Source organism: Notamacropus eugenii, chromosome 1 (genome assembly GCF_028372415.1).
Source record: "Notamacropus eugenii isolate mMacEug1 chromosome 1, mMacEug1.pri_v2, whole genome shotgun sequence".
In the NCBI taxonomy this organism is placed as follows: Eukaryota; Metazoa; Chordata; class Mammalia; order Diprotodontia; family Macropodidae; genus Notamacropus; species Notamacropus eugenii.
Window position 1 is genome coordinate 341,336,953 of NC_092872.1, and position 62,713 is coordinate 341,399,665.

General features: G+C 38.1%; 1 pseudogene; it reads right to left on the reverse strand.

The window, feature by feature from the left end:
* Window positions 1–46,255: 46,255 nt before the first annotated feature.
* LOC140517532 (vacuolar protein sorting-associated protein 72 homolog pseudogene) lies at window positions 46,256–59,451 on the reverse strand (annotated as a pseudogene).
* Window positions 59,452–62,713: the final 3,262 nt, after the last annotated feature.

Consider the following 62,713-nt stretch of genomic DNA (forward strand, 5'->3'; position numbering starts at 1 on the left):
GGACAGGCTATAACTTGTAAAAGAGATAAAGAAAAATCTTGTTCAATGGAGGAGAAAAGGGAGAAGGGGAAAGGGGAAAAGTGAAGCTACTCTCTCCATATATGGCTGAAGGAGGGAATAACATGCTCACTAAATTTTATATGAAAATCTATCTTATACTCCAGGAAAGTAGGGGAGGAGGTGACAAGGGGGGTGAGGGGAATGATAGAGAAGAGGGCAAAAGGGAGAAGAGAGTAACTAGAAATAAACACATTTGGGAAGGGGTAAAGTCAAATGAGGGAATAAAAAAATAAGGAGGGATAGAGTAGGATAGAAGGCAATATAGTTAGTATTAAACAACATGATTATTATGGAAGTCTTTTGCAAAATGACACATATTTAGTCTGTATTGAATTGCTTGCCTTCTCAGTGGGAATGGGTAAGGAGGGAGGGAGGGAAAGAAGGTGGAATTCAAAGAATTAGAAACGAATGTTGAGAATTATTATTGCATATAACTGGGAAATAAGAAACACAGGGAATGGGGTATAGAAATTTATCTTGCCCTACAAGAAAAGAGAGAAGATGAGGATAAGGGAAGGGTGGGGTATGATAGAAGGGAGGATTCATTGAAGGAAGGGTAATGAGAATGCAAGGTATCAGGGGGTGGGGGGAGGGGAGAGATGGAGAGAAAAACCGGACATTACAAAGTGATGAAAAAACAATTAGTATTAAAACAATTGGAAAAAAGGTGGGGCAGAATTAAGATGGCAGAGCAGAAAGATGCACATATACTAGCTCTTCCCCCTATAGCCCATAAAATACCTGTAAAGAAGGACTCTCAACAAATTCTAGAGCAGCAGAAGCCACAGAACAATGGAGTGGAGGAGATTTCTAGCCCAGAGTGACCTGAAAGACTCATGGGAAAGGTGTGTCGCACCAGACGAGAAGTAGAGCCCAGCCTAGCCTTGGCCATGAAGCACTAGGAGGAGCAGGACCAAGCAGCCTTCAGGGACAGAATCTCCAGTGGCAGCACAGATCCCTCAACCCACAGGTGCTAAAGGTCAGTGAGAGGATTTTTTCAGCTGGCCAAGAAGGGAGCAAGGTGTCCCCACAACTCAGGTCTCCTCAGGTGGCAGCAGTGGAGGCAGTAGCAGATGGAGGCTCCCAAGGTAGGCAGCCGCCTGCATCCATTTTAAAGCCCCTGAGGGAACTGAGCCCTGTGTGGCAGCCCTGCCCACCTGAGCAGCTGATCTTAATCTCACACTGAATAGCAGCCCTGCCCCCACCTAAAGCCCCTGGAGGATTGGAGCAGCTCATCTGAATCTCAGCCCCCAGTGCTGGCTTGGCTGAACTGGAGGTGAGATGGTTGTAGAGAAGAAACTCATAAGTCAAGTAACTGGCTGGAAAAATGCTCAAAAAAGGGAAAAAAATAAGGCCATAGAAGGTTATTTTCTTGGTGAACAGATGTCTCCTCCCATCCTTTCAGATGAGGAAGAACAAGGCATACTGTCAGAGGAAGTCAAGGCCCCTGCCTCCAGGACCTCCAAAGGGAACTTAAACTGGGCTCAGACAATAGAAGAACTTGAAAAGTGATTTAGCAGCTTGCTAAAGGAGAACCAAAAAAATGCTGAGGAAAATAACACCTTTAAAAAGAGGCTAACTCAATTGGAAAAAGAGGTCCAAAAAGCCAATGAGGAGAAGGAGGCTTTAAAAAGCAGAATTATCCAAATGGAGGAGAAAGTTCAAAAGCTCACTGAACAGAATAGTTCTCTGAAAGAGAATTGAGTTCAGGGAAATGAATGATTATGAGATAAACCGAGCAGTTAAAAAACAAAACCAAAAGTTTGAAAAATAGAAGATAATGTGAAACATCTCATTGGAAAAACGACTGATCTGGAAAATAGATCCAGCAAGACAATTTAAAAATTATGGGACTACCTGAAAACCATGATCAAAAAAAGAGCCTAGACGTTATCTTCCATGAAATTATCAAGGAAAAGTGTCCTGACATTCTAGAACCAGAGGGCAAAATAAATATTGAAAGAATCCACCAATCACCTCCTGAAAGAGACCTGAAGAGAGAAACTCCTAGGAATATTGTGGGCAAATTTCAGAGTAGTTGAAAGGATTATACACACACATACACACACACACACACACACACACACACACACACACACACAAATGGGAAGAGGGAGCAATTAGAAGTAAACACTCTTGGGGAGGGACAAGGTCCAAAGAGAGAATAGAAGAAATGGGGGACAGGATAAAATGGAGGGAAATATAGTTAGTGTTATGCAACATGACTGTTACGGAAGTCATTTGCAAAACTACACATATATAGCCTATATTGAATTGCTTGCCTTCTCAGTGGGGATGGGTGGAGAGGGAGGAAGGAAGAGAAGTTGGAACTCAAAGTTTTAGGAAGAAATGCTGAGAATTGTTTCTGTGAACAACAGGGAAATAAGAAATACATGCAATGGGGTATAGAAATTTATTTATCTAAATTATAGAAATTTATCAGGACAAGAGAGAAGATGAGGATAAGAGAAGGGAGGGGTGTTAGAAGGGAGGGCACATTGGTGGAAGGGGCAATCAGAATATAAGACATTTTGGGGTAGGAGGAGGGAAGAGATGGGGAGAAAATTTGGCACTCAGAACTTTGTGGAAATGAAGGTTGAAAACATAAAATAAATTTTTTTTAAAAAGTGAAGATTATAGTAGCACCTGCTTCCAAGGTTGTCGTGAAGGTAAAATGAAAAAAAAATTATGAAATCCTTTATAAACCTTGGAGATATATAAATGCTAAATATCACTATTCTTAAAAAATTGGAATCCCAATAGTTCCCTTATATCATTCTTGCTTTGGTACATCAGTACAAGCCATCTCCCTCCCACTCTCCCATATCAGAAATATATTCCTTTCTCATTGCCATGTGTTGAAATTCTTCTCTTTCTTTGAGGCCCAGGGTAGGGGTCATCTCCATGAAGCCTGAAAGTGTTTTTTCCATCCTCAATTTTCCTGGATCACTTTGTCTGAATTTCTCCTTTGTCCCTATCACCCCCATCCTTGTATCAAATTTGTCTATGGGTTTCATACCTCCCCCTGACCCCAGTAGACTATAAATTCCTAGAGAGAGCTATGATGTTCACCTTTACAACCCCAGTATCTAATGTGGCACCTTGCACATAGTAGATAACTCAATAAACATTTACTGAAATTAATTGGATTTTATTATAAAATTTTAGAAAAATAAATTTTAAGCTTTTTTGTATGATTTTTTTTATAAGTGGCTGGTGTCTGCTTGACAAATAAAAATCTTTATAGCCTGCCTGTGCTTCTGGCATCAAGTCACTCTGTTCCTGACTTTTTGATGGACTTATATCCTTCATTCAGAGAACAAGTGAAACTTGGGGATGATTCTATAATCAGTCACCTCTTGTGAAAATACCTTTGCATCAGACTAAGAGAATATCAGAATTAGACATCCCAGATGGCGTTGCTAAAAAATCACCTCCATGCAGATTTCGGTGAAATGCAGGGCATGGACAAAGTATGGATTCCACACAATGGATTCAAGGTGATCTTGCTGTTTGTGAAACACACTGACTCATCACTTCTAGGGCAGGACTCTTAACCTGGGGTTTACAGACCCCCCTAGATTTCAATGGCAACTTGGATGGGAAAAAATCCAGCATCTTTATTTTCACTATCCTTTGGTTTCCTTTGTAAGCCTATGCATCTTATTTTATACATTAAAAAACATTATTCTAATATAAGGTTCATAGGTTTCAATAGCCTGCCAAAGGGGTCCATGAAACATAAAAAATGTTTAAAACCCCTGCTCTTGAGAGAAAGCTTTTTGGACAGAAATTTACAGAGCCAGAGCATATCAATAAGCTGCAATGGAGGGATAGATTACTTGGCTGGTAGACAGGCAGGACTGAGTTCAAATCCCACCTCAGACACTGCCTAGTGGTGTGACTCTAAGTCACAACCTCTATTTGTCTCATTTTCCTACCCTGTAAGAAGAAGGGGGTTAGACTGCATCACTCTTAAGGCCCCTTTCAGCTTTAGATGTACAGCTTCTTGGGCAAGAGAGAATAGTAACAGAAAAAAGTCTATGGGATTCTGGTAAAGACTCCTTTAGGAGATTCCTGTGCCACTGGGCTTGATAGCAGAGGAGCCAGACAGCCCTCTGAGCCCTCATATATGGAGAGTACAGCTTTGGGAAGAATGGGCCAGCAACTTCTAACTTTTCATTGATATTTTTCTTAATTTCATGCAAGAGTTTGGAGTACCCTAGCCTCTGAGCTCTTTAGGAGTCTAGCATTCAGCTTGCTCCAAGCTGGTTGGCAGGATCAGAAGACCAGAGAAAAGGTACTGCAGTGACCCAGCAATCAATGAATCAATCAGCTAGCTCTTATGAAGTGCTTACCATGAGTCAAGTTCTGTAGATACAAACAAGAAGAACAGTGAGAACAACCATCGTTCCTAGACCATCCAGAGAAGCTACAAAGAGGGTGGGGTTTGTGCACCTGTAAGTGAATCTTAATATGAAATGCAATGAGGCTAGATTAGATGACTCTTAATATCCATTCATTCATTGATTTGTTCATTCATTCAGAAAATATTTATCGACCACATCCAGAGAGAGAAAGCCTTGTGCTAGACATTGGGCAAGACAGAAAATTTAGGCAAATCAGTCTTTGCCTTCATGGAATTTATAATCTAGGATGGGATTGTAGCATATATAGAGATTATAGCACTACACAGCATTACCTAACAGGAGTGTTAAAGAAACACAAAGCAAAATGCTTCGTGATGTTTCTTTCAGCATTGAAGGTCAAAACTTCAGTAAAGTCATTGACTCTAATGAGGATCGCTGACAAACTGGCCTGTAAATAGCATTTCAGGATTTTCAAAGATCTTTTCAAAGCCTCCCATTGGTGCCTCCTCACAATCTAATAATGTTAAGTGCATTATTATCATCCCCATTTCACCGTTGATTAAGCTGAAGTGCTAGAACCACAGATCATAAATTTAGAGCTAGAAGGAATATTAGAGCCTGTCTAATCTATCTACCCTCTTCATTTTACAGCTGAGGAAACTGAGGCCAAGACTGGTGGAGTAACTTGCCAAATTTCACACAGCAAGCATGTGACAGAGGTAGGGTTGAGATCCAAATCATCCTGACTCAAAAGTCTGTCAATGGGAAGTTGTTATTGTCTGAAGCTAGTTTTAGTACATTGTTTAGGAAGAACATTCATCATGGGCCAAATTCACTGATAACTTTGGTTGCTTTGTCTGAAAAGTCCACATCAGTCCAGTTCTAGCTTAACCTTGGTCTTCCTCAGCTTTAAATGCCCTCCTCAGTCACCTTTGATAACATTATAAACTTTTTAAGAGAAAAGAAACAATTTTAAAGGCTCACACAATCAGTATAACATTTTAGACAGTTGGCTTTGAGGAAGTTTGGTTGGGGATGTTGGCTTACTTTCATGGTTACCACAAGAAAATGGCTGAGTCTTTTGAAAAATCTAAGAAGACATGGTGAGTGAGATCTTTATAGAGAAATGCTATGTGATAATTGTGTCAAAATTGGAGGCAAACTCTAATTCTCCTGCTTGGCTAAGAAAGATGAGGCTAAGCACTTGAAGAGCATCCTTGTGCCATTACTTGGGATCACAGATCACCAAGTAAAAAAAGATCTCAGAGGTCAAAGGACCCCAGTTCTTCCATTTTACAAAGGAAGAGCCTGAGCACCAAAGAGAGTAAGTCACTTGCCCAAATTCAAAGTGTCATGAGAGAACTGGAACCTGTCTTCTCACTTCAGAGCAGTCCTTTTACCACTATACCATGTTGACTTCTCCAAGTGCAGACATAATCCTGGGTGCTAGGCCCTATTCCTCCAGGACAAAGAGAAAGAGAGCACGTTGATTCTGACCCCAACTCACTTGATCTCCCCTCTTGCCACTGCTTCAGAGGCTCCCTTCCTATATCGTGGCACCAGTTGGCCGTGATACTGAAGAAAAGAGAAGTAAACCTTGGCTTTCCCTGGGACGCTCCCTTGGAGTTTCACTTTGTGTGCCAAAGCACCTAAGCGCTTTGTTGGTTAGTTTCAGAAGAACCCAGAAAGTGCTGTCAAAAACTGGAGTTTCTCCTGACTTGGGCGTGGGGAGAGGGTCATAACCACAAGCCTCCTGTCCTGGGAGAATTGTGCGGGTGGAGGGAGGGTACTCAGAGTCTCTCAGGGAAGACTTGCTCAGCTTTTTGAAACTTTGACCTGATTTTACTGAAGCAGATTGAATTGGATTGAATTTTCCAGAAGAAAAAAATATGCAAAAATATATGCAAATAGAAAAATGAAAAATTTAAACAAAATAAGTACAAAGGTATTGGGTAGAAAGCAGTACCCTGGGAGAGGGTGGGGGACTGGGATCAGAAAAAGTCTGATCATCATCAGCTTCCTATACTAATAGGAGATGGCACTTGAGTCTTACCTATTGTTGAGTATGGTGGGCTAGGCCTCCAGTCATCAAAACTACCCTTCCTATCTCCCCGCACCTGTGACCTTGGAGGTTTATTCTCTGAATTTTCCCACCTCATCCAAGACAGGCTCCTCAAAAGTGTTTTCCTACTTGTCCATCCATCCTCCCCCCACCCATCTACCTTCTGTAACCCTCACATCTTTGCCAATTAGGATTGACTGACAAGAGGTTGGTTTGGGTACAACCCTATAATTTGTGACTCATCGCTCTCTGCATGGACCAAGGAGACACAGATCTTTCCAATGACTGGTGACTCATTTGGACTTGTCTGTTCTAGTAAAAAACTTTAAAGAAAACTGCCCCCCCCCCCCCCCCAAATACCTTCTCACTCTGACTCAGGCTGTTGTAAGCTATGCTTTTGATTAAGGTTGGGAGGCCTGTGGGGAGTGACTCTTGGGTGGTGCCCGAGCTCCATGAAGGCTGCTAGAGCCAATCTGTCCTTGGTATGGCCATTGCAATGCCTATCTGGTAGCAAATGCTTGTGTGAAAGGCTGAGGTGAGGGCAGGTGCTACACATATTTGGATGATTATAGTGGATGACATGCATTGTCCAGGTGGAGGTTCTCTCTACTCACCCCTTGCTGGAGTTCTGTAGCAGAGCTGCTCTTTATCCCTCACTATGTTCTGCATCACGGTCATAATAGGGTTGGGCGAAGACAGGACACCTTTCTTTCCAGGTGGTGGACCCAGCCTAACTAGAATAGATCTGGCAGTAAGTAGTATGGCATAGGGGAAAGTGAATTGCCATTTTACATATCATCATTCAGAACAGTCAGAGGCAGCAGGTTACTGGATGAGGTCTCTTCCTCTTTAGGGAGGATCTGATCCTTGAGTACAAGGACTCTTTTCTTTTGGCATATGTACTCCTAGTACCTAGGATGGTGCCTGGCTCCCAGTAGGTGTTTAATAAATGCTTTTGAAATGGACATCCAAACCCCTCAATTTATAGATTAGAAAGCTAAGACCCAGAGAAGGGAAGATCACATTTTTATAAGGATCCTTAACTAGCCTGACAAGTCAGATACAAATTCTAGGGCTTCAATATTATCAGCTGTTTTGCCTCTATCCAAAAGAGCAATGCCCTTAGTAGTAAGGAAATCCTGTGTTGCTGTCCTGGTTGTAACATTTATAAGCTCTGTAACATGTCATGTCAGTTTTTTTTGCCTTTGTTTCCTGAATGAATGAATGAAAAAGCATTTATTAATCACTTTTTATGTGCCAGGGATTACACTGGGGATACAACAAAGTAGAGATGTTCCCTGATATTGTAAGGGGGGAGAGGTCATTCCTCAATTGATAAATGGTCAGAGGACCTGAAGACAGTTTTTAGAAGTCAAAGCTATCTATAGTCATATGAAAAAATGTTCCAAATCACTATAAATTAGAGAAATGTAACACCTATCAGATTGGCCAATACAACAAAAACCCTAATACCTGTCAGATTGGCTAATATGGCAGAAAAGGAAAATGACAGATATTGAAAGGGATGTGGAAAAATAGGGACGCAATGTGCTGTTGGTAGAGTTGTGAACTGAGCCAACCATTCTGGAAAGCAATTTGGAACTATGCCCAAAGGGCTGTCAAATTGTGCATACCCTTTGACCCAGCAATACTAGATCTATACCCCAAAGAGATCTAAGAAAAAAAGAAAAGGATCACATAAAAATGTTAGCAGCCTTTTTGTGGAGGCAAAATATTGGAAATTGAGGAGATGCCTATCAAATGGGGAATTGCTGAACAAGCTGTGGTATACAATTGAAGTGGAGTACTGTTGTGGCATGAGAAATGATGAGCAAGATGCTTTTATTTGTTTATTTTTAATAGTATTTTTCCCCTGGTTATATGTTAAGAAAATTTTTAGCATTCATTTCTACAAGATTTTGAGTTCCAAATTTTTCTCCCTTCCCTCTTCTGAAAATGGAAGGCACTTTGATATAATTTATACATGCACTATCATGTAAAAATATTTCCATATTAGTAAAAGAAGAAATAGATCAAAAGAAAAAAGAAAGAATAAAGTGAAAAAATTATGCTTTGTTCCGCATTCAGTCATTCATTCTTTATCTGGACATGGATAGCATTTTCCTTTGTGAGTCCTTTGTTCTTATGTTGGATCATTGTGTTGCTGAAAAGAGTTGTCATTCATAGTTGATCATCACAAAATGATACTGATACTGTGTACAATGTTTTCCTGGTTCTGCTTGTTTTATTTTGTACCAGTCCGTACAAGTCTTTCCAGGTTTTTCTGAAATCTGCCTGTTCATCATTTCTTACTGCACAATAGTACTCCATTACATTCAAATATCACAGCTTGTTCAGCCATTCCCCAATTGATGGGCATCCCTTCAATTTCCAATATTTTGCCACCACAGAAAGGACTGCTATAAATATTTTTGCACGTTAGTCCTTTACCCTTTTTTATGCTCTCTTTGGGATACAGACTTAGTAGTGGTGTTGCTGGATCAAAGTGTATGCAAAATTTTATAGCCCTTTGGATATAGTTCCAAATTGCTCTCCAGAATGGTTGGATCAGTTCATAACTCCAACAATTGTGCTTGAGAATACTTATTTTCTGGTGTGTTTCTGTGTTTTCCTGGAGTTACACCAAAGCATGGAGAGATCTGACTGCTTGAGGAAGCCTTTTTACATGGGACTACATTAAGGCATGTGGAGGTCTGGCCTACTTTCTCCTCTTTCTGGAGAATGCCTGTCTGCCTAGAGCAATGTGAAACACATGGTGGTTATTGAAGTTGGAGCTGGCCAATTCCCCTGCCTATGTTAAGGCACATGAGGGATCCTATTGTTGTTGTGTGACTACTCCACCACGCTGGGGCTAAGGATCTCCCTGTGGGTTGCTGAAGTGGGGCTTGCTGCTGCTTTTCTGGGATGCTTCCTGTCCTGGATGGCATTCCCCCTTTATCTGAGTGAGACAGACTTTTTCTTGCTGATCTTCCAAGTTTCTTAGGCTAAAAGATTGTTTCACCCTGTCTTTTGACTGGTTCTGGTGTTCCAAAATTTGTTTTCAGGTGTTATTTTATGGTTGTTTGGAGGTGAATATGGGAGAGTTATAGTGATTGTGTTCTGGAATTACAGAGTCACTCACTGGGTGTCCTGGCGACAGTCCAACTCAGATTCCTAATCTATTCTCCAAATCCATTGATGTACGTTTTCTATAAAATTTTATGTATGAAGGTCTTTGCTAGAATAGCATCAGCACCAGGTGCTTTGCCCCACGAGAGGAGCCTAATGTGTTCAATAGCTTTTCTTCAGTTGGAAGCTCAGCTAGAGAGGGATTGACTTCAACCTGAGGCACAGTCAGTTGCTTCAGTATTATTTGATAACAGTCTATTGAGAACACTATGTGTTCAGCCCATCTCTCCAGGATCATGTCCTTATCACTGATCAGTATGACTCCATCAGCACTGAATAGTTGAGATGTACCAGCAGTTTTTTGGCCCATAAATAGTCTTCAGGGCATCATAGAAGTCCTTTAAATTGTTGCTATTGATAAAAACAAAACAAAACAAAACAAAAAACCCTGAATCTCCTCTGCCTTCTTACTGAGCCAAGAATCCGACATCTCTAAGCTTCACTTGCACTTTACTTTTGAAGGGGTTAAATGTATCTTAGAGATGGACAAACTGACTTGTTGGTAAATCCTGTGGAGGTTGATTTTTTTTTCATTTAGTAGCCTCTGAATTTCCTCAACATTTTCATCAATGCTAGTCTTTACAATTGTGAGTGTTCTGGCGCAGATGACCAAATGTGATGCTGTACACCAGATCTCTGAAAGCTGCCTGCTTCTTTTCTGCTCTACTGTTGCTAACTGTGCTGACTCAACTAACTCTCCAGGTCATGAATAAACTTGAGTCTCCTGCTAGCTGTCTTGCTTTGGGGCTGCTGTTTCTGTTGGATACAAATGTTTAGCTTGAAGATGAGTTTATGATTAGTCCATCACTCTGTGTCACACACTGACTTCATCACTCTCATATCCTGTCTGTCTCTTCTCCCTACAATGATGATTTTAAAATCATTAAATATAATTAAATAAAATCATTATAAAATTATTTTAAAGAAGATGCTATTAAACTCCAGTGCTTTCTGTGAGGGTGCATCCATGGTATTTTGTTTCAATGGGAGGTAGTGTTGATGATGAGTAGGTCTAGAGATGCGCAAGTCTTCAGTAGTAAGTAACTGTTGCTGTTCTTGTTTCCTACTCCATTCCTCCTAAGGACTCCCTGCAATATCTAATGGTCTGTGCCTACTCTGACATTAAAGCAGTATACTTTCCAAGAATGTCCACATAGATGATGAGACTGATACACACATTACCTCAGTGTTTGGGAGGCTCCAAAAGAAAGTATGGGAGAGTATAGGTATTAGGTTGCATACCAAACTGAATATCTACAGAGCTGCTGTTCTGTTCTTGTCATTGTATGTGAAACCTGGATGAGTGCCAGCACCATTTCCAAAAATTGATCTGCTTCCGTTTTGATTGTCTTGGATTCTGAAGTTCACCTGGCATAAAAAGGTCCCAGATGCTGAGGTCCTCTCTGCAACTCAACTGCTAAGCATTCCAACTCTACTGCACAACTTTCTGGACTGGCCACATAGTATGAATTCCAAATTTATGTTTACCTAACAGGGAGAACTTACACAAGGCAAGTACTAACAAACAGATCAGAAGAAGTACAATGACACTCTCAAGGTCTCTCCAAAGAACTTTAATATTGAATACAAGACATGAGAGATACTGGCACAAGACCATCTAGCATGGCATACCTATTTTAAAGAAGGTGCTAGGCTCTGTGAACAAAGCAGAATCAAAGTAGCACAAAGGAAATGTGAAATGTACACATATAGAAACATCTCCAACCTAAATATTCAAACAGAAAATATGTGCCAGACCTGTGTAAAGCCTTCCCAGCTTGTATTTGACTGATGAGGTATAGAGGAACATACTATACCTTGACCCCAACATCATGATGTCATTTGGTCCTCTTCAATTACAAATGATGGACAACAACATGTATAGAGATGGAAAGTGATGAGGAGTAAGAGCTATTTTTGAGCACTTTTTTTCAGGCTAAATTCATAGAGTTTTCCTTCACCCCATCCCTGAAAAAAATCTTATTACAGTGCTTCATTTTGGTATAGAAATGACCCTAGGGTACATAGTAGATAGAAAGTTAGACTTCAGATAAGGAAGACCTGAGTTTGAGTTCTTCTTCAGACATTTACTAACTATGTCACCGTGCAAAAGTTACTCAACTTCTCTCAGTCTCAATTTCCTTATCTGCAAAATGGATATGATAATAACCACCTACCTCACAGGGTTGTTGTGAAGATCAAATGAGGCAATATATTTAAGGAGCTTTGTAAATCTTAAAGCACTAAAGAAATGCTAGTTATTATTGTTAATGAAGGTTATGTCACCAGAGCAAAAGCTGGACCTAGCCCCTAGATAGGTCCAACCAAGCCAGAAAGACTGGATCTGCTATTAGAGAAATAGCTTACCTAAGCTTTTTACAAGATGGTTGGCCTCTTTTTAGCCATGACAACCCATGATAAATCAACAAACCCAAAATGCACCTCAGTCCTCTGTGACCTCCTTCCATTTTCCCAGAGGTGAAGGAAAAGCAGGAGAAAAGTCTCATAGTATCATAGATCTATGACTGTTAAAGACTTTAAAAGCCATTTGGCCCATTTTACAGTTGAGGAAATGGAGGACCAGGAAGGTTAAGTAACTTACTCAAAGTTGCACAAGTAGTTAAATGTTGGAGAATACCTATAAACATTATTTAGCTGTGGGAACTCTAATTATAGGTTTCTTGTCTAATGACCAATACATTGGTATACTACTGAAGAAACTCAACCACATTAATATTGCCATTTACCAGAAATGATGAAAGGGATGGTTTCAAAAAAACCTGGGAAGACCTATGAATTGATGCAAAGTGAAATGAGCAGAAACAGGAAAATAATCTATATGGTAACAGCAATAGCGTAAAGATAATCAACTGTAAAAGACATTGTAACCAATCAATGAAGTGAGCCATCACAACTTCAAAGGACGCATGATATAAAATACTGTCTTCTCCAGAAGAGAACTGATGGACTCATAGTACAGACTGAAACATATTTTTTACCTTTACTTTTCTTGCCTTCCCTTTGAGGGCAGGGGAAATCACAACTAATCTGTAAATATGTTATGCATTGTATATGTATAATAGGTACTGTATTTCTTGCCTTCTCAATGTGGGATTGGGGAGAGGGGAAGGTGGAAGAAGGGAGAGAATGTGGAACTGAAGAGAATAATAAAATTTGAAAGAATAAAATACAAATAATTTTAAAATATTGCCATTTACCCTAAAACTAAAAGCAGAACGCATAAAGAAGTTGCAGGTAAATTGGTGTCTGGCTTCCAGGTTCTCTTTGGAGAGTCACTGACTTCATCATGTGCCCAAAGGCAATGAGAAACATGATTTCATGGAACACTTGGCTCTCTCATATTGTAGTCCCCAGGATAAGTAAGGGCAGAAACACTACTTTGCATGGAGATTTGTTGCAACATATGTGATGAAGTGTGTTAGGATAATGGAGTAGAGAAATTCCCACATTGAAACCAGTGATATATTCCAAACCAAATCAACTCATACTTTGATACTCAGTGACTTCAGTGCAAAAGCAGGCACAAGATGATTGAGAAGGAGGGGTGTAAATGGTAAAAATCCCAATATAATTTGGGATTAAGAAAAAGGCAAAGGTTTATGGGTCATTCAAAAGCTTGATGCTTACATATCATGAATACTATGTCTGGGATGTTCATAATTATTTGCATGTTGGCTTTCTCATTAGAATATGAGCTCCTTGAGGGCAGGGACTATATTTCAATCAATCAATAAATAAACATTTTTTAATACCTACTATTTGCTGGGCACTATGCTAAGTGCTGAAGATGCAAAAAAAGCCAAAAGAAAAGCCCTGCCCTCAAGGAGCTTACAATCAAATGGGGGAGACAATAAACAAATACGTATATGCAAATGAACTTCATATAGGATAAATAGGAAATAACAGAGAGAAGGTCCTAAAATTAAGAGAAGCTGTGAAAGGTCTGCTGTAGAAGACAATATTTTCATTGGGAAGCCAGGGAAGGCAATAGCAGAAATGAAGAGGGACAACCTCCCAGGCATAAAGGACAACCAGGGAAAATGCCCAGAGCCAAGAGATAACGTGTCTAGGTTGTAGAATAGCAAGGAGATCAGCATCACTCAACTGAAGAGGACATATAAGGGAGTAAAGTATAAGAAGACTGGAAAGATAGGAGTAGATTGGGTTACAAAAAAGTATGTATACCAAGCAAAAAATTTTGTACTTGATCCTAGAGGTGATAGAGAACAATTGGAACTTACTGAATAGGGAGGATGATATGGTCAGACTTGTGTTTTATGAAAATCACTTTGGTGACTCAGTGGAGGATGGATTGGAGAAGGGACAGATTTGAGGCAGGCAGACCCAGCACAGAGTATTTCAATAGTCTAAGTCTGAGGTAATGAGATCCTGTACTGGAGTGGTGTCAGGATTAGAGAAGAAAAGGAGGTGTATTCTCTAAATATTACAAAGTTGAAACAGATAGGTCTTGGCAACAGATTGGATGGGGATGCATGAGATAGTAAGAAATCCAGAATGACTCCTAAGTTGTGCATCTGAGGGACTGAATATTTCCCTCTATAGTAACAGGGAGGGTAGGAAGTGGGGTGGGTTTAGAGGGAAAGATAATGAGTTTGTTTTTGAACATGTTGAGCTTAAGATGTCTACTAGATCTCTAGTTTAAGATGTCTGAAAGACACTTGGAGATGTGAGACTGGAGATCAAGGACAGAGGTTGGAGTTGGATAGGTAGATTCAAGAGTCATCAGCATAGAGATGGTAATCAAATCCATGAGAACTTATGAGACCATCAGGTAAAGTAGTATAGGGGTGAAAAAGAAAAGGGTCCAGGACAGAACCCTGTGGGACATTTATGGTTAGCAGACATGGTCTGGATGAGGATCCATCAAAGGAGACTGAAAAAAAGTGGTGAAATAGGTAAAAGGAAAACTAGGAGAGAGCAGTGTCCTGAAAACCTAGAAAGAAGAGGGTATCAAGAGGGAAAGAGTAATCAACACTGTCAAAACCTGCTGGAGAGGTAAAGAAGAATGAGGATTAAGAAAAGGCCATTCAACTTGACAACTAAGATATCAAGGGTAACTTTGGAGAAACAGTTTTTCTGGAATAATAAAGTTTGAAGTTGGATTGTAAGGGATTAAGAAGAGAGTGAGAAAAGAGATAGTGAAAGCATCCATTGTAGAATGCCTTTTTGAGTTTAGCCACAAAGGATAGAAAAGATATAAGACAATGACCATTAGGGATGGAAGGACCAATTGAGGGCTTTTTTAGGATGAGGGAAATGTGGTACTAGTGAATGAGTCAGTAGTCAGGGTGAATGGGGGCATCAGAGGGTGCAATCTGTTGGAGGAGACAGAAAGGAATGGGATCACTTGAGCAGGTAGAGAGGTTACCCATACTAAGGAGTAAGGCCATCTCATCATGTGAGACAGGGGTGAAGGAAGAGGTAGTGACAGAAGGCATCTATGTGATAAGAGATGAGAAAGAGGGGGAAAGAGGGAGCACACCATCAATGTTCTCAATTTTTTCTGAAAAAATATGAGGCACTTCAAGGGAATAAATGGTCATTCAATGATATAGAGGACTTTGAAGCATTCATATTGAGGAAAAGACCAAAACTGTATAGAAAATTTGACTTTCCAACACAAGAATGAAGAGAAGCACAAAAAGGTAAACAGGAAACAGAAATCATAAAAGACTTTCTAAAGTGGAACTGTTTACATTCTTACATGGAAAGAAAATATTTATAACTCTTCAATCTTTTCTCATTATTTGGGTAGGGAGGGATTGTACATACACACACATATACACATACACATATATAGACAAAGAGTACAGGTTGTGTTGAATCAGAAGAGATGATACCCACACACACACAAAAATAAAATTAAGGGATGAGGGAGAAAAATACTAGGAGGAGAAAGGGAGAAATAGAATGGGGTAGGCTATAACTCCTAAAAGAGATAAGAAAAATCTTGTTCAATGGAGGAGAAAAGGGAGAAGGGGAGAGGGGAAAAGTGAAGCTACTCTCTCCACATATGGCTGAAGGAGGGAATAACATGCTCACTAAATTTTATATGAAAATCTATCTTACACTTCAGGAAAGGAGGTGACAAGTGGGGTGAGGGGAATGATAGAAGGGAGGTAAAATGGGACAAGGGAGTAACTAGAAATAAACAGTTTTGGGAAGGGATAAGGTCAAATGAGGGAATAAAATAAAATTAAGGGGGGATAGAGTAGGATAGAGAGCAATATAGTTAGTATTAAACAACATGATTATTATGGAAGTCTTTTGCAAAATGACACATATTTAGTCTGTATTGAATTGCTTGCCTTCCCAGTGGGGATGGGTAGGTAGGTAGGGAGGGAGAGAAGTTGGAATTCAAAGTATTAGTAACGAGTGTTGAGAATTTTTATTGCATATAACCGGGAAATAAGAAACACAGGGAATGGGGTATAGAAATTTATCTTGGCCTACAAGAAAAGAGAGAAGACAGGGATAAGGGAAGGGTGGGGTGTGATAGAAGGGAGGGTACATTAAGGGAAGGGGTAATCAGAATGCAAGGTATTAGGAAGCGGGGGGAGGGGAATGATGGGGAGAAAAATTGGACATGTTACAAAGTGAGGTAAAAGCAACTAGTATTAAAACAATTGACTGAATTAATTACTGAGAATAAATCAAAGACATATTTAGTTTGGGGAAAAGAATTATAGTCTAAATTTCCTAGAGGAAGGTAACCTTGGGTAAAATTTGGCATTGATGGAAAAGTTAAGGTTTTAATGGTAAATTTGATTTTATGATTGCTATTTAATCAGGAACTAGAACATATATAGAAAGGCATGTAAACCACTTAAGACTTGCCTCAAAAGATGTTCCTTAGCCAAAGTGAAATTATAGTCATATCTGAAACCTGGTTATTGGAACTTGCTATTTTAAGATGCTATGGGACTATTAAGTGGCTGTTCTTCTGAGTCTAACTCCAGGTATGGAAAGCAAGAAAGGCGATCTGAGCCTCCAGTCCGTGATGCCAGTAAGCCTGTGAGATGCTGGTATGAACTGAAAAAGGTGATCTCCTGGGAAGGGTAGGAGAGCAGCTGTTCAACCTGGGCTGAGGTAGGATTCTCCTGATTCAATTTCCCCACTGACACCTGGCATATTTTAAGGCTGACTGAATGCAAGTTGACAATCTACTCCTGCCTGGAACTGACATGAAGTTGGGGAGATATTGGTTCCCTGCAATGTCCCTACTCTTAGTGGCAATTTCTTATAGTCAAAAGGTTTATAAGCTTAATACTAGATCTATTAAATTATAGATTGTTGGTAGGAGAACATCTGAGGTTAAGCCTAAAATTAAGCTATTAGGCTTAGGATTTTAGACCAGCAACAATAAGTTAGGGTCCTTTAATTCTTAGTAATACTGTGGAGACAGTTAAGTCAAGGGCTTGTGAAGTTAGCATACATGAATATTGTTTGTGTCTCATTTGGTTAATGTCTTTAAAAAAAATTCTTTTGTGGTCTATATTGTAAATGCTTTAAAAAGAAGTATCACCTGACCAAAAGTTGGAATTGTTTTACATGATATGAAGTGTTAAAAATTAAAAATAAAATTTAAAAAAAGAAAGAAAAAAGAAAAAAATGTGAAGCAAAATTGTCAGCTAACAGGGTTAGCTGAGGGGGAGAGTGAGTCAGGGGAGGTTTGAAGAGGGCTGAAAAGGTTTGGAAGAACCACTGTGGAGAGTGAGATAGTGAGTTGAGAAAGCAAGTATAGAAGGACTGCATATCAGCAGTGAGGGCCCAATGGAGGTTGGGTAACATTCATTTGTAGTCAACCCAGAGAGAATGATTGCATGATTTTCTTCACTTTAGTGGCTAAATGGAGAGTTGATTGGAGTGGGGAGAGACTTGAGGCATGCAGACCCACCAGCAGGCTATTGCAATATTCTAGATGGAGATGATGGGGATCTGCCCTAATGTCTTGGCAGTATCAGAGGAGAGAAGGGGCATATTCAAGAAATATTACAAAGGTAAAATCAGCAGGCCTTGGCAACAGCTTGGATGTGGGGACTGAGAGATAATGACAATGTAAAGTTGAATTGGTTTACTAAGGGATCAAGATGAGGAAAAGAGGAAAGAGTGACTAGTTCAAGAGGAATGGCCTGGGAGAGAATTGAAGGGTCAAGGGACTGGAGGTCATGGTTTGATGGAAGAGTAGGGTTTTGTAAGGGAAGGCAGAGGGAGAGGTAAAAAGTCAATAGATTATGTTCAGACAATGGGATTTTAGAATTCTTGAAAATGGAGGTGGTATATTTGTGGGTGATGGCAAGATCAAAGATGTGACCATCTTTGTGTGGAACTGAGGTGGGTGGAGGAATGGGTCATGGGAAGTGTGTAAGTCGAGGAACTAAGTGGTTTAGGTGTTCGAGGAAAAGTCAGTTTGTGTGTTCTTTGTCTCTTCAGTCCTTAGAACGGTATCTGGCACGTAATAAGTGGTTAAAAATGCTTGCTGACTGACTGACAAAAAGAGTTGAAAATTAATGTGATAGGAACCAAACAACATCATAGCAAATGAAATTGACTTACGTTTTAACAGACAGGAAACACCTGGTTACTGATATGGGAGTCATTTCAGAAGCTGTCTGTGTGAAGTCAGGTTATTGAGTGGTTAGAGCAGAAGAAAAAGAAAGGATAAAGATAAGAAGAAACAATAGCTCCAATACAACCTAATTAAATAAGTATCTAACTCTGAAAAATTGGAACAGGATTAAAGCAGATAATGGCTCTGATTCTTGAAATTTCTTAGAGAAAATTAATGAGTATCACATAATCACCACAATGAATAAAAAGAAAAGAGTCAGAAACCATCTTTACCAACAAATATTTACTCTCCAGACCAAGCAGAAAGATGATAGGCAAGGGCAAGAATAGTTTACAATAAAAACTGATTTACAAGATATTATGAAAAAAAATAAAAGAAACACAATACTTAGGAGGATGGAGTGCTGGACTAGGAATCAGGGTGACCCGGGCTTGAATCCTGCCTTAGTCATTTACAAAATTAAGAATTTGAATATAATTACCTCTAGGACGCCTTCTATCTCTAATTTTATAATCCCATGATACTATGATTATAGCAGTATTAGCTTATGAAGCAATGGAAAGGAAAACTAACCTTCACAAAGCTTGATATGAAAACCAAACTGATCATCCTAAGTGCATTTATAGATGAAATTAGAAAGAGGACAGACAATAAATAGATGTGTTTTTATAGTGGTTTATATTTGGACAGAAATGTTACTGGATCTGACCAAATTTACAAAAAGAAAATCTAGATAGGCTGGAGGGGTGGAACCAAGATGGCTGAGTAGAAACACAGACCTGCTCTAGCTCTCCCCCCAAAGCCCTTAAAAATACCTGTAAAAATCACTTTAAAAAAAATTCTAGAGCAGCAGAAGTCACAAAATGGCAAAGTGAAGCAGATTTTCAGCCCAAGACAGCCTGGAAGGTCAACAAGAAATGTCTATTGCACTGGGCTCAGAACAGAGTGGAGCCCAGAGTGAGATGCACAGATGGGACTGGAGCAGGCTTCAGGACACTGAATCATGGGTAGCTACTGCAGTTTCCAGATTTCTCAACCCACAAACACCAAAGACATCTTTAAAGGTCAGTGAGAAAACTTTTTCACCTGGGTGAGAGGGGAGCCTGGTCAGACCCCAGCCCCAGGGTGGCAGCAGCCACTGCCACATCAGCAGCTGCTTCTGGAGCTCTTGGCCTACAGACCCTGGGGGTTTACAGTGACTGATCTGGGTCTCAATCTTGAGTGGAGGTCCTGGGGTGAGGAAGCTGTGTGGTGGAGCTGGTGGCAGCTGTAAAGAGGCAATCCCACTCACAGTTCCAGGGCAGAAAAGAGTTCTTTTGATTGCTCACAGACCAGAGCCCAGGCTAGGAGAGGAGTAAACACCTCTCCTTTGACTATGCCACTTTGGAGGAATTGAGAACTTACAGGTCCCTAGAGATATCTTAGAGAAAACCTCTGAAGCCTGACGTAGTATACCCTCCACTTGACAAGGGACTCAAAAGTCAAGTAATTGGCTAGGAAAATGTCCAAAAGGAGGAAAAAATAATAGTATAGAAGGTTACTTTCTTGGTGAAAAGATTTTTCTTCCATCCTTTTGGATGAGGAAGAGCAAAGCACTAAAGCATATAGCTGAAGGAAGACAACAAGGTCAAGGCTCCTACATCCAAAGCCTCCAAAAAAATGCAATGGTCTCAGGCCATGGAAGAACTCAAAAAGGATTTTGAAAGTCAAGTAATAGAGAAAGAGGAAAAATTGGGGGAAAAAATGAAAGTGATGTAAGAAAATCATGAAAAAATGAGTCAACTTGCTAAAGAAAACCCCAAAAACTATTTGCTTATTATTTTTGTTATTTGCTGAAGAAAATAACACCTTTAAAAAGAGATTAACTCAAATGGAAAAAGAGGTCTAAAAAGCCAATGAGGAGAAGAGTGCCTTAAAAAGCAGAATTGGCCAAATGGAAAAGGAGGTCCGAAAGCTCACTGAAGAAAATAGTTCTTTAAAAATTAGAATGGAGCAAATGAAAGCTAATGAGAAACCAGGAGATTATAAAGCAAAACTATATGAATGAAAAAAAAAATAGAAGACAATGTGAAATATATCATTGGAAAAAACAACTGACCTGGAAAATAGATCCAGGAAAAATAATTTTAAAATTATTGGTCTACCTGAAAACCATGATCAAAAATAGAGCCTAAACATCATCTTCCAAGAAATTATCAAGGAAAACTGCCCTGATATTCTAGAACCAAAGGGTAAAATAGAAATAGAAAGAAATCACTGATCACCTCCTGAAAAAGACCCCAAAAGAAAAACTCCTAGAAATATTGTAGCCAAATTCCAGAGTTTCCAGGTCAAGGAGAAAATATTACAAGCAGCCAGAAAAGAAATAATTCAAGTATTGTGGAAATATAATCAGGATAACACAGGATTTAGCAGTTTCTACAGTAAGGGATCAAAGGGCTTAGGCTATGATATTCTAGAGGTCAAATGAGATAGTATTAAAACTAAGAATAACCTACCCAGCAAAGCAATATAATATTTCAGGGAATAAAATGGAATTTCAATGAAATAGAGGACTTCCAAGCATTCTTTTTGAAAAGACCAGAACTGAATAGAAAATTTGACTTTCAAACACAGGAATCAAGAGAAGCATGAAAAGGCAAACAGGAAAAAGAAGCCATAATAGGCTTATTAAAGTTGAACTATTTACATTCCTACATGGAAAAATGATATTTGTAACTCATGAGACCTTTTTCAGTATTAAGCTAGTGAGAGAGAATATATATAATACACACACATATATATGTAGGTGTGTATGGGTGTGTATGTATGTGTTTATTATAGTTTTGTAGGTATGTATGTGCACATGGGTGTATGGGTGTATGTATGTATATACATATATGTATTTACATACATAATACATATATGCACATAGACAGAGGGCACAGGGTGAGTTGAATATGAAGGGAGAATACCTAAAAAATAAAATTTACTGTTGAGTGGTATGTACTAGGAGTAAGAGAAAGGGAGAGGTAGAATGTAGCAAATCATCTCACTTAAAAGAGGCAAGAAAGAGCTTTTACAATAGAGGGGAAGAGGGGGGAGATGAAAGAGAATAAGTGAGCCTTACTCTCATGGGATTTGGCTTAAGGAAGGAATAATACATACTCAATTGGATATGAAATCTATTTTACCCTGCAGGAAGGTAGGGGGGAAGGGAATAGGAGAGGGAAGACAATAGAAGGGATATCAAATTGGGGAAAAGGATAATCAGAAGCAACTACTATTGTGGGAGGACAAGTCAAGGGAAAGAATGGAGGACAGGGCAGGACAAAGGGAAATGTGGTTAGTCTTTCACACCATAACTGTTATGGATGTGTTTTGCATGGCTATACATTTAGGCCCTATATTGAATTGCTTGCTTTCTTAATGAGGGTGGGTGGAGAGGGAGGAAGGGAGAGAATATGGAACTCAAGACTTTAGTAATGAATGTTAAAAATTGTTTTTCCATGCAAGTGAGAAATAAGATGTATAGGCAATAGGGTATAGAAATCTATTTTGCCCTACAGGAAAATAGAAGGAAAGAGAATGGAAGTAGGGGGATAATAGAAGGGAAGACAGATGGGAAGAAGGGGTGGATGGGGTGCATACTGTCCTGGGGTGGGGGGTGGGGAGATATGGGTAGAAAATTTTGAATTCAAATTCTTGTGGAAGTGAATGTTGGAAACTAAAAAATAAATAAATTATGTATTGAAAAAAACCTATACATGAGAAGATAAAATATTAAAGTCTCTACTGTATCAATTTTCAAGATTTCTCAGAGGAAAAAGATTCCAAAATAATGGGAAAGATTACAGATTTTTATTATTACAAAAAATAAGTCAACTGCCACATATGCATACTTCTATCTGTAAAGTATTAGAATCATCTACATATGTATCAAGGATATCATTGATAAAAATATGTAAAGGGAACAGACAGTCTTCTACAGACTTTTTTTAATGGAAACCACACAGATGACTGAAATACAGAAAATATGACTACTTTTTCTTTGCTGATTATAAAAGTAAGGCATTTGACTCAGTAGAGGAAAACAGCTTTTAAAACTTACTTCTAATAAACTGTGTCCAATCCATACAGTTGGATCTTACAAGAATCTTTGATAGATACAACCCTGGACAAAACTTTTCTTGGTGAAGTTCTGATTATCAAGAACAGTACTTAAATAGAAGGGCATGTGTGCCAAAAATGTTAACCACTGTTATGGAGAAGGACTAACTTAATGTTAAAATGAAAAATGAATTATTTATAAATATGGAATAAGGTTCCCCAGATGTTGCTATTTGTATATGTATTGTACTGATTGCACAAAGCCATGGCACATTACAATGCCTTCTTAATGAGTTTCAAGACCTTTTTAAAAAAGATTAGGCTAGTAGTCCATCCACACTAGAAAAACCAAATGAATCAAGAATGTATATTTCCCAAATTATGACATGCAGATGAATCTGTAGCCCATTGTGTGACTCCATTAGTACATATATCTTGGGCAGACATTATATAAATTGACAATTATCTGGGTCCATAATTAAGAAAAAGAAAGAAGGTTGAATCACATTTGGGACATTCTGGAACATTTTCAATGTTTTATTGTATTAACTTGGATTTAAGTACATTTAAGATACTTTAAAGATCTTTTTAGTTACTTCACATACATAACCTCATTTGAACTTCATAACACTATATGAGATAGATACTAACTACAGAAAATAGGCTCTCAATAAATGTTGATCAAAACTGTGAATGACTTAGCTATTCTTGGCAACACGATGAGCCAAGACAACTCTGAAGGACTTAGAATGAAAAATGTTACCCATCTCCAGAAAAAGAAAAAGAACTGATGGGGCCCAAATATTTTTTAAGAAAAAAAAACAATTTTTCTTGGTTTCTTGTTTATGTTTTTTTTTTTACAATATGTCTAATGTGGAGATATGTTTTGCATGACTACATATGTATAGCCCATGTTAAATTGCTTGCCTTCTAATGGGGTGGAGGGAGAGAGAGAATTTGGAACTAAAAATTTTTTAAATGAATATTAAAATTGTTTTTACATGTAATCAAAGAAAAATAAAATACTAAACAAGAATTTGACAAATGCTTAGAAAAGTAGAAGATGAGAGAAGTAAGGCATGACTGGACAAGGAAGAGGCACCATTGATGCTGAAATGTTGTTGACCTTCAATTGACTACAAGAATTAACTGTGGTCCCAGAGATAGAAGCAGGAAATTTACCAACCTTGGATCAGTGGAAAAGTGGGAAATTACTGGGGCACGATGGTGTCTCTCCGTTAGACACAGGCACTTTATCTGTTTGTTTTTCATTAGGGAAGAATAAATGAAAGAGAATGTGTTAGAAAATAATTCTCATATAAGAAAATAAAATTTGTCACTGAAAAAAATAAATGTTGACTAAGTAACCATGGAAATACCTTCCTGTCACAACCTTCCTATCACAATACCTTCCTAGCCCAACAACCAGAGCCATGTTTCTCTCTATTCTCTGTGGCAGATTACTCAGAATTCAACTAACACATCTAAAAATAATAAGATCTTAATGAATCAATGGAGAAATGTTAGGAAGGTTGCAACTGCCAATAAATTAAAAACGGAAAGGGAAAACTGAATAAAGAATCATTTACTTTCTTATTATGGTGGTGATTCATTAATCACAAAAGCATTTGCTGAGGAGTTAGGATACTAGCCTACCAATCAGAGGAATAAATAACAATTGGATCCCTGTAGTGAAACATTTCAATTGTGGAATTTCTGAAATATCTCTGCTCATTGGTTACAGATAATTGCCAAATATTTCTTGTCCTTTCTAAATATGACAATTTCTCTGTATGGTAATTATCTGAATGAATCTACCTTGAAAAATAAAATTCTCCATTTAGCTTTTAAAGTCTTTCATTACCTGACCTCTTTCTACCTTTCCAGTCTTATTACACTTGATCATCCAACTACCCTAGTCTTGCTTATCTTCACACAAAACACCTCATCTTAAGACTCCAAGTCTTCACTGGCTCTTCCCTAATGCCTGAAATTCTCTCCCTCTTCATCTTCTGACTTCTCTGACTTCTTTCAGGGTTCAGCTAAAATTCTACCTTCTACAAGAAGCCTTTCAAGATCCCCCTTAATTCTAGTGATGTCCCTCTGTGATATTCTCCAACTTATTCTGTGTATATCTTGTTTTAAACAGTTGTTCTCCTGTTGTCTCCCTGATTAGATCATGAGCTCCTGCAGAGAAAGGAATGGTTTTTACCTTTGTTCATATCCCCAATGCCTGGCATATAGTAGGTGCTTAATAAGTAACTATTGGCCTGAAACATTTATTAAGTTGTTTTTATTGAGCAATTTGACTCTGCCCACATAGTGGCCAGGCTTAGGTGTATAGACAGAAAATATGAAAAATAGCAGGCGAAAGTTAATTTGGCTTAAGGAATAGGGAACTAAAAATATTTTTTTTCATTTCTGTCTTCCTAGAATCAGTCTGGCATGTGTTATTCAGGGTCTTTGAATTATCATCCTTTGATCACAGGTCTATAGATTTAAAACTAGAAAGAACTTTAAAGATCATCTGTTTCAAGCCTCTCACTGTACAGAGAATGAAAATAAAGTCCAAAGAACTTTAGTGAGTCACACAAAGTTGCTCGGCAGGTAGGTGGCACAGTGGATAGAGCACCAAACCTGGAGTCAGGAGTTCAAATCTGAGCTCACACACTTACTAGTTTGTGACCCTGGGCAAGTCACTTAACCCTGTTTGCTTCAGTCCCTCATTTGCAAAATGAACTGGAGAAGGAAATGGCAAACAATTACAGTATCTTCGCTAAGAAAACCAAATGGAATCACGAAGGGTTGGGCATGACTGAGAAAGGACTCAACAACAAAACAAAGTCACTCAGGAAGTAAGTGGTACAACTGGGTTTTAAACTTTGGTCCTTTAAATTCAAATCCCACATTCCTTCCATGATACCATAGTACCTTACTTCAATGAATCATATCATTGACATAGAAATTCCTCCACCAATACAGATTATATTTATGATTTTTCAGTCCTGCAAATCTTGTCCATGTCCTTCCTTTCATCATTTGTAAAGGATCTTCTAGGATAAAATTCAGCTGTCTATCTGTTATCTCTCACTTTTGTCATACAACCATCCCACCTGATTTTCTGGTCATGCAAAAATCAGCTACAAAGTATTTGAATCATGAAGCATGTGGTAAGCATTCACAGACACTGCTCAAAGCACTAGAACATGAAGACAGAAATCAAACGGTCCCTTTTCTCAAGGAACTTGTGTATTGAAGGAAACAACAGGTACACATGTATGTATGTAAATATATGTGTGTATACATAGACACACACACCAAGTAAATATGAAATAACTTGGAGGACACAAGCAACTGGGGGACTTCAATTAGGAGGTAGTATGAGCTGAGATTTTTAAGGTACTAAAGAAGTTTAAGAGGTACAAGTGATGATGGAGTATATTCCAGGAATGGCAGACAACTTGTGCAGAAATACAGTGATGGGAGTTGGAATGTCATGAGTTAGGACTAGTAAGAAGGCTGGTTTGGTGCACTAAAGAATGTATGAAGGGAAGAAATGAGTAATGACCCTGTAAAAATAGGTCAGAGTGTGGGCAAATAGTACTTCAAATGCCAAGTAAAGTTTATATTTGATTATAGAGACAATAGATAGCTACTGGAACTTCCTGAGCAGGAGAGTGACATGATCAGATCTGTGGATTAGTCCTTTGGACACTGTGTGGAGGATGAACTAGAGAAGTTGGAGACTTGAGGCAGAGAAACCAATGAGGAGGCTATTGCAATAACTGTGATGAGAGGAGGTGAGAGCCTAAACTATGCTACCAGCCATGTGAGTGGGGAGAAGATGAATGTGAGGGATGAGGTAGAGGTAGAATTGACAGAACTTGGCAACTAAATGAAAATCTGAGACAAAAGAGTGAAGATTTGAGGGTGATTCTGAAGTGAATCCTAGATGACAAGAAGGATGCTGATGCTCTTGACAGAAAGAAGGAAACTAAGAAGAGAGTTCTGTTTTGAGAAAAGAGTTCCATTTTGCATATATTGAGTTCGAAATGCCAATAAGCAGTTGATGATATGGGACTGGAGGAAGAGGAAAAAAAGGAAGTGGGGAAAGAAGAGAAGAAGGAAGAGAGGAGGTGGAGTAGGAGGAGGAGAAGGAGAAGAATAAAAAGAAGGAGAAAGAGAAGAAGGAGAAGAAGAAGAAGAGGAAGAAGAAGAAAGAGATGGAGGAGAAGGAGAATCAGGAAGATAAGGAGAAGTAGAAGAAGAAGTAGGAGGAGAAGACAGAAAAGAAGGAGAAGGAAGAGGAGGAGGATGAAGAAGAGGAGGAGAAGGAAGAAGAGGATCTTGGAAGTCATATAATTTTATCTACCATTTGAATATACTCTCTACTTTTCATGTGTGTAGGTCTTATTTCCCTGAAACTGAAAATCCTCAAGGATAAGAACTGTGTCTTCTCCTCTTCTCATAAGTCTCTGCAGCTACAGCCCAGGCCTGGGCAAATAGTGAACATTCAAAAACTTACTTTTAGATGCTATGGACTGGTTAGATTGATAAACTGAAAGAGACTTTAGTAATCTCATCCAATCCTTTTATTTTACAGTTGGGAAACCTGGGGCTCACAGAAAGGATGTGACTTGCTACAGGTTACAGAATAAATGAGAGACCAAACTGGGACAAGAATCCATGTATCTTGACTCTCCATCTTAGTCCACAAGACTATTTATTGACTCATCTCGTTTGTCTGACTTCAAGCCCAATACTTGAGAAGGATGTAATGCCTGAAGACTTGAAAGAATAATTCTTGATCCCACAGAAAGCTTGCACATCTGCTAGTGAGATGAAGTATCCAGGGAGTTGACTCTTAATTAATGTCATTGTTCTGAAAGGCGAAGTGGCACAGGCTAGGTTTTCTTTGGTTTTCCATCTTTCTCCAAATGCTCCCAATATAGAACCTACTTCATGGGGAGTAACAATGACTGGGCTATTTTAAACCTTTCAGCTCCAGGAAGTGTGGGCCAAGTTTAGTAACAGACACTATACATTTTTTCCCCAGGAGAGTGGGAAGAGACAATCAGTACAGAGGCCTCATCCTGCTGTCAAGGATGTCAAAGTTCCTGCCTGGATGTACCATTAAAGAGTTAAAACCTTCAACAACCCTAAATAAAACCAGCTGAATCCCAAGATACAAAACTCAAATTCTCACCACTTTTCTTGTGGGTCTTTGGCTGGGAAATGATTCTTAAAGAATGGAATGGGGAAGAAGAGGACCAAATAAATGCCAATATCATACTGAAGTACTTGTAGGGAAATGAAGGAACAAGCTTAAACCATAAGTTTCACGGGGTTGGGAAAAGGAACTGAGTATTTTACCTTGTATATCAAGAGCCAACTGTATGCCTGTTTATTCCACAGAGGCACCACAGGCCTGAACCACCTTCATGCCCCACACAGATAAATTGAAAGTTTCAAATGGACTTTCTGAGTATTTCCGTATGAAAGTTCACAAGTCATTAGTGAGTCTTTTTTCCCATTTATTTCATTGGAGATTTTTTCTTTTTCTAGAGACACAAAAGTACATTCTGGAGATAAGCATGAAGGAGGGAGATTCTGACAAGTGCTTCAAGGTGACTCAGTGTAGAACATATTAATATAAGCACCTAACAATCTAATTCTTCATAATTTTTGTGGAATTTAATCACTTTCAAGGCCCCAGAACTAATCCTTTTTGTAACTCTGTTCTTATGCTCATAGAAAATATGGGCAAACATCTACAGAAAGTTCTTCCACTTTCCCTCTGAAACCATTTTAGATTTTAGATGTATTAGTGTTGGAAAATGTGGGATTCCCCAGAGAACTACCAAGAGACAGGCATATTTGCACTGGTGTTGAAGTGTGTCATGGAGAAAATTGTATACTCAGTTTGCAACAAGATGTAACTGAAAGAACTAAGGGCTTCACATTCAAGAAGTGTAGAAGGCAAGGAGATTTTTCATCACCCTTCATTGTGTACTTGTTTTGTGACTCTCTGTCAGAGTCAATTAGTGTCGAGATCATAGCTTAAAGCGGACCCTCCTAGGTATGAGATAACTTCTTAAGGGAGGTATTAGAAACCATGGGACTTCTTTGGGTGGAGATCAGGAAAGCTCCCACATGGGAGCATCTGATCTCAGCTTTGAAGGAAGCTAAGGATTTAAAGAGGGGAAGATGAAGAAGAAATTCATTCCAAGAAAAGGAGGAATATTATAAGGTAGTTTTGACTATCTCATCTGGATCATTTCCCAAGATAACTCCACCCCACTGAATTTTCCCTTCAAGAAAGAAAAATCTAAGCAAAATCCAACCTACAAAGTGGCTATATCTATATTTGTCACTGTAGGCAACATTCTGAAACTAAGAGAATCCTTGCAAGTTAATATTTTTGGCAGCATTTTAGTGTTGTTTCCATTTATGTTATTGTAGCCGTTGTGTATATTGTTCTGTTGATTATGCTCTCTTAATAACCATCCCACTTCTGAACATTGAATACAGAAGTCCACAACCAAAAGGAAGTTTCCATAAAAAGCACCCCCTCTGACCTCATTCCCTAAACTCCCATTTGTATCCATGCTTATTCTTTTTAACTTTGCAACGTTACTACTTTTTCGTTGTTTTGTTATTGTTCATTTCATGCACATTTTTGTACTTATTTTGTATATTGTTTTCTTGATTTCTCACAAACCCTCCAACATTGACTATTCCCAAATTTTATTATTTTTTTGTCAATTTTCTGGGTGGTAAGGTGAAACCTCAGAGTTGTTTTGATTTGCATTTCTTATTTTTAGTGATTTGGAGCAAATATTTGTTCATACACTTTGACCACTTATGGGTATGCACATACGTATATGTATGCACATGTATATGTGTATACATGTATTATGTAAGTAGAAAATATATGTATATAATTGTTACTTCTCTATTCATCTACAGTTATATCTATATACTTATCTGATAAATGTGATACAAAGATTTTTCCCCATTTGTCCATTTCTTCTTCTTATCATCAGTGCATTAATTTTGTTTGTGCAGAAGTTCTTCATTTTCATGTAATCAAAATTATCTATTTTGTCTTTTGAAATTGCCTCAATCCTTTGTTTGATTAAGAGCAGCTAGGTGGTGCAGTAGATAGAGTCAGACCTAGAGTTGAGAAAACTCACTTGAGTTCAAATATAGCCTCAGACACTTACTAGCAGTTTTACCCTTGGCAAGTCACTTAATCCTGCCTGCCTCAGTTTCTTCAACTGTAAAATGAACTGGAAAAGGAAAAATCACTCTAGTATCTTTGCCAAGGAAACCCCAAATGGGGTCACAATGATTCCAACACAACTGAACAACAACAAATTTGTTTGGTTAAGAATATGTCTCTTATCCATAGCTCTGAAAGATAAATGATCTAGTTCACTTCTAAGTTTCTTACGATATAATCTGTAACATTAACATCATTTATTTGTTTGGAATTTGTTATGGAATGGGATATAAGATCTTGCCAAAAGCCTAACTTCTGCCAGAGTGATTTCTAGTTTTTCCAGAAGTTCTTATCAAATAGGGAATTCTTTCTTAAATCATTTATGTTTTCAGGTTTATCTGACATTAAGTCATTATGCTATTTCTGGTTTTCTTTCATTGTTTCTGTTTATTTCACTCCATTGTTGTACCTCTCTGCTTTAAAAACAGTAACTAGTTTGGTTTGTTAATTATTACTTTATAATATAGCTTGAGACCTGAAAGTGCAACTTTCTTTTCATCCCTCCTTTTCATTATTCCTCTGCATCTTCCTGATCTTTTGCTTCTCCAAATCAATTTTGTTATTATTTTATTGAGTTTTTTAAAGTGTCCTTTTGAAGGAAAAGTGAGAGAGAGAGAGGGCACAAACATTTTTTGGGTGCCTACTATGTATGAGGCATGGTGCTAAATGTTTTCCAAATATTATTTATATACAAATATTATAGTTTATTAGAATAGCATTAAAGTTATAAAGAAACTTAGGTAGTTTCTATATTCTATTAACTATAATAGTTAATTATAATAACTTCTATATCTGTTAAATATAATAGTTTCTATTATTTTGTCATGACCCAGTCATGAGTACTGAGTATTCCTCCAGCTAATTCAGTTCTTTATTTCTTTAAGGAACACTTTGTAATTGAATCTATACAAGTATTTTGTGAGTTTTGGTAGATTAATCCCCAACTATTTTATGCATTTTGTAGTTATTTGGAATGGGATTTCTCTATGGTTGCCTCTTAGATTTTATCATTATATAGAAATGCTGCTGATTTTTGAGCACTTATTGTGTAGCCTAGAATTTTGCTTAACCTATTCATGCCTTTTTCTGATGAAGAAAGAGACTGTGAACAACAGCTACCTTGGACAGTGAAACACCTTGGTACCTTTCCTCCTGGATCCATTCCTCTAGGCTAGGATTAAGAGACTGGCAATAAAGATTGAGGGGAGAGGCTTCTGAGTCATGTGACCAGCAAGATGAAAGAGTAGGTTTTTCTCCAATGCACAAGATCTCTCAAACCTCTCCAATTTAGGAATTATTCAAAAGAGGTAAAGCAATTTCAGTTGTCTCTGTAGTCTGATATCAAGAATTCTTAACAAAGAAATAAGCTGACAAACTAACAGCAAAGAAGACAAATCCCTAATCCATAATAAACCCCTTCAGCATCCCCATCGCCATCAGATGCCACACTCTGGCAGGACTCCACAATTCTACTCACAGGTCTGTGCTCTAAGATCCATTCAGCAATTCTTCATCAATTTCTGAGAAACTGTCCATCAGACTGTGGTTTCTGACATATAATGAGTTGGATCTCTCTTTAAGTACATTTAGCACACAAATATTTAGACCATCCATACAAAACCCTAGAAAGAATCAATTACAGAGATTAACCATTGATTCCTGGTACTGAATGGTTTCTTGCTACCAGTTCAAGCGCTAGTATCATTGGGAGTGGGGATCTGTCCACTAACTAACTTAGCTAACTTTAATTTCTTCCCATTTCTCTTGTTACTGACTTTTCTTTCTTTTTCTATCCTAATTGATTCTTATCTGTTATGAGGAACTGGGAGGCTGTACTTGCTTCTCAGACAGCTGTGGTTGAGATAACAACAATTCATCATGTAAGGTTCCCCTGAGCATCAGAGCAAGCCAAACATGCTTCCAAGAGTGTTGTCACCACTTTATTAGGTAGTAATTTTTCTAACCTCTATATGCCATTGTAAACTTTTTCACCTGCTCTTTGGGCTGTAGTTAGACACTTAGACTAAGTACTTAGAATTCTCCATATTTCTAAACTGATTATGCCTTTAAACATTCATGTACTATAACAGATGGGGTTTCCATTTTTAATAGAGGAAATACATCTAATGTAAATTCTTTGGACCTCTCCTTCAATCATGTTTTCTTTTTACCTGACACGGGAGACTTATAGGATCTTGATGGAACATATCAATCATGATATAAGTTGTACCTCTTCCTCTGAGTTTTGGGTATTTTTGTTTTAACTGTGGTTTGGTCTGAGCCTGTGCTTTTATTGGTGTAGTGAACTGCCTGATTGGAAATCTCCTCTACCAATGCAAGAAAACAGCTATTATGCAATTTATAGCCTTAGAGAGTTTTGGAAATGCATGGAGAGATTATGTGAATTGCCCACAGTCACACATTCAGTATGTGTCAGAAGTCAAGTTTTCTGGACTACAAGGTCATCTATTTATACACCTCTTCATGTTGCCTCTTTTTATGGTAATTAATTATGTTATTCCCCTCCCCCCTCCCAATGTTGAAACATCCTTTTGATCCTGGTATCATTCAAACTTGGTCATAATAACCTTCTTAAAATGTTGTTATAGCAGAAATATTTCTTTAGCCATGCTTAGACATTATTTACTATTTTTATATTAATAATCATTATTGATATTGGTCTATAGTTCCCTTAAAGGAAGAAGACAAAAAGTTTTGTATTTCCCTGATTTATATACTAGGTATTAGGATTATATTTGTCTCATAATAGGAGCTTGATAGAGTATTTTCTGAGACATCTTCCCCTTTCCTTCCTTCCTTCCCAGATTTCCTGAATTCTATTCTGTGAAACTTCCATGTAGTTTTCCTAGTTCTATCCTCAGGAACCAAACAGAACAAGTCTAATTCCTATTTTGAATGATAGCCCTATAATACCAGATCATCCCTCCCTGAGCTTTGTCCTCTCTTGGCTAAAAATCCAAGTTTCTTCAAAGTAGGTTCTTTCATATAACATAGATTTAAGGTCCCTCAGTAACCTAGTTGCTCTCCTCTGTATACTCAAGCAAGAAGTGATGAGGATTCCACTTGCACTGTTTCTCTACAGGTAGATGTTTTCTGGTAGCCAAACTGGGAATTGGCTAATTCTCTGACCAATAGCCATCTTCTCCAAGAGTATAGGAATAGTTGCCAGGGGCTTTTTCTGAAGTACATCACTGACTGAGGACATTTGTCCTTTGCCCATCTCAAGATCAATGGTTTGTCACCTGGGATAAGGAAAAAAGCACACACAACAGAAGAGTCAACCAGAGGCTGTGACTCAAGCTCACCTAGAGTAATTCCCCTCCCCTTACTCCCAGCTCTAGCTGTCTTATGTAAAGAGTCACTTGCCTTTTAAAGACTTGTTGAGTCATTAGATATTCTTGCTCTGTATCCAACAAGGGATTTCTCCATCACCCCCAAAGCACTCCAAATCTAGCACACATGATCAGTTGGAATTAGGTGAGGTAGTATAAACCATGCCTCCCTATACAAATGAGAGCTTTTCTTTCTCTTTTATGGGTGAGGAAGGGGTAGTTGGGGGCACATATAATAATGCTAAAAAAAAAAAGAAAGAAAAGAGACTAGTGTCAATTGATTATTAAAAAGAAACAGAAGAGAACTGAAGGAAATTTAAAAAGGGACACAGACAAACCAGTCAACTAATGTTTATTGAATTCCTACTATGTGTTAGGCAATTGTGCTAAGTACTAGGGATACAAAGAAAAGTAAATGATGGCCCCTTCCCTGGAGGAGCTCACAATCTAAGGAGGGTGAGGACATACAAAATCCTCTGTGCAAATAAGCTACATACAAGATAAACTGAAAATGATTAATAGAGAAAAGTCACTGGAACTAAGAGGAAATGTAGGAAGACTTACTGTAGATGCTGGAATTTTAGGTGGGACTTGAAGGAATCCAGAGAGTTTGGTAGGCAGAGATGAGGAAAGAGAGGAGAGCATTCTATACATAGAGGGTAGCTGGTAAACTAAGTAGAGTAGGGAAATGGAATATCTTCTCTGAGGAGCAGTAAGGAGTTCAATTCATTGGACTGCAAAATATGTAATGGGATGTAAGGTGTAAGAAGATTGGAACTATGGGGAAGTGAGGAAAGACCAAGTTTTGAAGAGCTTTGAATGTCAAACAGAAAAGTTTATTTTTTATGCAGGAGGTGATAGGGAGCCCATATAGTTTGTTCAGATATTGAGGGACCACAGACAATATCACAAAAGACTGAGCAAATATCTCTGTAAAACAAATAACATGGAGTATGAGACTCCAAATGACAAAAACAACTTACCCAGAAAAAACAAGTATAATCCTAGAAGGGGAAAATGGATCCTTTATGAAAAAGAGGTTTTCAAATATTCCTGATGAAAAGATTGGAGTTGGATACAAATATGGAAGTCAAAATAGAAATGAAAAAGAAAGTAAAGATGAACAATCAAAATGAACTTTTACAGGATGAACTATTTAAATTCTAATAGAGGCAGGATGTTAAAGGGATTTTTTTAGAACTCATATCACAAAGTATCATAAAAGTAATCAATTGAAACTGAAGATCTATAAATAATTTCATTATGTTTGGAAGATGCTATAGGTAAAAAGAAAAGGGGTGGGAAAAGTATATATTGGGGGAATAAGGGAACACATTGACATACATAATCAAATTGCTTAAATAGAACTGGATACAAAAATTGAAGGAGTAGGGGAAGTATCACCTTAACTTTGCTTTCATCTAGACAGGTCAAAAGAGAGCAGAACACACACACACACACACACACACACACACACACACAAATGAGTTTGGTATAGAAATATGTACAACTCAATAGAGATACAGACAGGAATATGAAGAGGGGGAAGAGGAGCACGAGATGGAGAGATTAGTCATAAGGAAAACAAACTCTAAACTTTAATATAAGACAGTGAAGAGAAAAATGAAAGGAAAGAGCATCAGCTTGAAACAAACATGGACTGAAGAGTATTGGGGGGTGGAGTATAAGAGAATAGTGTGAAGGAAAATATAGAATTAACTACTATAGCCATGAATGTGAACAGCATGAATTCATCCATAAGATGGAAGAGATTAGCAGAATGGATTAGAAAGTCAAATCTTACAGTATGTCGTGTACAAGAAACACATGAAGCATAAAGACACACAGAGTTAAAATAAGGAATGGGAGCAAAATCTATTATGCCTCAGCTGAACACACACACACACACACACACACACACAGAGTCAGGTGTAGCAATTTTGATTTCAGATAAGATAATACACCACAATAAATTTAATTAAGAAGAGAAGTTACATATTACTGAACAGTTACATAAAATGAATTGATTTTCATATGTAAAATATATGCACTGAATACTATAGCTTTGAACTAATTTAAAGGAAAAACTAAATTAATTACAAGGAGAAATAGACAGCAAAACTATAATAGTGGGGGAACTCAATTTAGTCCTATCAATCCTAAATAAATCTAACAAGAACAACAAATCAAGAAATGAGTCAAGGACCTTAATAGAATTCTTTAAAAATAGATATGATAGGCATCACATTTCTTTCCCTTTTTTATGTGTGTTCAACTCTTCATGATCCCAGTGGAGTTTTCTTGGCAAAAATACTGCATACCATTTTCTTCTCCAGAAACTGAGGAAAAAAGAGGTTAAGAGACTTACCCAAGGTCACTCAACTGGTTAAGTGTCTGAGACTGGATTTGAAATCAAGTCCTCCTGACTCCAGATCCAACACTTTATCCACTGTGCCACATACCTGTGTTTGGTAGATATCTACTTATTATTAAATAAAAATGGAAAGGAATATACATATTTCTCAACTATACATGACAAAAATTGATTATATCTTAAGATATAAGAACCTTACAAACAAAAGTATAAAAGCAGAAATATTAATATACAGCCCTTCTTAACCACAATGCAAAAGAGATTATGGTAAATAAAGTATGATTAAAATACTGAAAATCAATTGGGAAAAAATTACTTAATTCCAAAGAGCTGATGGGTCAAAGAGCAAATCATAGAAATGATAAATAATTTCAGTAAAGATGATGTAAATAATGAGATGATATGCCAACATTTTGGGGATGTAGTCAAAGCAGTCCTGAGGGGACTAAACACTTTTATTAACAAAAAAGGGAGACATAGATCAATGAATTATGTATGTAACTAAAAATAATAGAAAACAAAAAAATTCAAACCTCATTTAAATACAAAATTAGAAATTCTGAAAAATCAAAGAAATTAAATCTGAAAATGAAAAAACTCTTGAATTAATAAATAACACTACAAGCTGTTTTTAAAAACAATAAAATAAATCATTCATTTATTTGATTAAAAAGAAGACAAAGGAAAAGCAAATCACCAAAATGAAAAATGAAAAAGAAGTCACAGCAAATGAAATGAAGGATATTATTAAGAACTATTCTCAGATTTCTCTGAAACATGGGAAGAATTTTATGAACAGATGCAAAGTGAAATAAACAGAGCCAGAAGAACAATTTGTACTGTAACCTCAAAATTTAAAAAAGGGATGATTTTGAGTAATTTTATAAATTGACAAGTAATGAAATGAACAGAACCAGGAGAACAGTTCGCACAATAAAACACTTTTAAAACAAGCACATTTGAAAGCCATAAGAACTATGATTTAAAAAATGACCATCCATGATTCCAGTGGACAATTTGATAAGACATACCATAGTAGATAGAAAGGTGATAGATTTAGGTTGCAGAATAAGACATATATATTTTAGTATGTAGCCAAGGAGAAAATTTATTTTGTTTGATGATATATATTTGTTACAAAGAATTTATTTTTCTTTTCTTTCTTTTTTTCCAGTGGAGTGGGAGGAAAGAAAATAGATTTCTATTAATTTTTTTAAAATAAGAAATGGGGGATGGAGTTGAATACAGATATGGAATGTAGCATACTCTCCCAGAGGAGGTCACTATATCATTACTTTTGTTTAATTGTTTTACCTTGTTATAAGAAATCTCTCATGAAATAAGGATAATCTGTAAATCTGCAATATAAAAAGATATATCAATAAAACTTTAAAATAAAGTGATATATGTGTAGAAGTCTATATATAACATTTGTACATATACATAAATGTGTATGTGTATATAACTAATCATCTTTAGAAAGGTACGATTTGAACCCATGGGAATAAGTGAGATCACCAAGAAAGAGAAGTAGAGAGAGAGAAGATCCAGGAAAAATATTGGAGGATACCTATGATTAAACAATAAAAAAAAGGTGACAATCCAGCAAAAGAGACTGAAAAATAGACGTCTAACAGGTACAAGAAGCAGGAGAGAGAGGTGTAACAGAAGCTAAAAGAATCCAGAAGGAGGGAGTGGTCAGCAGTGTCCAGTGCTATCAGGAGGTCAGGAAGACAAGAGACAAGTAGAGCAGTTTAAAGCCTACTGGTTACCTCTGAGGGGGAGTTTCAGCTGCCAGACCACATTTAAATTCCTAGCTGATCACATTTCTAACTCTGGTGCCAAATTCTGTACACTCATTGGGTTTTCCTGTTTCTTATCCCCAAGTCCAGCACTGTTGTTTTCATTTTCATTTTCTAAGAGAAGATTCTTAGCATTGTTGCTGTTCGGTTGTTTCAGTTATATCCGACTCTTTGTGAGCACATTTGGGGTTTTCCTGGAGTGCTTTGTGATTTCCTTCTCCAGTTCATTTTATAGATGAGGAACTAAGGCAAACAAGGTTAAGAGACTTGCCAGCGTCACACAGCTAGCAAGTGTCTGAGGTCGGATTTGAACTCAGATAAATGAGTCTTTCTGACTCCAGGACTGATGCTCTATCCAGTGTGCCACCTAGCTCTCCTTCTTAGCTTTGTACCTGTGTCACTGTGAAACTCTTCCTCTGAGGCCTGTAACGCTCTTGGTGTATCTCTGAGTTAGTTTTCCAATTGGCTGGTTTCCATAACTCACAGGAACTAAAGGAATCTTAAGTAAATTCCTCTTACTGTGTTTTACCCCTACCTGATGCTAAATTATCCATGCCCCCCTGCCTATACTTCCCATCTGATGAATTTATCACATGACTTAGAATAGTTAATTAATCTGTATTCTCTTCCCTTCAGAAGCCCATGAGGCCTTTTATGAATAAACGTCCCTTTGTTCACTTTCTTGTGACCCATTTCAGTATCAAAGGCTCCATTCAAAGGGAAGTTCCAGGCTACAATGATCATGTCACCCACCTTTAAGGTTCTGGGGCCTTGAGCTATCTTAGACTTGGGACACTTTAATCAGGTTATAGGGACACATAGGAGTGGACCCCCATTCTGTGCCTACAAGTAACCAATTGCTTTTAAGTCCTTGTTGGGGATGTAAAGTAAAATAGGAAAAGAGACAGATCTTAAGTAATTTTTCCGAAGAAGAGAAGTATTGAGAGTCTTTGAAGGGACTTTAAGATATCAAAGGTCTGGTTTTCTTAGTAATGATATCTCTTCCTCCCTCAAGCAACTTTTTCAGCTAGTGTCTTAGAACCATGTATAGTGGCATGTTTCCATAAGGAGCTGCTTCTTGGGAAATTATGATATTATGTAAGAGAAATGCCTTGGAGAGACAGAGTATGGCAGCTTACAAAGATATTCTGTAACTGGCTTCAGTTGGTTAATCACATGTTGAAGTGGAGGCTTTTTAATTGGATGCAGAGGCATTCAGAAAATCATGGATAGACCACTGAGCCTGGAGACAGGAAAACTTGAGTTCAAATCCTACCTCAGACACTTATTAGTTATTTGACCCTGAACAAGTTACTTAACCTTTGTTTACCACTTTTTTCTCATCTGTAAAATGGGTATGATAACAACATCTACCTTGCAGGGCTATTGTGAAGATCAGATGAAATACTTGAAAAGCACTTAGCACAGTGCTCAGCACACGTAACTGTTACATAATTGCTTATTCCCTTCCTTTCCCTGCCCCTTCCTGTCAGCTTTTGCTGAGTCTCTTTGCCTCAGTGTATAAAAGAGACTATCCATTATCTATCCATTATACATAGAATATAGAATGTTGGCGCTAGAGGGAATATTATACCTCATCTAGACCAAACCCTCATTTACAAAAGAGGAAAATGAAGCCCAGAGAGAAGTAACTTGTCCCATGTCTCACAAGTAGTTAGAAGCAATTTAAGAAACAATGAATATGAAGAATTAAGAGAAGTATGGGACGATTTATATGAACTGATACAGTGTGAAGTAGCAAAACCAGGAAAGCAAAACGCACAATGATTATAGCAACCATAATATATTAGCTATTGCACTTAAAGTTCACAAAGCACTTTGCATATGTTATCTTATTTTATCTTGACAACAACCCTACGGATGTTGAAATTGAGACTGAGAAAGGTTAAGTGACTTGCCCAGGCAAAATTTGAACTCAGTTCTTAACTCTAAGTCTGACACTATCTACTGTATCCCTTAGCTGTCACAACAATACAAACAAAAAAAAATTGAAACTGAATGCTATTTAATTGTAATGTCTGGGTTTGGCTCTGGAGGAAAGTTGAGAAAATGTACCTTCCTCCCTTCTTTGCAGAGGTGAGGGACTCTATATAGTACACTGTATATACTATTGTACTTGGATTTATTGGTCCATTTTGCAAAGCTGGATTCTTTTCTATCTTTAAAAAGTTTGTTTATATATTATTTAATTAATGTGTTTAAAATTCTTTATGTATGACTCAATGAGGGTGGCTGGGTGGTACAGTGAATAGATTGCCAGGGCCTGAAGTCAGGAAGAGTCATCTTCCTGGGTTCAATTTTGACCTCAGATGCTTAGTAGGTGTATGACCATGGCCAAGTCCCTTAACCCTATTTACCTTAGTTTCCTCTTCCTGGAGAAGAAAATGGCAAATCACTCCTGTATCTTTGCCAAGAAAACCCATAATGGGGTCATGGAGTCAGACATGACTGAAGGAGAAGGGATATATTTAGAAAATGAGAAAGATGTAAAAGCAAAAGACACCAATGAGAATAAAAATATAAGTAGTTATCAACAGAGCTGTACTAGACCCGCATCCAGGTCTCTTTACTCGTGTGCCAGTGCTATCTCCGCTCTGCAAGTTTGCCTTATGCCTAGCTGTTCTTGAGAGAATCATCAGATCTATTCAGAGAAGATTGCATAGTCTTCACTTCCCCAAGAGCTCATAAAACTTCTTCCCTGAAAACTGCTCTTCAGTTTTAAGTTTAGAGATACGATTTAGAGTACTGTACAAGAAAGAAGGAACATAGAATTTAGAATCAAAGAACTTATATTTTGAATGGCAGCTCTGCTATTTAGTATCTGTTTGGTGCCTTTGGACTAGTTATTTAACTTTAGTTTACTCATCTGTAAAATCCTGTTGGACAGGGGTGGGGAACCTGTGTCCTCAAGGCCACATGTGGTCTTCCAGGTCCTCGAGTGTGGCCCTTTGAGTGATTTCAAACTTTGAGGTCACAGGTTCCCCACCCCTGGACTAGATGATTTCCAAAATTCCTCCTGGCTCTAAATTCTGTGAACCTCTTTGCTCTGTGGCTGGCCTCCTGCCATCAGTCTAAGGCCAAATGAGGATGCACTAGGTCCTGGGCCAGAAACTATGAGCCTGAGAGTTCTTTGTTCTCTACTTGTCATGCATTTAGGGCAACGTGACACTAATCTCCATTCTGATCATTTTGTCTATACAGGCACTCACCAAAAACTTCCATCTTGCTTCCCTTTTTAATTTCCACATTGGCCTGGTCAGTGGGTTGCCAAAGCCAAATTTCCCTGGCTAATGCTTTCCCTGTTTCTGAGTCTCCTGTAATAGTCCATGATATTGTCCTATCAATAGTTAGTAAATGAGATTGTCCAATCTTGCTTCTGAATCATACTTAAGGTTTACTTTTTCCAAAAAAGTCTGTCTAGACTCACACTCCCCCTAAGGCTGATTTCAGATATATGCCTAAATTGTAGTTATTGTTTCAATTTGTGTTTTAAATAATCTGTCACTTAGATTGAAGATAATCTGTGTGGATCCCATTATCCCTGTTAGTTCTCACTCTTAATGAGCTCACAGTCTGTCTCTGAGGCCCCACAGGTTTAGTACAAAGGGCATGTGTATGTGTACATACACACATACATACATATGCATGTATGTATATATGTACATATATGTGTGCGTATGTATATATACCATAGAGAAATGGTAGAAGAGGGGATTATACTTCATCCAACGTATCTAGCCTTGTGGGGATGTAAAGAATTTTATCCAGACTGTGTCTTTAGGGAAGTTGCTAACTCTGCTCCTACACTATTGTTAAAATGTACATTGTCCTGATTAAGAGACAGAAGATTTGACTTTTATTAATTTCCCAATCAATAACTTTATGCTTAAAAATCCTTCTAATCATATCTCTTCTTTAACAAAGAAAAAAATTAGATCAAACTCAGCCAAGAAAGCAACTGTGTCTGCTTGTATATGCATAATTTCATAGCCATAGTCTCCCACCTCTCTACTAAGAAAAGGAAAGGAGTTGTGGTTCCTCTTCTTTTCTCCAGCAGTATAATTGGTCAGTGCTGATCTGAGCTCAGCAGCATTTTAGCATTGTCATCTTTGATACTGTTATCCTTATTGTAGATATTGCTTTTTTGGTTCTACTGTCTTCATTCTACTATCAATTCAGGCAAATCTTCCCATGTTTCTGTGTTCCTCGTGTTCACTGTTTCTTATGACACAATATTCCATAACATTCCTGTTCCACAGCTTATTCAGCCAATCCCCAAGAGATGGACACCCATTTTGTTTCCAGTTTCTGTTTTTGCTACCATGTATTCCAAGTGACATTTTAAATGCCTCGATCCCAGGTAGCCTACTCTGCTTCTATTTAAAATAATAAGCAATCCTGACCCTGTATGGAAAGTGAAAATGTTTTCATTGTGCTAAAAGGTATGGGGAGCACAGACAGAACAGTGAAGAATGAAGAATTTTCTAAATAAATAGATTTGTAACAATTGGTGGTAAAGTCACTAGAGACTATAAGATTATTGCCAACACTTGCCCTGGCTGGGTTCAGATGTTTCCCTTAGTCAGACAGGGCTGCTATTCAGTTGTGAGCACACCTGCACCAGACAATTGCTGGTAGGGGCTCTGGAAGGGGAGCTGGAGGGAGGAGGAAATTAATAAATAGTGGTGTGAGGGGTCCAAGATGAGATTGCATGGACATTTGGGAGTATTGAAATTGCATATGAGGGACATAAGATGAGGAGATGGGCCTGGAGAAAGACAGACAGATAGAGACAGAGAGAAACAGAGAGACAGAGATAAAGAGAGAAAGGGACAGTTGCAGAGACAGACACAGAGACACAGAGACACAGATGCAGAAACAGACACACGGATATAGACAGAAAGAGCAACCAGGCTAAAGCCAAAGTCATGCTGGGTGAGAACTGTTCTGTTGAGAGGAACGGGAAGGAGGAAAGGAGAGCAGAAAAACATCAAATAAGAAAGTAAGCTAGTATAGGACAACTGAGGGGCCCTAACTCCTGGGGCTGTGCCAGAGTAACCTAGAAGAGTATGACATTCACAGTATCCAGGGGAAAGGGACTCAAAAGTAGGACATGTCCAAAATCTATCCTCACTTAATCCCAAGACCCAATACCCATCCTACACAACTCTTTCCCACCCTAGGGTAAGGGGTAGGAAGGAAAAAATGTACCAGATCATGGAATTAGCTCATCAAGTTTCTATTCTCAACTTTCCTTTAAAATCCTTCTTTTTTGGGTAGTATCATGGACTAGTATACAGAATATTCATTGAAAGAATGAGGGTGGGAACCTTTGATCTCCAAAGCTTTTGCTCCTCCTGAGTGGTATGAACAGTAATGTCTCTGTGAGTTTCTACTGGGCAAAGCCAGGGTCAGGCTAAAGATTTAGAGTCATGAACATATCATAATTTATTGTTTGGGAGTTGGCTAAATTCTCTCTCATTGACCTTTGGTATTTACCTGTCATTTCTAAAACAAAAAAGATATATAAATTTGTGATATATTAACTCATTATCCAGGGCTATATGTCTTGGTTTGACATTTTTGGAAGGCTGCTCTCTAGATAGAATTCTTTGGTTGTTTTCATTGCCTGTGAAATAGAGAACTGTGAGCTGGAAGTGGGTCTCTAGGGGTTTAGGCTCCTGCTACTCCCTTCTTCTTCCTGTGCTAGGAAAGAACCAACAGAACTGTTTCCCCATCCTTAGTACAGTGAGTGTACTCTGTCCTTACTCTCTTAAAGCAAGGTCAGATATATCTCCCTTTCGGGGTTCTAGGAGTAACATAAGTTTAGGATTGTCTCTTTAATGTTACTAGCTGGAGTCCCTTTCAGTTGTGTTCCTTCCGCTGTTATGTGCCAGTAATTGAAGGAAGCCCCTATTTCATGTAGTTAATTAACATTAATTAGTTTTTACAAAACAGTTGATTTTTTTTGGGAAGATTTGTAAGGAAAAAAAAGCCATTTTCCCCCTACTATACGTTGGGGGTATAATCTTTTCTGTTTCAACTGAGTTTGTGGGAAAAATAGGTTCAAACTTAGCTTAATTACTATATGACATTGGCCCCCCCAAGTTCATATCCAAAAGAGTCTCAATTATTGATGGGTTGGGTCCCAGAGGTCCTCTCCTAAAGTTATTGCTTGTTCCATAGGTCACCAATGCTAAAATGGTTACAAAATGCAGACTATGAGACACCCAAATGGAAGGATGCCAAGGGACTCACTTGCCTAACTTTCTGTAATTCACAAGGTTAATCATCAATCTCTTCACCTAAAATAGAAAAGAGCAAATGCAGAGACCAAAGCTCTTTCACAGAGTCATATTTCAGCCATGGTGTAGAGAAGTCTGAAGATCTCTTCCATTATAGCATTGTCTTCTCTAGACTCCACCAGCAAAGGAGTCAAATCAAGACAAACAACCCAAAAAAACAGACAAGCAAATAAATGACTGAGGCTCTGGTCACTAGTCCACTGCGAATTCCTCCATAGCTAATCAAAGAGCTTCCTATTCACCATACAGTTAGCTGATCAAAAACCAGCTATGGAATATCTACTTGCTCCAAAGCATCTCCAAGGTGATGCTTTATTGATTTCATTCATACTATTTATAATATAATATAATATTTATTTTAGCTATATTACATATCATCACTACTCTTCCAGGAGCAGGCTCTTCAGTCTTTCTATGTGGGAGAGATGCTATTCAAGGCATGCTGTACATATGTCAGTCCTTGTTTTATCAATATATAGTCTTTTGTCTCAAAAATGTTTTGTTGTAATCATTGGAGAACATTTTTCTCCTTCCTTCCTTCCTTCCTTCCTTCCTTCCTTCCTTCCTTCCTTCCTTCCTTCCTTCCTTCCTTCCTTCCTTCCTTCCTTCCTTTTCCTCTTTCTATTACTCTAAGTTGTATCTCTAGCCCCCAAACTGGAGAGCAAATTGTGGGGAAGAAGTTTTGTAGGGCCCTGAGGAGGTGAAGACTGGCCAGCCTTCCTTCAACAGACTTTATGACTCCCTCAGGAGCAAGGAATAACGCAAATTTAAATAGTGGAGACAGCACTAGCACAAGAACGAGGAGGCTTGGATAAGGGTCTAGTCCAGCTCTGTCCAAAACTACTTGCATTTTTTTCCCCATTGGTGTCTTTTGCTTTCATATAATTTTCATTTTCTGGATATTTCCCTTTCCCTTCTCTTTATTTCTCTAGGAGCACTTAGTAATTGAATCTATCCAAGTATCTTGTATGTTTTGGTAGATTTATCCCCAAATATTTTCTGCATTTTGTAGATATTTGTTATGAGAATTCCCTTTCTATTGTTGCCTCTTAGATTTTATCATTATGTAGAAATCCTGTTGATTATAACCTGCAACTTTCTGAAGCTATTAATAGTTTGGTTAATATATCTTATAATTCCCTAGAATTTTTTTAGTGAACCATCTTGGCATATGTAAAGTAGCAATACTTTTTATCATTTCTTTACCTATCATTATACTTTTAATTTCCTTTTCTTGTCATATAGCCATTGGTAGCACTTCCAAAGCCACTCACTTTTGGGGATTCATTTGATGCATAGTGAATTTTTTTTCAACCCTTCATTCTGTCTATATCTTTGATTTTTAGATCAATTTCTGTAAGTAATCATAAAATTTTGTTTTCTTATATAATATGTCACTTTCATGTTATTGGATTATTTAATCCATTCACATCTAAAGTTATGAATTAAGTTTTTGTTTTCCTCCATTTGTGTGTATCATTGGGTTTTTTCTGAATAAGATTTTTTTTTTGTTCGTTTTTCTTCCTTGGTAATAGTGCATTGTCTCTTCATTGTCTTTGCTTAATCTACTTTAAGCCAATCCTTTTCCCACCAGATCTTTCCTCCTTACTCTCAACTTTCTTCCTAATCTGTCACTTCTTTCCTTAGTTTTGGAGTTTTGCACATCAGAACCCTGAATATTATGCCCACCTTTAGAATCAGTCTATCAAGAAGCATTTATACGGGCAAATCCTTCTACATTCTAGGAAGAGAAAGTAATTTATGCTTCCCAGTACCTGGATTTTACCTTCCCTAAATTTCTCCCAATACTCCTAACTAAATTGAGTGTAAGAGGACACGGATCAAAATTTGGTCAGTGTTCATATTTATGCTGATATAAATTTAGAGCTATTCCAAGTATTTTTGCTTCCTTTTTCAAAGTAAATCTAATTAGTTATAGCTGCCTTTCTCTGACTCTGATTTCCTTCTAATACCAAAAAAAGGGACAACTTCAAAGCAGGAAAATTTTGCTAATCAAGACACATGGGACAAATCAAGAAGCTCAAAAGCTATCTTATTTTAGAGCAAAGTTCATTTTAAGCAATCCCAACAAATTTCAATTATTTCTCCGCATGTGTATGCCTGTTGTCTTTGTGTCAACATGCATGTGCTTGACAGTGGGCTTGTGTGAATGAGTGTGGCTAGGCAAAAGTGTGCATGGGGAAAAATCAAAAATAGATTTTATTTTTCTATTTAAAAATCTTACTTGGAAGTTTTGAAAGGTCATGAAGATCAGAGAAAATGTCTACTCCTTCATCTTGTTGTTCATGTACAAAATTATGTTGTGTTTTTTTTTACCGTTTCAAGATACTTTTCTCCCCTTTTTTTCTTTCATTTCTATTGCTATTCACTGACTTCTCCAAGTCTTCTCTTAAATATTTTTTTAATCCTCTTATTTCACCGATGAGGAAAATGAGGCTTAAAGAAGTTGTGACATATCCAATGTCATACACATGGCAAAGTTGTTTTTGCTTTTTTTTTTTTTTTTTATCAGACAGGAATTTTCCTATTTTTATTAGATTAAAAAATACAGACAGCACATGGGCAGATCAGGGGAAAGAGGGAAGAAAGAATAAGATGCTTGAGATGGATACAAAGGCAAAAGACAGATAGAATGGGGAGGCAGGGAGGTGAGGTCAGTAAGGTTCGAGTGACAGGGCAAAGGAGGGATATCTGAGGACCAGCTATGCTTTCATTGGATTGATTGTCTGGCGAAGAGCCGAGGTCCTGCTCAGGAAGGGACTCACTCCGAAGGTGATGGGCCTAGGCCCAGGGCAGAAGCAGCAGGCAGATGTCCATGGGCCATGCTGTGCTTCTTGTAGGCTTCCTACAAAATGGTCTTGAAGGCTCTAGCTGTGGCGTAGGATCTCCATCCAGGGCTGGACCGTGCGTCACAGGGTGGACTTCACTCTCTGGGATCTTGGGGAGGTTTTCATCCCCAAATGTTGCATCATCACTGAGATGATGAAAGTTACGTGAGCACCTCCAGAATGAGGAGCCACTGTGGAGACCAGAGGTGGTGGCTCAAGCCCCTCAGCGTCCACGTTCTCTTCCTTGGGTCCGGGCTCAGCCAGCAGGGGCACCGTCGTGGAGTGGCAGGTGATCACCGGCCGACCTTGGGCATTTGAGCTTCTGGTGAACCTGTTTCTTCTTGTCTGCCTCTCAAGGGAAAGCAAGTTGAGCTCCTTGGTGATCTTCGCTTCCCTGAAGACTTCCTCTTGCCACAGTGGTAGCTCACAGTGCGGATCCTTTCGGCGCCATGACTGGTCCAGCAGCTCCTGAACGAGAAGGAAGGTATGGCCAGTGTGCCCAGTTGGGAACTTCCGCATGGACTCCCAGCTGTCAAGGCCATCATCCTGCAGTTCCAAGGATAGTAGTGTCTTTTCCTCCTTGACCTTCAGGGAGCAGCTGGGGTGCTTACTTTTCCAAAGCCCTCCCCCCAAAGTGGTCTGGTAGAATTCATCTTCCTCTTCTGCCTCCAAGACAATCCATTCCCTGTGGTCCTTTGGGGTGCTCGGCCTGGCCAAGCTCACCCATACTCCGGTGGCTACAACGTGGCAAAATTTTATTCAAAGCCAGGGTATTCTGGCTCCAAATTAATACCTTCTGCTGAATCCACCGTTATTTCCTTCCCTTTCTGAAAATGGTTTCCCTTGATATACTTAAATTTTACTTTTCTTTATGCAATTTTATTAAATGACTTTATTCTGTGAAGGATTTCATTGTTGTTTTGATCAATAGTGCAGAAAATATGAAAATTAATTTGGTTTCTATTACTACATTTTTTACATTTACTATACCTAATTATATTCACTTGATCTCCAATTATTTAATGCCTCCTTTATTTCTGAAAAAAATATTTAAAAGCAATCTTCATAAAGGCCTTATGTATATCCTAATGGCTAGTTAATTCCCTGATAGTTTATATATTTTGTCATTGCTGTATAAATTATATCCTATTTTTTAGAAGCTATTTATAATGCTGGGTTTTTTTTTTTTTTGTGAAATCCCCAATTTTGCCTAGAAGGTTGCTAAACATTTTCCAGTTATAAGTAATGGAAAAGACTATAGATTTCAATAAAAACTTTTCATAACAGTACAGAAAATCCTTCCATTCTCATGGGTTTAGATAACCAAGAACTAGAACAAAATAAATGTAATAGATTATTGTTTGATAAACCTAAGATCACAAAATGCTGGAGAATAAATTCATTATTCAACAAAAGCTGTTGGGAAGGTTTTATGAAATATCACAATTATTTCCAAGTAGATCAATAATCTAAGTCTTTTTAAAATCATAAAAATAGAAGATAACGGAATCTTACATTGTGGAGAGGTGCAAAATTCCTAGCTGTTCCACAACTAGAAGAGTGTTCAGGAGACAAAATAGATTGATTTTGTTATAAGGAAATAAAGAATTGCCATGACCAAGGAATTCATCACCAAGAGGCTATTGTCCTATGATAAGCCTCTCTATTACATAGATAGGTTGGTCTTTGGAAAGCATCCTGTCACTGGTGCCACACTTGAAGTTCTTCTAGGGTAGTAGAACTTACCAGAGCTTGTGCTCCATGGGCATAACATTACAGAAGTCAGGGTGGTCACTACCCCATGATGAGGCAGAAGAGTACATGACAAAAAGCAATGTGCCCAAAATAAAAAGAAAGGAAAGGGTGGGGAGAATGACTAAGAGTTTGCTAAAAAAAAAAAAATTTTTTTCAGAAGATTTTGACTTCAAAATTCATAAGAAATTGATACTACTTTACAAGAAAATATTCATTTCCTAATGACAAGTAGTCAAACAATATAAACAGTTCTCAAGAAAGGCAACACAATATTGTACTATAAGATATAAGAAAGAGGATGATTTCAGAAAAACCTAGACTTACATGAACTGATATAGAGTAAGGTGTGTAGAACCAGGAGAACATCGTACACAAGCAATAACAATATTGTAGAATGAATAGCTGTGAATAACTAACTTAGCTACTCTCAGCAATAAAATGATCCAAGACAATCCCAAAGTATTCAGGGTGAGAAATGCTATTTGTCTCCAGAGGAAGAACTGATGGTGTGTGAATACAAATTGAAGCATACTATTTTTATCTTCCTTTCTTTTTCCTTCCTTCTTTCTTTCCCTCCTTCCCTCTCCCTCTTTCCTTCCTGTAATGTTAAGGGAATTTGAAGATCTTCCCTGCCTCTTAATAGGCCCATGTGACCTGCTTTGAGCTTTGACCCAGCCCACAGCCCAAGTCACATGAAGCCCATGGTGGAAGGAGCTTACTGAACAGGTAGAACAGGACAGGTGCAGCTGAGAATAAGGTAGAACTGAGAGAAAGGCAGCAGGCAGAGCAGCTAGCCTGGGTGAGAAAAGGACATTTTGCCTCAGGGAGCTTGTTTGTGGCCTGACAGAAGGAAGGCTTAGGGATAGTGGTCCTCCCTCTATTGATAATATGTACAAACTTCCTTGTTACCATGGTGGAATTGGCTTTCTGGTATCTGAATAAATATTTTGGTTTCATCTTTGAGGAAGAGAGTTTATATTTTGTGAATTTACCCTGGAAATATGCCTGCATATCCATAGTGGCAAGGTATCACAGTGGTGCTACATTTCTTTTCCTTCCTTCCTAATATGGAAATGTTTTACATGATTGCACATGCACAACATAAATCAATTTGCTTTACTGTCTCAAGGAGGGGAAAGGGGGGGATAGAATTTGGAGCTTAAAACAAAAAAAAAAGTAATAAATGTTAAAAATTATTTTTGCATGTAATTGGAGCAAAATAAAATATTCTTAAGAAAAAAGATATTGAGGCCATTTTGAATTTTAGTTATCTCAGGCTATTGACATCCCTTCCTGATTATCTGAGTAAAAAGCAGCTTTGAGGAGCACTGGAACCATGCTGATGCTTGGCTGGTAGATCTTGAAGGATAATTCAAGCAAGGGAGCTTTACTTTGCTGAATCAACCTAAGATGTCCTCAGTACTCATACTTGTTGAATGTCCTACTCTGCTGTTATAATATGAATATTACTGTTAGTATTTTTCCATACCTAAATTCTAAGCTACTGACTCCTGAAAGGGGAAACTGTCAGGGTGGTCTCAAGACCACCAGGCCTCATTTTATAGCAGTTATATCTAAGTAAATCTTTTTCTGTTAAATGTTGAATGACCTAAAAATGTCTCATTTTGTTGTAATATTGAAACTAAACTACCAGGAACTGGCCTGAGACCTAACCTAGCACACTTCTCCAGCATAAATTTATATGATTCTAATATGGATTTTGGCTGTGATGTGAACAGATATTTCATTAAAAGAAGAGCAGTAGATGTGAGATGCGGTTTTTTACATGGAATTATGTGCAGGAGTATTGTGCAGAAACCAGCTTGAACTGGCCAAGGGAGGTAGTTGTTAAATTTTCAGTGTGAGCATTTATGTATGAGGAATCCACAAATGCTACAAGGCAGTGCTTAATTTGTTGTTTTGTGGATGGTCTAAAAAAATTTTAATAAATCAAATTAAGTTGAAAAAAAAGTAAAGCAACACAAATTATCAACAACCACATGAAAAGATATTAAATACCCGGATAATCAGAAAATTCAAACTAAAACATTCCAAGATGCAACTTTACACCAATCACATACGGAACACTAGTTAAAAAACAATACAATTTAATACCAAGATGGCTATAGTAAGATAGTCATATTTTACCCTATTGGTTTAGGTGTGAATTGGGACAATCTTTTAGGAAGATAATGGCAACAAAGCTATTCATGCCCCTTGGCTCACTGATCCCATTACTGAGACTAGACGCAAAACATATTATTTCAAGAGGGAAAAAAAATCTATTTGCATAAGAATATTTCTAACAGCATTATTCTAATAGAAAAAAAAAACTAGTGTGGCCAAAGATTAGGAATGGATAAACAAATTTTGGATATTAATGTAATGGAATGTTATTGCACTATAAGAAATGGCAAATATTAAGATTACAAAGAAATATCTAAAATTCATATGAAGTAATGCGAAATCAAAAGAACAAAACACATACTGATTGCTATAACAACCACAAATAGCAAAAATCCTGAAAAATATACAGACAAGAAAAAGAAGTTAGGAAGGTGTCATGGAACAAGACAATATGGTTTTCTGTGTTTTAAAGTCAATACACATATTTTACATCAAAATTAACTACAAACAATGGAAGGTTACAGTTTCAACATAGGCATTTAAAATAATTTTCGCTTTTGTTTGTATTTGAATATTTGCATTTTATTATGCATGTTAAGTTTATAATTTTTTTAAAGCTGAGGTAAAGAGAAATGCCTCATGGTACTGTTTTCCTTCTCCTTCTCCAGAGTTTCTAAGTCACAGGAAGCCCTTCATGCACATCCTTCATCATGCAGGCAGTTAACCTTGTTTGCACTGGGAAGTAATAAAGAGCCTCCTGAGAAGCACAACTTCCCCCCCTCGTGGCTAACGCCTAAAACTCCACTATGTATAATTCTTTCCCTTTAGTTTAAGGCTTTGTTCCACATCAAGTTGTAGGGAAATGTAACACTGCAACTCTTAATTTTCATTGTTTAAGACAAATCTCTCTTTATAGAGCACTTGGAATTGTCCAGTACAAATAGAGAATCACAGGGACTGCCTGGTTTCAAATTTCTTCTTTTATATGTGAGGAAACTGCACTAGAGATATGTGCCTTAATCGACCTTTTACAGCGAGTTAGTGACAGAACTGAGACTAGCACCCATGTCTTCTGATGTCTACTTCAACTCCCTGAGGGCACTTACTAATCAGATTTTGCTTTTGTATCCCCAATGCCTGATACACAACAAACATTCTTCAAATGCTTGTTAAATTAGGGGGATAATATGTATGTAGCAAGTATGATATGGGATCATTATCACGGAATAAACCTGCTGTATCTTTCTTCAAGATTCTAGGTTTACTCTGGAAGTGTAGGGTATCTTTCCTTAATGCCATTGGCTCAAACCCTTACCAGTTCTTCACTGCTTACTGTTATGCATCAGTGACTAGTTAGTACCCAAGGTCTATTTAACTAGACAACATCAATTAACTTTTACAAAGGGATATTTACTTCAAAAATGTAGCAAGAACAAAAGTCCAAACATAATAACTTCTAGAAAAGTGCTGACTGGCCAAAAAGATCCTGGGATCTGTATTTCTAGCTTGGGAGGAGAGGAAACTAATGGGATATTCACCCTCAGATTGGCTATATTTTGGCTACAAAACTAGAGTTTCAAGAGAGAGGAAGAGAAGAAGGAGGAGAAGAAGAAGGAGAAGAAGGAGGAGGAGAAGGAGAAGTTGTTTTTGACTTTGTGTGAATGTTGCATTATAGAGATTAGTAGAACAAGGGGCAGTAATACCCAAGATCGGGATTGAGATCCAGTTGGAATGAGTTTGGGTAGTTCTCAAATACAAGGAATTCATTGGAGGACAGTTAGGTAGCCAAGATTTAAAGTAGAACCCACCTAGATGCAGTATCATGAGACACTGTAAATGACATGGAAAATAGACTGAAGGGTGTCTGGAAGGATACTTTCTGGAAAGTACCATATGCAATTAACCCAGGGACTCATGTCAAAATGTGGATCAAATATATAAAGTAGAATAGTTACTCTAACGATGCAGAAAATTAAACAAAAGCTCACTTAAAAAGCTCCTGAAAGAGAATTCCAGGAGCAACATTGTTATCCTTTGGCAAAATCCTGGACTGAGGGCAAAACATCCATACATCACTATCTAAGGGAACTAAGGGAAGCAGACAACTCTATTTCAACTATGGAGAGAAAGGGCAAGCACAGGAAGAGATTGGGACCTTGGTATGTCAGAGGTGGAAGACAACTGAACCAGTTACAGTGAAAAGGAGGTAAGGTCAAGGCAGGAGGTTGCTTCGGTTCTAAAAAGTACTGACAATGATCTCATTACTGATTTCCACTGGCTCCTTTCCATCTAGACTGATTGAAGTCACTAAAATTGAGAATGTGAATTGTATTACCATTCTAGACAGTGGAAAATTCTAGCTTTCAGTCATTTTATGAGAGATGTTTAAAGAAAATAACTAAACAACTTCTTACAGGTTTGGACCTTGGAGGACTGGGTAACAAAAATTACCTGTAGCTGGGATGTCTGTGTGTTCAGAACTTTTATGTGTCAATGGAAGGTTGGTTCTAAAGGGAACCAATTCTACTCTGTTCAGAAAACTGGCAGAATAACGCAAGCACCAAGCTGGGGCTCCATATCTATACCTTTTGACCTTCTGTACAACTTATTTAGAGGCACACAGGAAGCGATATCATCCTCGCTGGAATGACAGTCATCAGAAGGAAGGGCAAAGTATCTGAACATTTCAATAGCACTTTAGTGAACATGTTAGGAACAGATACCAGAACACAAATCTCAATGAAGTCAGCAATTTTTTTTACATGTGTAAAGTTCTACCAGGAATGATGCCATTGGCTTTATAACCTACTAATATTTGGGCATGAGCCACACCTACCTAACAATCCTATGTTTTGGAGTCTCTGAGGACAGAGATTATAGATATTCATTACCAGTATATTTTTCATTTGAGAAAGAAGCTTAGCACCTAGCTAAATTTTCATTCAGGAATAATGCTGAAATAAATAAAAGGGGATATGATGCTAGAGTTCATTGTTAGGGCCTTTGACAAGGTGACTGTCTTGCCAAGAATTCTTGTTGTTCATGGGACACATGTGTTAGAAGATCAATGGAAAGCTACCCACTCCTCATTGTGGAGAGGCCAAGCCACTTGTCTGTTTACAAAGTAGCCCCTGATGCTGGTGGGGGCCTGTCAAGGACAGTTCATTGCAATCACTTCTTGCCAGTTGTTGAATTTGTTGGCTGGAAGCTGACTTGAGACTGGAAGACATTCACCTCGGTGGACTTTAAGGAAAAGAGTTTACCAGACAGTCACATAAAGACTGTCTTATCCAGACAAGAGATTAGAAATAGATGTTTCAAGTGAGGAAGATCCTATGTGCCGTGCTCCGTAATCAATTCAAATGAGGGGAGACAACTAAATCTAATGGCAACACCTTTTCTGCCTGGAGAGGATACTTTGGGGACAGATAATTCCCTCAGAATATAGTAACATTACTAGCTAGCCTGGGCTCCTTATTAGATCAGATGTGGGTGGGCAATACTATAGTTCTGATGAAGATTACAGTTATCTCTTCCACATTATGACTTTCTCCATCGTGGTTTAACCAAGTCACAAGTCAGCATATCACAAGTCGGCATAAGAAATTAAATGAGAATTTTGGGGGAATTTTAGGGGAGTTTTGTGGAAGCCACAGATGACATGCAAAGGCCAGCAGATGACAGAAAAAAATTTAAAACTCAGAAATGCATAAAATATGTATATAATGTAAAATATTTTAATCTTTTAATATTGTAAATACTCCATAAAAGAAAAAGAAAAAATTCCAATTTCTTTTCTGGTATGGAGACCCAAAAAATTTTACATGAATTTTATAGATTGTGGGGGCACTGCACCCTTCCCCACTGCCATGTGGAAGGGATAATTGTATTATCAGCTCATACCACTGACTAGCACAAATATGGGGACAGATAAAACAGCAGGTCATGAGAAGGTTAAGAATATCTTCCCAGGGACAAAAATAACTTATGATATGCCAGGCAAAACTGAGGAAATGTTGACATGTGTAGCCAAGTGAGAATGCCAATATTTACTCTTGTAACGTTAGCCTTGAATGTAATCAAGTATGTTCATAGATGCACATGGACTTTGAGTTGGCTTTTGCTCATTAGATTTTCATGTTAATTTTCTTGTTTCATATTGGCATTTTGCCTGTTTTGTCATTGCATTTGCTTACTAACTTTGCTTAGTATTGTGATTTGGCCTTCCATGCTATTTGATAGGTTCTGTCTCATTTGCTTTTATTTTGTGGACTGTGAAATATGCCATAGGTAACTTAAACTGGCCAAATGTTGCTCTCCAACATGCTATAATGGTCATAGATATTATTGCTGATTTTGGTATTTTTTTCCTTTGTGTGATGTTTTAAAGATGTTATTAAGATGTTCTCCAACAACCTTTAGTCTATTATCTGATGCTATGTTGTATATAGGCATAGGTGACAAGCCTGTTACTGCTAACACTGCAAGGAACTGCAAAATTCCAACCCCTACTCCCCCCCACCCCCAGGGACATTACAATCTTTGACAATCTTTGTTGGCTGTCCACAAAGACCCTGGAACTTGTAGTTCAACTCTAAGCCCATTGTGTTTTGCTATTTAGCTGCAGATATAAAATTGGGACATTTCATAACTATACCTCCAAGTTAGAATTACTCTGAATGTGTTTCAAATTTTATAAATCTATTCCACAGACAAGAGCTTAAGTGTAACTAAAAATATCCCCCCCAACACCTCAGGAACACACTCTCCCCATCCTATCTCAGTCTCTTGGGAGATGGCTTAGTCTTAGCTTCATTACTATATTACACTGATCCCACCAAGTTCAAGTTCAGCATCGCTGCTGGATGAATCCTTGTCTCAGCTACAAATGGGCTGAAACTCAAAGGTCAGTTCAGCACTGAGGCTGCAAAACCTAGATTGTGGGATGCTTGGAGGCTCATTCTCCTGACCTTTTGAATTTGACCTCAGACACTGCCTAGCTGTGTGACCCTGGGCAAGTCACTTAACCTCTGATTTCCTCAATTTCCTCATCTATAAAATGGGGATAATAATAGCACCTACCTCTCAGGGTTTTTATGAAGATCCAATGAGATAACAATTGCAAACTCAGTGAACAGAGCCTGGCACCATATAAATGTTTGGTATTATTATTATAAGTTATTATTTTGAAACTCACAAGGTAAATGTCTTCAATCCTTTCATCGAGAACAAACACAGAGGCAAAGGACTGAAACCCTTTTCATGGCACCACATAAAAGCCTAAGGCAGTAGAAGGCCAACGGTCTTTCCTTTTGTGGCATTGTCTCCCACTAGATGCCATCGGTGAAGGAAGGAGTTCAAACCAAAAGAGAAGAGCTGAAGAGAAATGACAGCGCCTAGGAGCTAAGAGACCCATGAAAAGCCTTAGGGATTCAGACCCTTGATGGCAAAGGTTATTTTTGCTTTTTTCTTTATACCTCTAGCACACTGTCCAGTGTTTGACACAAAGGAAATACCTAATAAAATGTCTCTTGATTGGTTGGATGAGCTCAGGGAGAGAGGGATCAAGCAAAAATGGGCTAGAGTGAGAATTGGGATTGGGAAGGACTGATTTCAGTTTTTCATGGGGCTGTAAATAGATAATTGCATCACCATGACTGGTCCTCTAGGTCCAAAGCCCCTCTTACATCAGATGTAAGCTGTTCCTTATTACTGCCTTTTATTATATTATTATTATATATAATATAATATAATTATATTACATTATATGTAATATTATGTATTAAGCTTATATATAGTTAAACTTTTCACTTTGGTATCCTGCCTTTTCAATGAGACTGTGAGTAAATAAAGAATAGCTAGAGAAATCGTGTCCAGACAAGACAAAACAGAACGATATGTTAGGAGTGTTTCTTCAAGGTGCACTTAACCAGAGAATTCTATTAGAAGGAGTTGAGGCTCTCCCCAGGTTGCCTGATAGGAAAGAAGGGAAGGAAATGACCTTCTGGAAGTTGAAGGATTAAAACATTCCTGAGGTCCCCAGGGAGCAGATGTGAGGGAGAAAAGATAGAGGAAATGGATGTATCTTAAGCACACTTTGGGGATACCCTGAGAAAACTCAGAACAGAAGCCCAGGAAGAGTCCTAAGTATATTGTTCTGGCTACTATGAAAGTCTACTTTGTATTTTCTGTTGGCAGCCCAAAGACACATTGTTCAAAGTTCACTCATTTTGATTGTATTTTCTATTAAATGAGGTATCCATCACTAGAGTTTCCTTTAAAATAAGAAACTTCAATCAGAAATATAATTGTTTAAAAAAAAAAATAAAATTAAAAACCCACCCTGTGGGGAGGGATAGCCACCATTCATAATGTCATGGTGACTGTGGAGTTTTAGCCTGGCCCCTCAGATGACATGCAAATTCCTTTGAAGAGGATGAATCGGCTTAGGATTTGCCTCTCAGGGATTAAAGTAGAGATATTTTAAAAGCAAGAAAGATGCTTATAATATTTTTCTACCTGAATATATATTTAGTGGCCTCATACACCAAATGCCTATCACATGCTTATGCATTTCTAGAGAGGCTTTGTGACATCTTGGATAGAATACTAGCAGTGGAGTCAGAAAGAACTGAGCTTGAGATCCACCTCAGACATTTTCTCTCTGTTTGAGCCTAGGCAAGTCATTTAACCATTTAGAGCCTCTGTTTCTCTATTACCATCTAGCTGTGTGAAACTGGGCAAACCATACCCTCTCTGAGCCTCAGTTTCATTGCCTATAAAATGGGGATAATAATAATTTATGCCTAGCAGAATTGTTGTGAGGGGCAAATGAGACAATATATGCAAAGCACCTTGTAAGTCAACGTTTATTAGCACTCTCTTTTTCTTAAAATCACTTAATACTAGCTTACTTGTATTTATATTTTTTCTCACACAAAGGTAAGCTTCTAAAATTCGGGGATTGTTTCTTTTTTGTCTCTTTATTTTCAATGCTTCATGCATAGTAGATGCTTAATAAATACTTGCTTAATTATTGAATTAAAAGTGATACGTAGAAATGTCTCCATCCCCAACGTTATCTTGTGCTCACTTTATGTGTTTTACATATTTCTTTATAGGTATGTACTTTTTCTTCCACTTGAACATAAGCCCCTTGAGGGGCAGACCCTCTTTTGCTTTTTTCTTTGCACTCAGTACAGTACTAGACACATAGTAGACAAAAAAAATGTTTATCTGATACAGCTATTATTATTTATGAGTGTAATTATGGTATCATCTGCAAGGCAAAGTCAGGCTGGGAGGGAAGACAGCTCTCATCCCAGAGCTAGATCAGAACTGAAAGGCCCCAAATAGATCATCTAGCCCAGAAGTAGCAAATATATTACCTATAGTTTGCAGGGGGCCCCCACAAGAACCCCAAATGTCCTGGGATCAGATTAAAATGTATTTGGGAAATATTCAACAAAATAAATTAGAATATGATGAAACAAAGCTAATATTTAAAACTAAGTCAATATGTATCCTGCAAGGATCCTTTTGCATGGATTAAAGGCTCCCATTTCTATTTGAGTTTGACACAACTGGTCTAGTTTACCTCTAACCCACATTTTATAGATGAGAAAGATTAAGCTCAGAGAGGAAAATACTACGGGATAGATAGGCGCACTGTCACCTGCTCTGATTTTACTGTATCTATGGTATTGTGTGCAGTTCTGAGTAGCACATTTTAGTAGGAACTTTAATAAGCTGAAGCCCCAAGGAGAGTGACCAACTTGCCTAGAAGCCTAGAGACTATGGCCAATTGATGATTATTTGTGAGAATTGTAGACATGTTCAGTTGGAGAAGAAAAGGCTTGAGGGAGACATGATCATCTTCAAGTTATCTGAAGGACTGTCATATGGAAGGCAGATAAGACTTGTTCTCTTTGCTTCCAGGAAGCAGGACTAAGAGCAATGGGAAGGAGGGGAGTAGATGCAGGTTTCTGCTCAATGTGTGGAAGATCTCATTATAAAGAAAAAAACATCAAGGTTGGCCAATCACTTAAATTTGGATATCTCAAGAAACTTGCTGCCACCTGGTGGTATATGTGTGCACTACTCTGCTTGAGCAGGAGAAAATTTTGAGGACCAAGAGGTACAGGAGTTGGGGGCAGAACTAATATCTGTATAGTATCAAGTAATTATGGTACAGAATTAGGTTTCAGGGATATAAATTGACTGGTGGCAAATTATCTTCTCTTTTTTCTTTTTAGAAGGGGTAGTGAAAGCTGGGATCTGGACATGTGATTTTAGCAACTCACCTGCAACCTAAAAGTTTTAGGGACTTGTTCAGGGTTGGGGACCCTGAGTCCTTGAGGCAGCTGTGGCCTTCTAGGTCCTCAAGTGCTGCTCTTTGACTGAATCCAAACATCAGTCTAAACCCCTGGACTTTCCCACATCTATATAACTAGTTCAAGTCAGAGGCAAGACTTACACCCAAGTCTTTATTCCATAGCAGACCTTCTATGTACCACACCAAGTCACCTCTCAAAAGAATTATGCTATTTGTTATTAAAACTAAAAGTAAAAAACATCTTCATGTTGATCCAATGTATAACAGAGTAGCTAGGGATAGGATAAAGAGTAGACACTTCAGTTATTCTTGCTGATTTACTGCTTGACAACTCAGTAACAAGTTTGTTACCCTCAACAAAACTCTTCTAATACCTAGAACACCTAGTCTGTGGTTGTGATTGGTCTTTTTGCCTTCAGTTTCTCCCATCTGTCCTTCACACCACTAAAAATATCATCTTCCTTTTGTACTACTCTTGTAACCTCATTGACTTCAGCAACTCTCCATTGCCCTCCGAGTCTTGTCATTCAAGTCTTTACACAATTTGGAAACAGGTAACCTGGCTAACTTTATTTTATGCTACCATTTGCATAGTCTACATTTGTTCTTGTAAAACTGGACTCATGGAATACTGGAAAGCATATACTGTACCTGGGTCCACATCGTAGCTCTGCCACTTTCTCTGTTTGACCTTGAACAAGTTGTGCAATCTCTCTGGGCCTCAATTTCCCATGAAATTGAAATGAAGGGATTGGAATCCATGACCTGTAAGATCCCCCTGTTCTCACACCTCACCTTTCTGCATCTGTGCATTCACTCACACTCTGCCACCACTTGCTTAGAACGGACTGTTTTCCCCATCCTTTTTATCTGTTAGAGCCTCTGCCTTCCTTCCTTTAAGGACTAACTCATATGTCACTTTTCCAAGAAGCCTTCCTTAACCCCCACAGGTTATCTTTCCCTCTCTTATTTCTCTTAGAACTTTGTCTGAACCCATCCTTTTGAACTTATCTCTTTCCCTTTTATCATAATTATGTATGTACTCATTATCATTATGTATGTACTCATCCTCCACCCTCCACCTGCACGATTATAGACTTCTAGAGAGCAAAACCTATCATCATATCTATCTTTGTATTCCCAACATATGACTTTATACCTAGTAAGCACTTAATAAATGCTTATTGGAATGAATTTGTTGAATTAAATAGACCTGGCATGTTGGTCTGGTCTATGGGATCTAAACTCATGTTTTTCCCCTCCATGTTTCCTAGCCCCTCCCTCTCTAGCAGTCTTGGAATAGACTTGACTTCTGGAAGATAAATCAACAAACATATTAAACATCTACCATGTGCTAGGCAGTATGAGTTTTGGGAATACAAGGACAGAAAAGAAACGACCCTTGCCCTCAAAAAGCTCACATTCTATGGAGGAAAAAAATATGTATACACATTAGAAAGTACAATACAATATAAAGTATATGTAATAATATAAGGTGTAGCCCCATCCCCTGGAGTCACTTTCCTCGGATTCTAGGGCCTATTTTTTAGTACTGATGCTCCTGAACCCCATCGGTATGTTCCCTATTACTGACCAACCAGTTAAACTCCAGAAGCTTTTAGAAAAGGAATTTACTGAGATAGAGCAAGAATAATAATTAAATATATATACATACACACCCATATATTATATATGTATAGATGTGTGTATATATGTATGTACGTATATATTTTCACCAAACTAGGATGCATCCTCCTCTGCACACACAAGGTCTGGGGATAAAAGTACAGTGGTAGTAGAGGATACTTGTGTAAAAGGGATGTTTCACAGTTGTTGGGCACTGCAAGTTCCTTTCTCGCCTTAGAGGGTCCTCATAAAGATCCCTTTAACTGTGCTTCTTTGCTAGGTTTGAAGTGTCAGCGATTCTTTGGAGTCTACCACTGTTACTTCTCTGTGCCACAAGGGGTCTCACTCCCTGAAGTTGTCACTATCTGAGAATCACCCTTTCCTCATCCACCTTCTGCAGGTGCTTCCTGTTTTATCAGCCAATACTGTTTCACTCTCCATGCTACTGCCTTTGGTGGGACCTCTGTGTCTCCTGAACTCACCAAGCCACCTGGGTTCTCCCATTTTGAAACTTTCATTCTCTAAAGATCAGGAAAAAATAAACACACACACACACACACACACACCCCATATGCTTATGGATGTATGATAGATAGCTAGGAGACAGAGTAGCTACCCTTTCCCTCTACCTTTTTGAGGACATCAGTCCTGAGGCTTGTGACCTTCCAGGAAAGAGGCTTGAGAACAGAGGTGTTGCCTCTCCTTTTCTTGGGAAACCTCCTATTTGATCTCAGTATATTTCTCTTTGTTCCCAGTTGGATGTTGTCTCTGACTGGTCCAGCTTTGATCGCAACATGGTCAATGGGAGAGGGAGAAGAAGAAGAAGAAGAAGAAGAAGAAGAAGAAGAAGAAGAAGAAGAAGAAGAAGAAGAAGAAGAAGAAGAAGAAGAAGAAGAAGAAGAAGAAGAAGAAGAAGAAGAAGAAGAAGGAGGAGGAGGAGGAGGAGGAGAAGAAGAAGAAGAAGAAAAAGAAGGAGGAGGAGGAGAAGAAGAAGAAGAAAAAGAAGGAGGAGGAGGAGAAGGAGAAGGAGAAGGAGAAGAAGGAGAAGAAGGAGAAGGAGAAGGAGAAGAAGGAGAAGGAGGAGGAGGAGGAGGAGGAGGAAGATAAACTCTTTCCTCCCAATTAAAGATGATTCCCTATCAGAGGCTTGACTGTAATTCTTTGGTTCACTACTCCACCCAATAACTTGACCAGGCTTACTGTTTTGTATGTAGACCTTTCAGTCAATCATATAATGTTTCTTGTATATTATCATCATCTGATAATGTATTTTATTCCTTTCAAATTAATTGAGAGCTTGTTTTCTCCTAGTTTACATTTTTAAATTTGATTCAGTCCTGCTATAAGAGCCTTCTATGATTATATTGATTGGTATGTGGCTAGAAATTCCTCTTATGAATGTGATTTTTTGGGGGGAGGGAACATACTAACAGCAGGAGAGATCACAAAAAGTCTCAAGTAAAAAGCAGCACAGCTGAGCTTTGAAGGAAGGTAGGACTTCTAAAACATAGGTGTGAGGAGAGAATACACTCCACCCACATACAAAGTTTGTGCAAAGACAGAGAGAAGGGAAATGAAAAGTTGCTTCTGTGTGTGAGGGAGAGCAAATAAGCCAGCATGACTGGATCTTAGAGTAAACGAAAGGGAGTAATGTCTAATAAGCCTGGAAAGATAGGCTGCAGAGAGAATGTGAAGGGTTTTATATGCCAAACAGATAAATTTGTATTTTGTGCTAAGAAGCAATAAGAAACTTCCTAAGTCAGAGAGAGACTTGGTTTGATTTGTACCTTAACAAACTCCCTTTGGCAACTGTGTGAAGGATGGACTGGAAAGGGAAAATTTTGAAGAAAGGAGGTCAATTAGGAGCTCTCTGGTGATAGTTCAGTTAAGAGATTGTAAAAGGTGATGATAGTGTGAAGTAGGGTGCTTGTAATGTGAGTGGTAGTTGTGATATTACTGGAGAGAAGGGATGTGAGAGATGGTGTAAAAGTAAAAGTAACAACATTCTCCAGTCCAGGAACCTTGGTTGGAGGTCTCAAACTGTTCCCATTTCTAATAGAAGCCTGAGCTTTAAAACTGGTCCAGAAGAAGGGACATAAAGATATGACCTTGAGGGTGTATGTGTGTGTGCGTGTGTGTGTGTGTGAGTGTGTGTGTGTTATAATAACAATCAGGAATGTAGCTTGAACCTAAAAACTATTTCCCCAGATGAATAGTATTTAGGGGAGAAGATTTCATTTTAACCCAGATAATCCCCTTCCCCCTCCTATCCCTCCCCCCCCAGCCATAGAAAGCAGAATAACCAGCCTCTGGCCCCAAATTCCTGTTTGCCCTCCTGTCTTGAATCAGTCTTCCTTGGAGAAGGGGGTGGCATACTTTATTCTTGCCTCTCTGTAAGCCACATCTATATGAAAACAATAAAACAGGACACACAGACACACACAACCATTTGTTAAGTACTTATTGTGTGACAGCAGAAATAAGAGAAAGATGGTAT